Raw genomic sequence first — 72,089 nt, 5'->3', positions numbered from 1 at the left:
GAAAAAGGAGTCAATTGCATTCCAGCAGCACTTACGCGGATGGAATCTCCGTCGTGCGGGTACCCGCGCAACTGTCCAGTTTTGGGCATTTTAGTCATTTGGCTTGCCATTACCTTGGGGGATTGAATCTATCAGCTATCACTTTGTTTTTACACCATTGGAGACCAGGAGAAGGCGATTTGGGAGCTTGAAACTCATTTATTTTCATCTTTCCAAGCTATTGGTAGTTTCTTTATGCAATTAGATTTTTGTGATTGTTATTTTGTTGCCATGAATGGCTAGTTTATCTATTTTGGTTAACTTTGGCTAAAAACCCTTGGATGTTTGTGAGTTTTGAAGGATTCATGTTTGATTATCAATTATCTCATGTTTATGATTCTAGTTTATATTTCTTATGCTTGTTTGATACTTTGATCATTAGCTTGGTACTTGAATGAGCAATTGTTGGTTTATTTCTTTGGTTTTGCATTGAATCATTGAATTTACTTAGAACAAGAGCTTTATGATGGTAGAAATCATCTCTAGCTTATGAATCATAGCTCCTTTATGGATGTGTAAGCATTGACATCCTCTAGGAATTGGGGATCCCTTCATTCTTAAGGCTAATCAACTTCTTGGGTTTAATTGCTTCAATTGATCCTTGATTTTGATTAAGAAGGTGTGTTGTGGGCTTCCCCAACCTCCATACTACCTATGAGGAATCTTGGCATATCATGCTTCATGATTGCTATATCCAATTTGGGATGAATGATAAGCTTAATATTGAATCCTAATGATAAACACACAAATATTCATTGTGTTGAATTGCCTTGGTTAGCCAATTATCCCCAATATTTGAGCATCTCATCATCTTGCTTAATTGCAAGCTTTTTAGTTATTCAAGTCTTTTAGTTTTCAAGCAATCAAACCCCCCCCCCCTTTTAGTTTAATTGTAGTTAGTTAGTTTATTTACACTAGTTCTATTGGATTGCATTGGTGATTGAATACAACCATTTCCCCGAGGATAGATACCCCTTTTTACCATTATATTAGGTTTTATTTGCAATCAAAGGGTGTAATTTTCTTGGTGGACTTGACATCCCACCACTCGTTAAGAGCGTATCTCGTTGGCGTCACAACCGGAAGAAACGAGCGAAATTTGAAACTTTAATCGTTGACCAACCGTTGCCAACAAGTATTTTTTTTAAATAAATTAACTATTAAACAAACAATTTCATTTATCCTATAAATACATAACATTTTATAAATATTTTCACATAATTTCTCTCATTTTCTCTATATAATTTCAATTATCTTCAAAAAAATTATGGATCCTTTCGACTAGTTTGATGATTCCGATGACGATATGTTCTTCAAGATGATTTATCATTATTACACTAACGAACTGCTACAACCAGACCTTGCTCCGCTACTAACTAGACGTGCGGTATTAAACAGAAATCGCGAGGAAGGACACGAATAACTATATCGCGATTACTTTGCAGATAATTGTGTATACGGGTCGAAGGACTTCAAAAGAAGATTTCTTTTGAGTAGCAATGTGTTCTTACGGATCGCAACACCTTGGAGAGCCGATATCGTTTCTTTACTATACTTTTATACAAAATAAATACAAATGTACTACATGTTTCTTTAATTTTAGTACAAATGTACTATATTTTTAAACTGTAGTTAATTTATGTTTAGGTATGAATTTTCTCAATTGAAATATAATGGAAGAGGCAGACAAGGGTTTACAACGTTGCAGAAATATGTTGCGGCAATTCGTTTGATGGCTATGGGGGAGTCACACGACACCATAGACGACTATATGAGAATATCCGAAAGAACTGCAAGGGAGAGTTCGTATACATTGTCCAGAAATGTTGTTGAAACATTTGGAGACGTATATTTGCGGAAACCTTTGTTGCATGATTTGCAAGAATTGTATGCGGCGCATAAAGAACGCAATGGGTTTCCCGGAATGATTGGAAGCATTGATTGCACACACTGGAAATGGAAAATTGTCTGGTAGCATGGAAAGGGCAATATGTAAGTGGTCATCACAGATCGCCTCCGTTGGTTTTAAAGTTGTTGCTTCTCAAGATTTATAGATTTGTCATGCATTTTTTGGGGTTGCGGGTTCCAACAACGACGTCAACGTTCTTGATCAGTCGTCAATATTCGACGATCTTTTGAATGGAAATGCCCAGGATGGTCCTTTCACAGTGAATGGAAACGAATACAAATATGGGTATTACCTTACAAATGGAATATATCCTCAGTATTCCACATTCGTGAAGGCACTCCGACACCCGGTTGAAGAAATAGACAAAAAATTTTAAGAGAAGACAAGAAGGAGCACGTAAGGATATGGAACGTGCTTTTGGAGTGCTGAAGGCGAAGTGACACATAGTTGAACATGCAACACGACCATTGGACTTAGAAACTCTACGATATATCATGTATGTATGTACCATAATGCATAACATGGTAGTAGAAGATAAAGGACAAAATATTGCACACTATATCCCAACGGAGCCCAGACACGTTCATTTTTAACCAGGAACAACAGAGTATTTGCATAGAGTCGTTGACATTCAGGACGCAAATAAACACAGAGAACTTCGAGAGGACTTGACAGATTATATCTTCCATGGTAATGATAACGAATCGCGTTGTATATGAAAAATAAAATATTTTTTTTATTGTAATGTTTTTTTTTCAACTTGTATGTTATGTGTAATTTAAATGCTATTTTTTTTAAACATTATGTTTTATTTATATATTATGATGTATTTAAAATATATTTTTTTAACTAAAAAAAAGAAACTCGAAAAAAAAAAAAATTACGACATGGAAAAAAGTTTGTGTTACATCTTGTTATAACATGGTGACCATTTTTCCACTTGGTGTTATAACACCATTGCTATCAATTTGGTGTTATAACACCCGACACAGTTTCTCCATTCTCCTTTTGTATAGATGTCACAACTAGCAATTTAGCTAGGAAATTCTACTCTCATGTAATCATTCAACTATTGTAAAGCATGTACTCTATGTAGATATCACTTAATGCACATTCAAATACACCTCTTATGTTCAACAAAGAGTTTGAAACTCTAAAAATATCGGTTTAAGTCTAAACGGTTCCACCTTCATGAAACTTGACATTTTGGGACATTATGGGCCTAGAATGGATTAGTTTACCCTAATGGGCCAATTTGGGCCACAACAAATTCCAATAGCCTCAATGGACCCTAAACATCGTTAATTGGATTTCATTGGGTCGTGAACTACCCTAAAGGCCCAATGAGCCGAAAATTTTCTCTATGGGCCTCATGAATTCTAACAAGCCAAGAGATTGAGCCCAATGCTATTTTCTTTCACTTCATTTGGCCCATCTTCGGCCCATGTGTGTAAAAAAAAGGGAAAATGGATAATTAACTTAAACCATGCCACCTCATTTTTGTTTAGAGGATAACTAGGCATTTACTCATCATGTAACCAAGCACTCTCATGTTTCCATGCACTCCTCTCCCCTCTCTCTTTATCTCTCGGCCGAGAAGAGCACACACACACACACACTTCCCTTGCAAAATTTCTATCAAATAAACTCTTAAACACTCTCAAGAACAACTCCTCCTTCATCCCTCAAAATTTCGAGATTTAGGGTGTTTACAAGAGGATTTTTCACCACAATCACCATCCTTGGTAAGTTATTATCAAACACAAACTTCTCCTTTCACTTTAACATTAAGAACTCCTTCTTACATAGCTTTATTCCATGATCACACTCTTAGAAATTTCATAAGCTCGGAAACTACTTCAAGGTGTTGCTAGGACCAAAAATCTCTTCATTTCTTCTTCAAAACCGAAACATCAAAGCAAACGTGAGTTCATACCCCCTTGTTTTCGGTTTTTACATGATTTTTGGGGGAGAATACAAGTAAAATGTGTAGATCTATGTGTTTTATGCATGTCATGTGTGATGTCTTAGTTTATTTTGAAAAATATGTTAGATCTTAACACATCTCGACATCTTAAGCAACATTGAGTAAAAATCCATGAACTAAGACACCTTATACATTATACCATCAAGTTAAAAGTGTTTACATGTTTAAGATATGAAAATTTAAAGTAAAAATCTTGTTAAGGGTCATATTTGTCAAGAAAACAAAAGATAATGACAAAAAGTGACATTTACGGTTTTATAAGGATCAAACAGGTCATACTTATATAAAAATGGGTTTTTATGATAACCATACTTTCCAAAGGGCCAAAAGTGTAAATTTTAGCCTAATGGGCTTAATATTTGGGCCTCACGATTTTGGGCCCAAATTTGCGAAAAAAAGAGTTTTGAGGTTGAAAATGTCAATTGATCAAAGCTTGAGCCATAAATGCAAATAAACCGAATTTAGGGGTGAAAATAACATTTATTTCTAAATTGGACTAAAAATGCAAAGTTTTTGGAAATTTGGGTCGAAAATGTAAAATTCACGGAAAATGGGTCAAAAATGTAATTTTCTGCAAAAATGGGCTGAAAACGCCAATACATGTATTTTTTTGGTCAAATCTGTCAATTATTAAACATTTGGGCCAAAAATATAGAACTTTTATAAATTAATGGGCTAAAATGTTATTTTTAACTAAAATAGACCAAAAATGACATTTTTGTGAAATAAGCCTTTAAATGTCTCACATTAGTTCTTAAGAGGTTTAAAGCGTAAGTTTTATTAAAAATAAGTTCAAATTATAGAATTATTACATAACAAACTATACTATAACGAACAAACGAAATACAAGAATGGTGCGATTATTGGGCCTAGTATTTGCTATACATGTTTATTGGGCCTTTGTGGTCCAATTACATGTTTGTTGGGCCCAATGTATTCATCACATGCCTATTGGGTCTAAGTGACCCAGTTACATGCTAAATGGGCCTAATTTAGCGTTTACATGTTATTGGGCCTTAGTGGCCCATTTACATGCCAATTTGGCCCAGAAATAACTTACACGTCTAATGGGCCATTGTGCCTTTTCTTCATGTTTGTTGGGCCTTATCTTTTCATTTCATACATCATCTAGTGTTCGAACATCTAAATACATATAACATTATACAAATTCATGTGAAGACAAATGGGATCTAGTGAAACGTTTCGGTTGACACCACCGAGTGTATGACCGTAGCTTGTAGTTATAATCAGAGTCTCCTGGAGGGAGAGCGAGAGTTTGTGTATAGATCTATACGGGGGTGACTCCCCCACACCTGAGCTGTTCGCTACAGTTAGACTAGGCCAGTCTAGGGTGACAAAACCTTGAACGAAAATCCGGCATTTGGAAAAATGCCAAGACAGGCAAATCAGTCACTGTCATGTATGGTTATAACGACTCATATAGAGATCCATTCCCATTAAGACATTATAGAAATTTAAAAACTCGTAATTCATAACGATACAAAACATTTCTACAGTGCAAGGAACGTAACACTTTTATAAATCAGAAAATATCGGATTTTCTGGGGAAATACTATTATTCAAATACTACTTACATACAACAGAAAGAATACAAAGAAAATTTGAACTGCATTTTCTATATGTTACTACTATGAAATTCACACATGCATTTATACTCGATTTTCACATCATTTTTCGGATATTTTACAGAAAATATCGGATTTTTTGGGTTTACAAAAGATACAAAGACTTTTATTCAAACATGCTTATAAACTCACCAACATTATATATGTTGACCGTTTTCAAAATAACTTGTATTCTCAGGTAATCGTTGAGCTGAAGAATCGTCTAGAGTATTTTGGGATTTCTTTTATGCATATGTCAATTATCGTACCACTTATGTCTTCGAACTGTGTAATGTAAAACAATGTACTTGATGTGAACAATGCCAGTTGTTATATGTAATGTTGGTGACGATTGTGTTATGTTTCATGTATATTCATTGTGATGATATTTCAATTTATAGTCATGCGAGCCCCCGGGCGTTTCCACCGTCTGGTTCGGGGGTGGGACAGGTTGGTATCAGAGCATTGCTTATAGTGAACTAGCATATCTAACCATACATGATATGCAACTATAAATACAATGGGACTAAAACACTCTGAATAAAGTGCATACAATAAAACTATAACATTAAAAGTCTCTAGAGGAGATGGAACGCTGTGATTAAACCCGGACAGTTATGTGGTTATATTGGGGGGTAAATATAGCCTAATCAACTATATGTTGGATTAGTGTCTAAGTCCATACCTATAATTGGTATGTACTTGACCCGACTCGGCATGGTCCATTTGGGTTGCATGGCATCGGAACATTTGGATAGACCGTTTATGAGGAAAAGACATTTTGTGACATATTAATATATTATAAGTTCTAATATATTAATATGAAATCATGTTATTTAATTAGTATTGATCAAGAATTAATTTGGACTTAATTTAGTGATCAAAAAGAGACTAATTAAATATATGGGGATTGATTGTCTAAATCATTCATTCTTATATATGTGGGCTTATGATCCAAGATTCCTTTATGTTGGGTTTAACCCATGTGGTGATCCATGGATACTCCATGGAGGTTAAAACCCATGGAGCATAAGGAATGGGTAAAGTCATGAGTTACATGGTGTAACCCTAATAGCCACACTATATAAGAACCCCTTTAGTTCAAGAAATTGGCACTAGTGATACATATTTTGAGGGCTAGCCGATTTGAACATGTATGTCTTCTTCTCATGGTTATTCCAAGAGTTCATGATGTTGTGTGAACCATTTGAGGTGTCACACTTGGGGCACTAGGCTCTCAAGCTTCATGGAGTCAAGCAACAACAACAAGGTATGTATTCTATTTATTTTAGTATCCTAGTATCAATGTTTTGGTATGCTAGTTAGGATAATACCTTGGATAATCATATTTGCATGTATAATAGAGAAAACATAGATCCAAGGTATTTAGGGTTGCATGTACACTTAGGAGTGTTAGAATGCTCAAAATCCATCAGTGGTATCAGAGCCTAGGCTTGTTTTCAATTATACTTGATGCAAATTGCTGAAAAATGCTGAAAAAGTCGAATTTCGGGCATTCTGGGCACTGGACTCGCCGAGTCCACTGATGAACTCGTCGAGTCCATGAAGAAAATCATCCTACTCAGCGAGTAGGTTGATACACTCGACGAGTAGGAGCCCCTGACAGCATATCTTCGAGTTTTTTGGCTAGAAATGGACTAGAAACATTACCATAAGCTGTTTTTGAACCTATAATCCTGTTTTTGATGTGGTAATGTTCATACTAATCCAATTTCAAAGATAATTGTCAATAGATTCATGTTTTGTATTAGTTTAGTGATTAGGCTAATTACATGAAAAAGTTTGATTAAATTATCTTGTTCTTATGAGTTGCTTAGATTAATAGAAAAGTTAATTGATTATGTGTTTTCAATCCATTTTAATCTAAGAGTTGATTCTAAAATGTGTTTTTGTAACTTGTCCTCAAGTTATATGAAAAGTCACATTTAAGTTTCATAAAACTCATAAAAGTTGGTAATGGTTACAAAAATAAAGAGTCTTGTCCTCAAGTTATGGAGATTCAAGAGTCACTTCATTAAGTAATAAAATGTGTAACCTTAATTAATTCCATAAATTACAAAATAAAGAAAAGTTACATTCTTTTATTAGTTTAAAGTCTTCCATAACTTGTCCTCAAGTTATGGAACTTGAAGAGTTTTTTTTAATTAAAACTACTTTAAACACATAAGTTATGGAATTAATTAGTTTTGAATAGTTTCAAAACTTGCCCTCAAGTTTTGGAATTTGAAAAGTTTTCTCTTATGAATACTTTAATTCCAAGTTAGCCCTTAGAATTTTAAAAGTTAAAATTCAAACCCTTATACTATTATTATAATTTTAATTATATAGATATGTATAAGATAAAGTCAATCTTACCGTTAGTAGGCCTCATTCACGAAGCCGGTCTATAAGGGGGGTATAAGGTTACTGCCTATAAAATGGCAGTTTAATGGGTGTCCACTCTCACCCACCGCTTCCTTGACTGGTGGAGGGTCGTTAGCCGAACGGGTAGGAAAGGACTATAATTCTCCCTTCATTAAAAGTATTAATGATAAATACTAAGTAACTAAACACTTGTACATTCCCAATCTTAGTTACTTAGGAAAATGTGAAAATGTGCTAACCCATGAAATTACACTTTGTACCTTACCAAGTCATTAGTGGAGCGTGTGTGGTTAACCGGCACACTAATAAGGACTAGTAAGAGTGGCAAAGGGTAACTTGACTCTATTATAGATCGGTGGAGCGTGTGTGGTTAACCGGCACATCGATTAGGTGATAAAGTTAAGGGTACCAAGTCAATTTGCATGGTTATTCACACCTTGTTTGTGATCCTCGGCATCCCAGTCACAAACTTGAGAGGGCACAATCGAGATTCAAACATGCCATTGAAAGTTCAATGTATCTCAAAAGATCTAGGAGTTTCAAATCCAATTAAAACTTAATTATATTTTCATGGTGGAAATTGGTAAATCGTCATATACCTACCTTCAACTATTTTATAACTTGGATTACGACATCCCTCTTCCAGTTATAAATAGGTTGTTGGGTCCTAGCCTTAATATTTCATATTGGGTGTTATATTAAGGACTTTAAATCAACTCTCTTGAATATCTCCCAAAAGATGATCTTCCCAAATCTCTTGAAACAAGCTTTCCTAAATGAAGATGATGTCCCATGGAAATCATACTTCTTTCACCTCCTCCAATTATTCTCCCTAACCCACAAGTTCCTGAAAAGTTTAAGGTCACTCAAGCAAAGGTCTATATGTGATCACATCTTGGAGATGTAGTCAGATATTGACAAGCCGGGAGAGTTGGGTGTCAAAGTCTTGAGAAAGTTGGTGACTCAACTATTTTCTAAGTCACATAGTGAGTTCCTTTGGGACTCCTATGAAACAGACTATGACAAGACCCTTAATGATCTTATCTATTTGCCAAGATCAACTTCCTAAAACTTTATGGACATTGACAATGATGACATTGGATATCCAGTAAAGCTCTCTCTTCCCAATGGAAAGGGATCGGCCATAGTCAACTCGGTTGACCAAATGGTAAAGAGAACGGCTAAGTCTGAGATAGTCCCATTATCAAGGGTCTATTGCCAAAGAAAGGGGCATTGGTTGCGAAGCTGCCAAATTTACCTAAGGATATTAAAGTCAATAAGTTTGACTCTACTTCGGGTAAAGTCCACTATCTAACTCTGCTAAGTTTCTATTCTGAGATTCTTGATACATGATGTGACTGGGTCACATGTTGATGTTTTAAGAATCAAAGAAAAAGTGAAGAAACTTAAAGAAAGAATATGTTGAATCTGATGGCATAGATGGATTTCTATCGCATAGTTTGAAGATCGGATTCTTGAGCTACTTCTTAAGAGTTATGATATATTGCTTAGGAATAAATAACAACAAAGTTTTCATGTGCTTTTGCATTGTAAGGATAGTTTTTCCGCAAAGTTTTAAAATAAAAGAAATTTTTTTTTTGATTTTATTTATTTTAAAATATCCTTACAATGGCATTTGTGAAAACTTTTGTTGCTTATAAGATTCCATTAAGAGCAAGAGTGGAAATATGAATTTGATTCTTTCATTTGTGGTAGTGTCTAAATTTACCAAATAAGGAAAGATTCTCATCACCTAAGTTTCAGTTGGATAGAAACTTGGAATCATGCAAGTTGTATAGCATGATGAATAAGAACTTTCAAGCATTGGAAAAATTAAGACTAACTACTTGTTCACATGGATGTGTGAGTCAAGTAAAGGATCGAGTACACATTCTTGTGCACCGATCAAGCCCACCACAAATAATCGTTAAGACTATTCGTCATTATTTACTAAAATTCAGTAAATATCGTTATACTTACAAGCTTAAGTGTAATTCTGAGACATTGGAAAAGGTTTCAATGTATGGCAGAGCGAATAAGAAGAATCAACTTAGGCAGAAAGATAAAAGTTTCTCAAATCTGAAAAGATGGGAGAGTACTTTAATATCATGTTATATAATCATCTTAATGATTAAGAGACCTTATCACAATTCATCCTCTAAGTGCATTCTGGTAGCTAAGAAGAGGAGCTATGAATTGTTGAAGTGGTTAAATCAAGAAGATGATTTATACTTCGTTCCAAAAACAATTCTTAGAGTTATACTCTAAGATTGTAACTTGAGCGACATGTCTTAAAGAAGGTTTAAAACACTTGTCAAATGTAAGAGTAAAAGTTTTCTACTCTTGTACATTTGAAATTGGTAAATTGTGATGTTTTGGATAAAACAAAGACCAACTAAGGCCAATTGTGTGAAGTGTTTGTCTTGATTAGAATCCACACTATCTCTTGAATATCTGACAAGAAAGTCTTATATGTCAAGAGGACAGTGGGAGTCTTAAAGGTCTTGAAAGTCTCAAGAACTAATCAAGAATAAAACCTGAAGTTCTTCACTAGCACACGACTTGAGGTTTATAACCTATCGTGTCAACATGTCTGTGCCTATTCAAGTTGGCTTTGCATAGGAGTTCTGAGAGTTCTCAATTGGTTGCACAGCTACTTGGAAGCAATGGCAGGCCCTTGAGCTGCCAAATGGCAAGAATTTAAGATTGCACAAGTTTAATCCATATAAGTGTGGATTTCTCAGTAACCTTGTCTTGTGATTATGGTTTTGACAAAATTCATATGGATAGGAACTCATACACCATAAAATCTAAGTGTCATAAGGTTTCTCTCTGATTCATGAAAATGATGGTGAGGAAACACTTTCACTAAGTAGATTTTAGCTAGATAGCAATTGTGATATTTGCATTCTCAAAGTCGTTAGTGGAGCGTGTGTGGTTAACCAGCACACTAACATGGACTTGTGAGAAGTGGTAAAGGTCTAAACAATCGAGACTATGATTACGGCATCCCTTTTCATAGTTCTTAAAATTGTTTAGACACACCTGTGAGCTATCTAATCTAAGGTGTATGATATTGATAAAGTTTTATCAAAGCAATCTAGTATCAGAAATCTGAACTTTGGTAAGAAAGTCAATAAAGTATTGATTTCTAGAAGTCCAGCTGATTTCTGATTACATGTCAAAGCTAGTGGGAGCATGAGTGTTATGCTAATAATCATCATGTTAGTGGGAGCATGATAATTATGATAAAGATTGCAAGTTAGCAATGTTAATTATAGAAAACAAAAGTTTCAATTCGTGAGGCTGCAGGGGTTGAAAAAGTTGTTTTGCTATAATTAAGGGAGAGGAAATTATACTTCATTTCAATTCTAAAAGCTTAGATTGAGGTTTTAAGTCGTATTTAGTCAAGGGTATATATATGAATTTCATGTTGGAATGACTCAACATAAGGAAATTCTATATATGGGTCCGTTATTTGCGTTCTAAAATTCGATTATGATTACGGCATCCCTTTTCATAATCTGAATTATGAGAACTTGGCAAATAGAAATTGAAATGTTATAGCAAAAGACTGGTTTAGTCTTTATGTGAGACATCATGACTCGTGTCCCATATGCTTCGGATATAGGATCGATTACATGTGCTATATTTATCCTTTCTAAAATTTTCCAAATGCCTGGGGGATTAAGAAGGGAAAAGGTCTAGAACTGGATATGACTAAAAGGATTAAGCAATTGTCGAGGACAATCTAAGGTTTACCAAAGATTGGTTGCTCAAGGACAGTTGGAAGTATAGTGTTAATTCTGGAAGGACCATATTGACATAATCTGTAAGGAGGCAACTCTTGTTCAGAAGTGATAGTCAAAATGGAATATGGAAATGTTTCAAAGTTGGAAATTATTCAATCTGTGTAAGATTAGGAAACTTAATGCAAGAAGGATGTTTCCAAGGAGTTGATCTCCTTGGAATGCTCTGTAATGGTTGTTGTCAAGTCTTTCTGACTCTGTGCATAATCATTACAGGAGGATCAATGCATATAAGTTTAGAATCTAACAGATTTCAGTAAATGACATGAATTTGGAATTCTTGCATTTGCAGTAAGGATTTGGGACTGTGAAAGAGGATCATTGGAGTTATGTTCAATTGATCTAATTCACAAAGTGAAGATCATGGACAAACATAGTATGCATACTTGGTGTATGGCATGACTAGTGTTTAGAAAACATAGTGTACATGCTTGGAGCATGGGACAACTATTGTTTTTAATTCAAGAATAAAGTTGATAGCTGAAACAGTGTACAATGAATAATGTGTAATCATATGGTGATAAATAAAAGGTGTTTTATTTATGTTCATAGGTTTTGATACCATATTAGATTCTATTATTATTGTGTTTCATTTTGCATGTTTTGACTTCCAGAATAACTAGGTCGTTCTTCCTGATTGACTAAGTTATTCAAACTATCCACAGTCGGTCATATGTTGGAAGTAGATATGAATCAAGACTGTCATGGGTTGGCTTGTAGAGGTCTAAGATGTTGGACAAGGGGCTACAACACTCATGAGTGCTCATAAGTTCTGAGTATTGGATTCAACCCGCGCTCATTGGAATCACTTCATGGATTTTATCACGAGTGATCATGAGACGATAATATCTTATATTCTTCAAACCTAGAGATATGAGTTGTTACTATGAGTTGGTTGTACATTGATTGCACAAAAACGCATTCGGTAACTCGGTGTTATAAAACGTGCCTTTGTGTATGATTCAACAAGTAGTAGAACAAGACATATGAGTTGAAGTTTATCCATTCCTTTTACCTTCGGGACAAAAGCGATATCTGTGGGCCCCTTGATGATTTGATGATGACAAATGGAAGTGCTCGGCCGAGCCAGGACTGATTTGATTTGTTCAATTAGTCAGTCGTCATAAATCGGAAATCGGGAAACAACAAATGGACAGAGAGAATGATTATAATCCATGTCTCAGTCCATATGATATCTAGAATGGAGGAATATATGATCCCTTATCTAATGGACAAGTCATTGACAAAGGTCAGAGTTCATCTACAAGGTCAGAGTTCGACAGCGGCTTTTGAGAGCTACGATTGCCAGTTGGTTCCTGAAGTCATACGCAATAATAGTTTTAGACTTATCCAAGTGGGAGACTGTTGGATTAGTGTCTAAGTCCATAACTATAATTGGTATGTACTTGACCCGACTCGGCATGGTCCATTTGGGTTGCATGGCATCGAAACATTTGGATAGACCGTTTATGAGGAAAAGACATTTTGTGACATATTAATATATTATAAGTTCTAATATATTAATATGAAATCATGTTATTTAATTAGTATTGATCAAGAATTAATTTGGACTTAATTTAGTGATCAAAAAGAGACTAATTAAATATATGGGGATTGATTGTGTAAATCATTCATTCTTATATATGTGGGCTTATGATCCAAGATTCCTTTATGTTGGGTTTAACCCATGTGGTGATCCATGGATACTCCATGGAGGTTAAAACCCATGGAGCATAAGGAATGGGTAAAGTCATGAGTTACATGGTGTAACCCTAATAGCCACACTATATAAGAACCCCTTTAGTTCAAGAAATTGGCACTAGTGATACATATTTTGAGGGCTAGCCGATTTGAACATGTATGTCTTCTTCTCATGGTTATTCCAAGAGTTCATGATGTTGTGTGAACCATTTGAGGTGTCACACTTGGGGCACTAGGCTCTCAAGCTTCATGGAGTCAAGCAACAACAACAAGGTATGTATTCTATCTATTTTAGTATCCTAGTATCAATGTTTTGGTATGCTAGTTAGGATAATACCTTGGATAATCATATTTGCATGTATAATAGAGAAAACATAGATCCAAGGTATTTAGGGTTGCATGTACACTTAGGAGTGTTAGAATGCTCAAAATCCATCACTATATTTATTCAAAATATGACCAACATGTGTTTGGGAGTAATTATGGCAGGAAATTGACCTAGAAACTTACCTCATACCCAAAACTTCGCAGGAATTCAAACATAAATAATTAAAATACTATAGGAGTATTTTGGAAATACTATATGCATACTTGATTAGAATTTTTACGACGTCTTACACCCCTTTTCACCCTTCTCATTCCCAATTTCTCGCACAGCTACCATGGATGGAGCGCATCAGGGCATTCAATTCTACCAGAACCTAGTGGCTCAGGGAGAGATTGAAGAAGACCCCGTAGTAGGACCCGAGGCAGCCTCTGACCATGAGGAAGAGGAGTATACAGACATGGACTACGAGTTTGATGAGACGGAGGATGACGACAAGGACGATAAGGACACCGATGAAGTGCTCGACGAGCCCCCTACCACGGAAGTGCATCAGGACCACCCTATACCGTCAAGGGCCTCCATTAATGAAACCCGCTCTTCGGAAGAAGAAATCGCCGTACTTCGACAGCAGCTACTGGAAATGGAGACGTGAGCTGTGCAAGCGGAACAGGAAAGAGATGAGGTCATTAGAGAAATGACCGAGATGGCTACCTTAGTAGCACAACATTTTGGAATATGATGTCGCTATTGCTGTTAGACGTATCTCGTCATGATTAGGATCCACTCCCTCACTCACTAGTATCGTTTTCCTTTATAATTATGCCACCTTATGTACTATCGACCTTATGTCTAAGTGATCACACTACTCATAAGGTCGTCATGCTGCCGGATTTTATATTTCTCCATGTACTGTATGCCTTCTGGCAAATTTTCATGTATTAAAACAATTAGTATCAATGAAATGCTTTATGTCTGTATCATGATGTTGTTATCTGCTATGTGTTTTATTTCCATGTTTTATGTTAATGCATGAAATTACTTAAATACACACTTGATACGCTTAGTCTATGGAATATTAAACTCTCAAAACAATAAGCACTCAACATCTTTCCGTTCTTTGACATAAAGATGCCTCAAAGACCCAACCGTGGAAACAACGCAACACCAACCCCGTCGGAGATAAACTCGGTTGCATTCCAAGCAGTAGTGTCCGTTGCGGTCACTACAGCGCTTGCGCAAATTCGCAATGGAAACAACGGGGAAGGCAACGGACAGGGATCCGGAAGTACGGATCAAGGGACAAACCACGGAACCACGCGAACCTGCACCTACAAGGATTTCACCAACGCCAAACCTCGAACCTTTAATGGAATAGGAGGCGTGATAGCCCTGAAGCGTTGGATTGAGAAAGTGGAATCCGTTTTTGAAATCTGTGGGTGTCCAGATGGATGCAAGGTCAAGTTTGCGGCCTACACGTTCACTGATCAAGCTCTCTCCTAGTGGAATGGCCACATAGAGGCCATGACACTCCCGGTGGCGAACGCGTTGCCATGGGAAGAGCTCAAAGAAATGATGCTGGCCGAATACTGTCCAAGAGGCGAAATCCAGAAGATGGAACAAGAACTGTGGAACCTCACGGTTCAAAACTCCGATATCGACGCATACATATCCAGGTTTAGTGAGCTATCTCTTCTGTGTCCCGGAATGATTACCTCAGAAGGGAAAAAGATTGAGAGATTTATCTGGGGATTGACTGCGCCTATCCAAGGGAATGTCATTGCAGCAAACCCTAAGACATTTGATAGCGCCAAGATACTTGCCAAGAAATTGTATGATCATGGAAACAAGAAGGGTGCCAGAACAGTGGAAGCGGAGGTTAAGAAAGAAGGTGAGAGCAAGAAAGGGAAAAACAACAAGCGAAAGGGAAAACAAAACACAGAATCATCTAAGAAACAACAGACGGTGACTGTTCATGCTGCAACTCAAGCTACCACCACCCCACATGCTCCAGCCTCATCCACGCCAAATGCCCTAAAGCAGTATTCAGGAAATCTCCCCAAATGTAACAAATGCACCTTCCACCATCATAGGGAATGCAGAGAGATGATTTGCACAAGGTGCAACCAGAAGGGCCATACAGCAAAGTATTGTAGGGCTCATCTTCAATAAAACCAGATGTCAAACAATAAAAACAACAATAACAATAACAACAACACCAATGTTGGGGCCAGTTATACCTGTTACGGATGTGGGAAAACCGGGCATTTCAGGCGTAATTTCCCCAACGCAAGCAATCAAGGGGCAGGAGCAGCAGGGAGAGTGCTGACAATGGGTCAGGGTGAAACAGTGCAGGACCCAGCCGTTGTCACCGGTACGTTCCTACTTAACAACTCATACGCATGCATTATGTTTGATAGTGGGGCAGAACGGAGTTTTGTGAGTAATAAGTTCAAACATTTGCTAAAACAACAACCCTAGAAGCTCAATGAAACCTTCACGGTGGAAATGGCTAATGGGAAAACAGAATCAGCTAAGGAAATCTATGTAGGGTGCACGATAACATTAAACAACCACACTTTCCAAATAGATTTGATGCCTGTAAATATTAGGAGTTTTGATGTGATAATTGGCATGGATTGGTTAAGCCCCCATCGTGCCGATATTATGTGTCACGAGAAGGCCGTTCGCCTTCATCTTCCTAATCACGAAACCCTAATAATATACGGAGATAAACCCGACGCAAACCTTCGCCTTATCTCGTGTATCAAGGCACAAAAGTGTCTACAAAAGAAGAACTACGCATTCCTTGCTCATGTGGTGGATAAAACCAAAGAGGAAGCAAACATTCAAAACATTCCAGGGGCATGTGACTTCCCGGATGTGTTTCCAGAAGATCTTCCGCGAATACCCCAGAACGACAAGTCGAATTCCGAATCGACCTAGTGCCTGGAGCCATTCCAATCGCCAAATCACCCTATAGGTTGGCTCCTGCTGAAATGCAAGAATTGTCAAGCCAACTAGGTGAACTCTTGAATAAAGGATTCATAAGACCAAGCTTCTCTCCATGGGGAGCTCCGGTTCTTTTCGTTAAAAAGAAAGACGGATCTTTCAGGATGTGCATTGACTATAGGGAATTAAATAAGCTCACCATCAACAACCGGTATCCACATCCCCGAATCGATGATCTATTTGACCAGCTTCAAGGGGCTAGTTACTTTTCAAAGATAGATCTGAGATCCGATTATCATCAACTCAAAGTCCGAGATGAGGACATTCGTAAGACTGCTTTCTGAACTCGTTACGGTCATTACGAATTCGTCGTGATGCCCTTCGGTCTAACAAATGCCCCTGTTGCATTTATGGACCTCATGAATCGAGTCTGCCGCCCATTTCTTGATAATTTCGTAATCGTTTTCATCGATGATATTCTCATATACTCTCGAAGCGAAGAAGATCATAGCCAACATCTCCGACAAATCTTAGAGACCCTGCGGGCTGAAAAGTTGTATGCGAAACTCTCCAAGTGTGAGTTTTGGCTCCGCAGTGTAAATTTCTTGGGTCATGTTGTCAGCAAGGAAGGAATTCATGTAGATCCCTCCAAGGTCAAAGCCATTGAAGGCTGGGCAATTCCGACAACGCCAACAGAAATTCGCCAATTCTTGGGTCTTGCAAGCTACTACCGAAGGTTCATTCAGAACTTCTCCAAGATAGCCAAACCCCTCACTACATTGACGCAAAAAGGTGTACCCTTAAACTGGACCGAGAAGAAAGAGATGGCCTTCCAAACCTTGAAGCAAGACCTCTGTAGTGCACCCGTGCTATCCTTACCAGAGGGAACCGAAGACTTCGTAGTCAACTGTGATGCTTCGAATCAAGGTTTAGGTTGTGTCCTTATGAAACATGGGAAGGTAATTACATACGCGTCCAGACAACTGAAAACACATCAATTAAATTATACCATGCATGATCTCGAACTGGGGGCGGTGGTCTTCGCCTTGAAAATTTGGAGGCACTACCTATATGGTACCAAGTGCACCATCTTTACAGACCACAAAAGTCTCCAGCACATTCTAAATCAAAAGGAACTGAACATGAGGCAGCGGAGATGGGTTGAACTGTTAAATGATTATGAGTGTGAGATCAAATACCATCCAGGCAAGGCTAACGTGGTAGCCGATGCCCTGAGCCGAAAGGAGTATTCCAGTCGTCGCGTGAAGACTCTATCAATCACCATCCAATCTCATCTAGCCTCACAGATCAAGGAAGCCCAATTGAACGCATTGAAGCCGGAGAATGTCGTAGGTGAATCACTGCATGGAATGGATAAGGAACTTGAAGTTAAAGAAGACGGAACTCACTACTTTATGAATAGAATCTGGGTTCCCAAAATTGGGGGATTCAGAGAAGTAGTCATGCATGAAGCCCACAAGACGCGGCATTCTATTCATCCGGGGTCAGATAAGATGTATGTGGATATCAAGCAACATTATTGGTGGCCTAATATGAAGGCAGAGATAGCCACTTTCGTGGGCAAGTGTCTTACTTGCGCCAAAGTGAAAATGGAATACCAAAAGCCCTCGGGATTATTGCAACAACCAGTGATACCCGAGTGGAAATGGGAAAGGATTACTATGGACTTCGTGACCAAATTGCCAAAGACAGCAGACAGATTGGATGCTATCTGTGTAATCGTCGATAGACTAACAAAATCCGCTCATTTCCTGCCAATAAAATAATCCTACAAGATGGAGAAGCTGACCCGAATCTACATCAAGGAGATCGTGAGATTCCATGGAATGACAGTGTCTATTATCTCGGATCGAGATAGCAGATTCACTTCAAGATTCTGGCAATCTCTTCAGAAGGCAATGGGAACACAACTTGATATGAACACTGCCTATCACCCACAGACGGATGGTCAGAGCGAGCTTACCATCCAGACACTTGAGGACATGCTCCGAGCTTGCGTGATTGACTTCGACAAGTCATGGATACCCACTTGCCTCTGATCGAATTCTCATACAACAACAGTTACCACACGAGCATCAAGGTTGCTCCTTACGAGGCTCTCTACGGACGTAAATGCAGATCGTCCCTATACTGGGCCGAGGTGGGTGACACCCAACTAGCAAAAGGGCAATCACCAGCCAATACTCTAACAGGACCAGAAATTATTCAAGAGACGACGGAGAAGATTATCCAAATCAAAGCTCGACTTCAAGCATCGCGAGACCGACAGAAGAGCTATGCTGACAAGCGTCGGAAGCCGTTAGAATTTTAAGTCGGGGATCGCGTGTTATTAAAGGTCTCTCCTTGGAAGGGAATGATTTGCTTTGGGAAACGGGGAAAACTGAACCCGCGATACATTGGACCGTTCGAGATTCTTGCCCAGATTGGTCCAGTGGCTTACAAGCTGCAGCTACCTGCCGAGCTCAGCAACGTACACCCCGTGTTTCACATCTCAAATCTGAAAAAAGTGCCTATCAGATGAAACTCTTGTCATTCCTATTGAAGAGATCGAGATCAACGAGAATCTCCTGTTCGTCGAAGAACCAGTTGAGATATTGGATAGGGAAGTAAAACGTACAAAGCAAAGCCGCATGCCGATTGTGAAGGTTCGATGGAACGCCAAGCGTGAACCGGAATTCACATGGGAACGCGAAGATCAAATGAAGCAAAAGTACCCTCACTTATTCTCTCCTACATAATCCTAGTTTTCAAAAGAATTTTGGGACGAAATTCCCTCTAACGGGGGGATGATGTCACAACTAGCAATTTAGCTAGGAAATTCTACTCTCATGTAATCATTCAACTATTGTAAAGCATGTAATCTATGTAGATATCACTTAATGCACATTCAAATACACCTCTTATGTTCAACAAAGAGTTTGAAACTCTAAAAATCCCGGTTCAAGTCTAATAAGGTCTAGGATTTTCTTGTTGGGCCAAATGGACCAAGAAGTATCCAAGTTGACTAATTAGGGCCTAGAAACCCTAATTTGGGCTCTAAACGGTTCCACCTTCATGAAACTTGATATTTTGGGACATTATGGGCCTAGAATGGATTAGTTTACCCTAATGGGCCAATTTGGGCCACAACAAATTCCAATAGCCTCAATGGACCCTAAACATCTTTAATTGGACTTCATTGGGCCGTGAACTACCCTAAAGGCCCAATGGGCCGAAAATTTTCTCTATGGGCCTCATGATTTCGAACAAGCCAAGAGATTGAGCCCAATGCTATTTTCTTTCACTTCATTTGGCCCATCTTCAGCCCATGTGTGTAAAAAAAAGGGAAAATGGATAATTAACTTAAACCATGCCACCTCATTTTTGTTTAGAGGATAACTAGGCATTTACTCATCATGTAACCAAGCACTCTCATGTTTCCATGCACTCCTCTCCCCTCTCTCTTTATCTCTCGGCCGAGAAGAGCACACACACACACACTTCACTTGCAAAATTTCTCTCAAATAAACTCTCAAACACTCTCAAGAACAACTCCTCCTTCATCCCTCAAAATTTCGAGATTTAGGGTGTTTACAAGAGGATTTTTCACCACAATCACCATCCTTGGTAAGTTATTATCATGTAACCAAGCACTCTCATGATAACCCTACTTTCCAAAGGGCCAAAAGTGTAAATTTTAGCCTAATGGGCTTAATATTTGGGCCTCACGGTTTTGGGCCCAAATTTGCGGAAAAAAAAAAGTTTTGAGGTTGAAAATGTCAATTGATCAAAGTTTGAGCCATAAATGTAAATAAACCGAATTTAGGGGTGAAAATAACATTTATTTCTAAATTGGACTTAAAATGCAAAGTTTTTGGAAATTTGGGCCGAAAATGTAAAATTCACGGAAAATGGGTCAAAAATGTAATTTTCTGCAAAAATGGGCTGAAAACGCCAATACATGTATTTTTGGGTCAAATCTGTCAATTATTAAACATTTGGGCCGAAAATATAGAACTTTTATAAATTAATGGGCTAAAATGTTATTTTTAACTAAAATAGACCAAAAATGACATTTTTGTGAAATAAGCCTTTAAATGTCTCACATTAGTTCTTAAGAGGTTTAAAGCGTAAGTTTTATTAAAAACTAGACGAATTCATGCGCGTTGTGCAGCGAAGATTAAAAATATATTGTTAAAAATATTGAAAATATATGTTTAAAATGGTTATGTAATTGACATTAACTTTGAGATAATATTTTTACACTAATTTATATATATATATATATATATATATATATATATATATATATATATATATATATATATATATATATAATCTCAATTATTTTGAACAATAATATTCATTGACATCAACCCACATTCCTCATTAATAGAATTAAATATAATTATCTATTTAGTATTACTTTTAACAATTATTATTATTGATTAATTATATTTTTACTTATGCGATAATTTTCTAATTTCAATAATGATGTTCATTTAAAATACAATTTATTTATAGCTAAATGTAATTTATAATTTGATGTTATTATCATTTAAAATTGTAATTCATTAATTTTAAACCACTTATTATTAATAATAAGTTAAAGAAGACTTTTAAGAAACACTTAATATTATTATTAAAATGTGAGACATACACTAAATAATAAAGTGATAAGATAGACAATTTGCATTTCAAAAGAGACTTGCATTGATAATATAACATATCCATGTAATTTGATTTTATTATTTATAATTATTTCTTATTAATTTTAAAACCACTTGTTATTATTAATAAGTGAAAGAAACTTTTAAAAATCACTTATTATTATAATTAAAATGTTAAACATATACTAAAATATAAAGTGATAAGATTGACAATTTACATTTTAAAAAAGGCTTACATGGGTAATATGGATAATATGACATATCCATGATTTTTAATTAATTATTGTTTTGAAGCAACATGAACATACAAACATGTATACAATACTTAATTAAATATTATATATATCACCTTCCATAACATATGATCGATAACATGAATCTAATCTAATTTACATTAAAATTTCAACCACAACATACAATGATTTTCTTAAAAGAATACTTAAATCAAGAAAATACAAAAACGAATTAGTATATAACAAACTTACAAATTAAAAACTTCAACATAATAACATGGCTCAAAAAGTTGTTCAAAGCCCTCAAACCAACACAAAAAACTTTAAACTTGTTTTCTTTGTGAATTTTGTATGTGATTTGTATTTGTGTGTCTACTCAAAAAGTTGACCTTTTTATAGTAGAGTATTCATTAATTGTTTATTAAATATATTATAGAAGTTATAAAACCTTTGAGTTGTTAATCATTATTAAGAGACTTTTGAGTGGTATTCATTAAAATAGGAGGTTTCAAATGCATGAGGTGTTTGCAAATTTTTATGGGGATTTCAAATGCATGAGGTTCAAGGAAAAATGCTAGCTTTATAAGTATGTATGATAAGTTCAAATTATAGAATTATGACATAACAAACTATACTATAACGAACAAACGAAATACAACAATGGTGCGATTATTGGGCCTAGTATTTGCTATACATGTTTATTGGGCCTTTGTGGTCCAATTACATGTTTGTTGGGCCCAATGTATTCATCACATGTCTACTGGGTCTAAGTGACCCAATTACATGCTAAATGGGCCTAATTTAGCGTTTACATGTTATTGGGCCTTAGTGGCCCATTTACATGCTAATTTGGCCCGGAAATAACTTACACGTCTAATGGGCCATTGTGCCTTTTCTTCATGTTTGTTGGGCCTTATCTTTTCATTTCATACATCATCTAGCGTTCGAACTTCTAAATACATATAACATTATACAAATTCATGTGAAGACAAATGGGATCTAGTGAAACGTTTCGGTTGACATCACCGAGTGTATGACCGTAGCTTGTAGTTATAATCAGAGTCTCCTGGAGGGAGAGCGAGAGTTTGTGTATAGATCTATACGGGGGTGACTCCCCCACACCTGAGCTGTTCGCTACAGTTAGACTAGGCCAGTCTAGGGTGACAAAACCTTGAACGAAAATCCGACATTTGGAAAAATGTCAAGACAGGCAAATCAGTCATTGTCATGTATGGTTATAACGACTCATATAGAGATCCATTCCCATTAAGACATTATAGAAAATTAAAAACTCGTAATTCATAAGGATACAAAACATTACTACAGTGCAAGGAACGTGACACTTTTATAAATCAGAAAATATCGGATTTTCTGGGGAAATACTATTATTCAAATACTACTTACATACAACAGAAAGAATAGAAAGAAAATTTGAACTGCATTTTCTATATGTTACTACTATGAAATTCACACATGCATTTATACTCGATTTTCACATTATTTTTCGGACATTTTACAGAAAATATCGGATTTTTTTGGGTTTACAAAAGATACAAAGACTTTTATTCAAACATGCTTATGAACTCACCAACATTATATATGTTGACCGTTTTCAAAATAACTTGTATTCTCAGGTAATCGTTAAGCTGAAGAATCGTCGAGAGTATTTTGGGATTTCTTTTATGCATATGTCAATTATCTTACCACTTATGTCTTCGAACTATGTAATGTAAAACAATGTACTTGATGTGAACAATGCCAGTTGTTATATGTAATGTTTGTGACAATTGTGTTATGTTTCATGTATATTCATTATGATGATATTTCAATTTATAGTCACGCGAGCCCCCGGACGTTTCCGCCGTCTGGTTCGGGGGTGTGACCGTATTATAACACCATTGCTATCAATTTGGTGTTATAACACCCGACACAGTTTCTCCATTCTCCTTCTGTATACACTGAAACTTTTGGATTATCAATATATCAGAATTTTATATAAAACTTTATTGTTTAAAATTATATTTAAAAGATATTTTATATCTAATGAATGCATCAAAATGTTATTTGATTCGTGTAAGCCTTTAGATATAATTAAGAACATATTTTGAAGCAATTTTCACTTGAAAAGCTTACATACAGTACACTGTATATTACAAATTAACCACAATGTTAAAATATACCACAAAACATGCGATATTATTGTGAAGGGGAATACTAAACATAACCAAACATGGCGTCTCTTTGGATGAATTTTATTTAACGTCACAAACAAAGGCAGTAAAATTAATTCCTTCTTTTGTTTTGTGTACGTATCTAAGCATACTGATTACATGGTTGCAGAAAAAGGTATGAAGACAAAGTTATCGCTAGGAAAGAAGTGACAAACAGAGGAGGTTCCTGGCTCGACACCAAGCACGCCAAAGGATGGATGCTTACGGCTCCACTGAGACGTATCCATGTGGCAAACACTCAGTGCCTCAACCATATCACCATCTTCACCTTCTAATGAAACCATAAGCACCTTGTTCTCGCTCTCTTGGCTATGGCAATAAAACACTGCATATGGGTATGGCATGGTGTGACAAGCTACTAACTTTGGAGATGGTATGTTTTGTGAGATTTCAACCACTTTATAGTTTTGCAAAAGTCCAACAGATGAGTGTTTAAGGTGGGTTGTTGCCAAAGTTTTGACACGAGTGTCAAATCCAAAGATTTCCCTTGTGAAGTCGTAGACCGATTCTAATGAGGTTGCACAAAATTTGGTCTCACCCTTAATGGGCTTGACCTCACATTCTTTGAGGGTGTTTTCCATGGCTATGGCTTGTGGAGAGCCGTGTGAGATTGAGAACAACTGAAGGAGGTTTGGGAATTCTTCAAGAGAAAAAGGGATGTTATCGGCTTCGTCTTTAGAAAGGATTTGAGATGGGGAAAGGTGTCTGTTTGGGAAGTAAATAGGCATCACTTCGCCTTCTTTTAAGTTATTTATCATGAAGAAAACCATTAATTGAGGGTCTTTATGATTCGTCGATGATGACGAGGATGATGAATGTTGATGATCAAGACCATGACCATGATCTTGATGCGTATGGTCATGATGATGGAGATCTTTAGTGTCATCCTCCAATTTATTGAGTATTAAGACATTAGCTTGTGTAGCGCTATCTCCTATCACATGCTGTTGCAAATCAAATTTGTAAAATACGTTAGATTTGAACTTAATAACAATTGTGTGTGTGACAAAGTAAGAAAAAGAGGAACTACCTGAACAAGAAGAAGATGAAAGAAAAGAACCAAAGATGTAAATCCAAAAGCCATGACTTGTTCTATGAAGATGCGTGCTTTCTCTTGTAGGTTGTATGTTTACAAATTTTATCCCAAACTATTAAACAAACACACACACACACACACATATATATATATATATATATATATATATATATATATATATATATATATATATATATATATATATATATATATATATAAATTGTCAAATCGTATTTTTAGTCCGGTTACGATGATTCATGTTTTAGTCCAAAAATATCAGTAGATTAATTTAAAAAGTTTGATAATACCTTGAAATTATCATTTTTTTTTCTCAATCAACAATGCGTTACATCCTTGCCTATTTGACAGAAAAGGATACTTGAAAAGGGAAATCTTTCATGAGATTTTTGACAATTATTTTATTCGTCGTCTATCATAATTTGAATAAATAAATAATATAAGTTATTGATCTTTTGGAACAAAAAAAAAAAGTCATATCAGAGTGATAGGTCCCTAACAGCCATCTCTTAACATTGAAAATTTAAGCTTAATTTAAAACAAAACATGACTGCGTGTTATTTTGGAAGCGTCGAACATGTACATAAGAACAACAATAATGAACTTAGTACATGTTCCATATATTTTTCTTAATTCTTATACAATAAATGCTGTACATAATTTTATTGAAGAAAAAGTCACAAAAGGTACGTTATTTCATACGAGTATTTATTAAATTAAGAGTAATTATTAAAATCGTTTCTGTAGTTTGATTAAAATTGCATGTTTGTTTCTAACCTTTTTTTTTTTTGCACTCGGACTATCTTTATACTATAATTTTATTGCGTTTATAGTCCCTAAAAGTCGTAAAAATACTATATTACCCTTTATATTTCCTTTTTCAAATTTATTATTATTAATTTAACATAAATTAATGTAATAACTCTAAATTATCATCACACACACACAAACAACACCACGGCCATAGACCACCGCCATTGCAATCAACCAAACACTGTCAATAGCCACCATGTCACCAACTACCACTACCGTTGTCATGAATTACCATCACCACCAATCATATTTTTTTCTCTTGTCACAGAGCCTCGAATTTGATCTCTCAGGTGTTAAGGTGGTGGGATATCTCGATCCTGATTCTTATGTCCTATATGGAATGGTTGTCCTGGTTTGATGCTTTACGGATAAGGAAGCAGGCTAAGGAGGTCCTAGAAGGTGTTTTTTTTGGTGACTTGGTGGTATATTTGGCGTTTTCGAAATGATTTGTTGTTTGGCAGACATAGCCAAAAGAATTTTACTTTGTTTGATTCCATTGTCTCTAAGTCGTTTTTTTTGTGTAGTAATAGACGTAGGACCTCGATTAATTGGGGAAGATGGTTGCAAAACCCTATGGATGCTATTTTGTAATGACTAAACTGCACAAATGGTCCTTGTGGTTTGCTCAAAATTGCCACTTTGGTCCAAAAAGGTTTGGACTAGCACCACAGGTCCAAAGTTTTCATTTTGTTGCTAGTTTGGTCCAATTTGCTTTCAACTTTTTCATAATGACGATTTTGCCCTTAGTTATTTATTTATTTAAATATTTTTTTGTTTAAAAGAAAATAAAAAAATTGCATTTTCTATTCTACTTTTATAATTTTTTTTATTAAGAAATAAAAATAAATAAATAAAATATACAATCTCTCTCTCTCTCTCCACAACCCCATCTTCTTCCACTCTAATATAAACGCCGATGCATCTTCTTCCATTTTCGTCATCTGCAAAAATTTGAGTTGAAGCTTACATCAGAATACCCAGTTTAATGGATTACACCCAAAATCCATTGTTCTTCACGACTTTTATACACCAATCAACACATGTGATCGATTCAGATTGAAAAATGAGAAACTGGCCCAAATCCTTTAGCATAAAGATCTTCACGCATACCTGGATGATTGATCGAGTGAGTAACGATTTTACTGTAACTGGGTATCGTAGTCGTTTCAAAACAGGGAGGAAAGTTGAAATCATAATCAAAGAAGAAGGTATGGGGATTTTTAATAAGGGAATGGTGTTTTAGGTCTTTTTTATGGGGATTTTCAATGGGTTCAAGAACCCTAGTTTCTTCTTCTTCCTCTATATTTTATGTCAAAGATCATAGATTTGCAGAGGGTTTAATTTTGAGAGAGTGTGTATGTTCATATGTTTGATTTTCTACGGGAAGAAGGAAGAAGATGGGTATGTTCGTATGTTCGTATGGGATGAAAGAGAGAGGGGTAGGTGGGTGGTGAGGATGGATTTCATATTCAGTGAGAATTGGTGGATTTCAAGGTCTGATGATGATGATCCTCGCGGAGGTTCAACAACCATCGGTCATGGGGAAGAAACAACCACTAGAAAAATTACATGTGGTTGGGGATGAGATAGAGAACACGGGAGAGGCTAAATAGGGAGGAAATAGACGGGAGGTGATAATCGGTGATGGTTATGGTGTTGCAGGAAAAAAAATGGAGGTGTAGGGGTTCATTTCCACAAATATGATTTAGGGTTGCTGATAGGAAGGGGTGTCGGTGGATCTGTGGGTTTAGATCGGGGTAGGGGAAGGAAATCACTTACCTTGGTCGGTGGTATCCGATGGTGGTGGTGGCGGAAGGTGGTGATGACAGCTTCCGGTTGTAATATATATGGGGGTTCAAAGTTTTTGGAGGTGAGGGAGTAAGACAAATGTGTGTCTTTACTGTTTACGAGAGAGAGAGAGAGAGAGAGAGAGAGAGAGAGAGAGAGAGAGATTGTATATTTTATTTATTTATTTTTAGTCGTTTATAAAAAAAATTATAAAAGTAAAATAGAAAATGCAATTTTTTTTATTTTTCTTTTAAAACAGAAAAATATTTAAATAAATAAATAAGTAAGGGCAAAATTGTCATTATGAAAAAGTTCAAAGCAAATTGGATCAAACTAGCAACAAAATGAAAACTTTGGACCTGTGGTGCTAGTCCAAACCTTTTTGGACCAAAGTGGCAATTTTGAGCAAACCACAGGGACCATTTGTGCAGTTTAGTTTTTTGTAATTGTTCTTTTTTTTCTAGCTTTTTGCTAGTTTTATTGAATCTTTTGCCGTTCAAAAAAAAATCAAACACCAACAAAACCTACATGTTCTCAAAATCCGCCAACCCTCTATTCTTCAAATCCCTAAAAAAACGTACATTGATTGAAAGCCTCCAACAATCTATTCTCCAAATCCAAATCTGGTATATAGGGCATGAATGACAAAGTATAGAATGACGTTAGTGAGATAGAAAAATGGTTTTTTCAATGGGGGTTATGCTAGGAGAAGGTGTAGAGATAGGTGGAATCCAAAGCAATAGTCATAACCAGCAGAGTAGAGAGCGGTGGCTACGATGTTTTCTGGCTAGATGAAAGGATACCGTTAAAGAGAGAGGGTATGGTGGAGTAGAGAATGGTGACATCGTTTTTTAGGGGAAGGGATATGACGACAGATTGTAGAAGTGGAGGCGATTTAGTTGTTTCAGGGATGGTTGGTTAAGGTCCAATGGTTTCCGACACGGAGGAAACGAAGGAGGTAGAGGTGGATCAAACCTAATTAAAAGAAGATGAAGGGATAGGGAGGTTTCTGTTGACGGTGGAGCAAAACCGATAAGTATGATCGGCGGCGGTGGAGCAAAACCGGTGGAGAAACAACCAAGTTGTCGGTTGTGGTGGGAGGTGGGTGGGGCCAGTGAACTCTTTGTGATTTATAAATAATAATAAAAATAAATAATTGAAAAAGAAATTCATAAAGGTATTATAGTTATATAGGAAGAAAGACTAAAAATACAACAAAATCATACAACAAGGACGTCCGAATGCAAAAAAAAAAAGGTATAGGTACGAAATGCGTAATTTTAACCAAACCACATAGACGAAGTCAATAATTTACTCTTAAAATAATCAACCATTTTTCTTATATATGAAAATTGTCACTTGTTTCACAATACCTGGATGCCCTTTTTGATGCAAAATGTATTTTTAAACATATCCAAATTTTATTAATAAAAACGACTAACCATAAGCTATACAAACAAACGAGCGAAATACATCATCGAGCATTTACAATAGAAGAGTTTTTTCATATAGTTTTTTGGTGCCAAATTATTGTTAAATCATCAACAAAAACAACTCTATAAACAACCACTAAGAAAAGCTTTTTCAAATATTTTTTGTGGTCGCGCACTCCATAAATATCAATCAAAGACAAAAATATATAAATATTTAATTTAGATATATGAATATAAAAATATGATTATGTGAAAAAAATTACCATAAAGCTTGTTAATTAGTAATGTCATTCAAAAAATTTGGTTTTGAAAAAATTCTCTATGGCTTATTAAAATGTTAGAAACAGTGTTGTAGAAATCGATCTTGACGGCCAATTATCAAAGATTCACCGTTTCACAGTCTGCAACCGATTACGATTAGGGGTGTTTGGTGGAAATTGATCAATATCGGTCAAATTCGGGTTTGGTGGTCATTGGCGGTCCTTAGTGCTCCTGGACGGAAAAATTTTAAAAGAATTCAAATTATCAAATTTTAGATATTACAACAAATTTTACAAAATTTCAAAATTTTAAGTTTTCAAATATTCAAATATTCAAATATTATAATAAAGATATCAAAATGTTAAAATTTTAATTTTTCAAATAATATATTGAGTTTTTAAATAGTTTTATTAATAATTTATGCTCACCAATTAATCATCTTCTAGACTAATAAACTATTAATTATTGATGAAACTATTTAAAAACTCAATACAAAAACTGAATGCATAAAAATGTTGCATAAAAGGGCATCATACCTTTGTGTGGAGTCACCAAATAGAAGAACATTTGGAAAACGCCGAATCATCCAAGAAAACGTCATAATCGATGTGTCGAAACAATGTTTCCTAACTTTGAAAATGGGCAACCTATATGCATTATTTATTTGTTGAACAAATGTCATCAAATGTATCTGTTGGATCTTCCACCATCGGATATTTTTATTGTATGTCATTAGCCATAGAACTATCCATGAAATATGCTCCAAATCCTCTGTATTTCCATTGCAAAACCTTTCATACCAAATAATGAATATCAATTTGTTGATTTAAGAAAAAATGACTCACCGTAGAGTTTCCTATCCAGAGAATCGATGTTCATCATCGAAGATGATTTCTAGAGTTTATATTCAAATATTTGAGCTACATAGTGTTTTGTGATAAGTTGACTTAGGTGGTGTTTAATAATGATCTGACCGGGTCTCATCTGCAAATTTCGGCTGACTCGGGCGGGTCAACTTGTTTGGCAAGGCTCCAATTTAGTGGTCAGCTATTGCTGACCAATGCTCTTACTGACCAATGCTCTTACTCGGTCTGTCTTTAATTTCTTGCTGACCCAAAAGGGATAATGACCATAGGGTAACATATTTTAGCTTTTGGTCACATTTGGTCACTAAATTATTTTTCGTGATTTATTAACCACTGAACTTGTTGAAATGTATACATTATACCAGTATGACCAGTAATATTAGGTTTTGCCGGTTTCCGGCATTGTGTCCGGCCAAACATGAGTTTTCCGGTTATCTTCTCCGGTCAAACTCGATTTTCCGACGTTGTTTCCGTCAAGGACCAAAATTTTTCTGGTCACTCATGAAAACCACTGAAAACGGAGTTCAAACCCAAAAAAATCCACAAAAAAACGTAGTTGTCTCATCAAGTGTGTGATCTGCAGAAAAACATCCACCAACAACATAGTTGAAATTTTTTTAAGAACTAAAACATGCATTTGCAGGAAAAAAAAAGGATGAACCGGAACACGATTTCAAAATCGTTTTCTGATCTGGTTTGAAGATTCATCTTGTTATGTGGATTTTTTTGGGAGGAAATCGAACTCGAAAAACCTGGAGTTTTCGTGTGTTCATATTCATGTTCATCTTCATCAGCATATACTGGAAGATGAAGAACATCTTCATCTGAAAACCCTTCATCTTGAAGAGTTTTTGTACATCTTCATCTTTTGGTATATTTTTCATCCAGATTCAAGTTCCTTCAAACTTTGATTTGGTTCCAGATTGGCGTTCCTTCAAACTTTGATTTGGTTCCAGATTCGTGGGCTAGGGTTTCTTCAAAAATAAAATTGTTCATCAGATGTGTGTTTAAAATTGATTTCGCTTTCAGGTGTGTGTTTGCAATCAATCATCAGTATCGTAATTATACTTCAAAATCGAAATCAATTCCAAATACCATGAAGATGAATATGAATGGGTCTAGAAACGAGACCTGAAATCTGTCATATGTGAACTGGAGATGAGTTCGATTCTTGTTAGGCTTTCTTTATCATAAACAAAATCGATTTCAAATGTTGAAGGGTTTAAACTCGAGGATTTGAAGGGTTTAAACAAAATCGATTCCAAATATTGAAGAATTTGAACTCAAAATCTGTCATGGATGAACTTTGATTTCACATTTGTTTCAGATTTGTTCCAAAACCATGTATGAACTTGAGTTTACATGTATTTCATATGTATATATTCCAAAAATCTACCATGAATGAACTCGAAATCTGTCATGGTCGGAAAAGATGATCGGAGAAGATGACCGGAGCGCTAGAAAATGTTGCAGGAGGTGGAACTTAGCCCCCATAACAATTTTTATCTGATATTATAGGTCATAATGGTATGTTTTAAACAAAAAAACAAGTTTAAGGATTAACAGTGCACTAAAATAAGTTAAGTGACCAAATATATACAAATGATATAATTTGTTACCCTCTCTCAAGTCATTATCCCGACCCAAAAAAAAAGAACCATATTTCCTTTTTGCCCTTTGAGCCCTAAAAGAAAAAACGCAAAACACAGCCTCGCTTCTTCATTGACGACTCCACGAAAGCAAAAAGCTTGAAATCCGGTCCTCCCTCCGGCGACCTCCACACCTTCTCGTCCCCTGCCATTGTCAACCTCCACAGCAGCTCAGGTAAGCATGCTTTTTTGTGTTTTTTTTTCTGAAATTAGTTCATTGAAAGCTTGAAATCCGGTCCTCCCTTCGGCGACCTCGACACCTTCTCATCCTCTGCCATCGTCGACCTCCGCATCAGCACATGTAAGTGTTCCTTTTTTGTGTGTGTGTGTGTGTTTTTCTGAAATCAGTTGACAAACTGATTTTTATGGGATGATGTTGAAATCCGACGATTTATGTATGTTTTAATTTGGTTCGACTCTTTTTTTTCTTCTTCTTCTGAAATTAGTTGAAAAAAATGATGTTTTAGACTATATCCAACTTAACTTTTAATTAAAATAATAATTTTGGCCCTTCATTTTTTTAGTTGAAAAAACTAAAAAAATGATGTTTTAGACTATCCACACTTATGACCATATCCAACTTAACTTTTAATTAAAATAATAATTTTTCTTTCATCATGGCCAACTTAGAATTGCAACTTATAACAATTTTGGCCCTTCATATCAACTGGGTTGGTCGCCATCTTTATTTTTTATATTATTTTAATAGATTTATTTTTTTGTCTTTAGTGGGCAACTAGTTGCAATAGAATACCGATGAGAGTAGTCTTCTGTATGAAAATTTGCATGTATGTTTGATGAATGAAATCAGAAAATCTATATGTATGCTTTATGTATGTTTGACTTTTTTCTTTTTCTTGTTATGAAATCAGAGTTTATGAAATTTTGGTTTATGAAAGCATAAGTATGTTGTGTTAATTTGGCTGATTTATCTGACTTTATCCTCGAAATCAAATTTATGTTGGTTGATGAACTGTTATGCATCATGTTGGTGAACCTGATGAAAAAGAAGTTTATGCATCTTGTTGGTGAACCTGATGGTGTTGCTCATACTTGCATATATGTACTTGTTTTCAGAATTTTCTAATGTCAATAGGTTCTAGGGTGCAAGAGAAGGTGGAAAAGGCTATTAAAGATGTAATTGTGACGCAAGCATAAGATATGATAAAAAAGAAGTTAAAATGGAATTATGATGGAAAAAGGCTACTAAAGGCCAGCATGAGTGGTGTAATCGAAAACGCACTCCTTCATTGTCACATAAGTGTTACATCATTTTTTACAACAAACGTATGGTTCCTTGTCATACCCAAGGAGTGGTGTCACACTTTATTTAAAAAAAAATAATTTAAATAAAAGGTTTAATTTTCTTCTCACCCAATCACAAAACGGTCAAATTCTTCCCACCCAATCACAAAATGTGGTCATTTTTACCACACCCAAGAGCGGTGTTCGCTGCCTAGGTGGCAAAACCGCACTCCCTCTACCGCACCACTCCCCTAAGTCTAAAGATGGAATTATGGTGAAAAAAAAGTTAATTAGTTTATGAACTGCTATACTTGCATATATGCATTTGTTTTGAGAATTATTTTTTTTTATTGTTTGTTTTTTCAGACTTGCACTAAATAACATTGTAGCACTAAATAACATTGTAGTTTAGTATTTGTTGAAAAAATATGTAATGTTGTTGTTTATGTGTTCATAAGATATGGCATCTCAATTAGTTCAGTTTTAATATTATTGTTTAGCATATTGTGTGGTCATTGTCACAATTTGAATATGAAAATAGAAACTTAAATGTTACTTAACAAAAAACAGATATTTTTATCTAACAAAAAACATATTTTTTATCTAACAAAAAAACAAACCAGAAAGGTAAAATAGTCATTTTTAGTTTCTATTTTTTTTAGCTTCCAAACTTCCATCATGAAAGACTTGTAATATTTAACACTCTAGTCAAGGAAATCAACATGTAAGTGGACTCACCACTAACCAATTGATATCATGGTGGTGGTGATGGTAGGGTGTTTTCACGGTGATTGTTACCACTGCCGTCGACGGTGGCAGTGTGTGGTGGTTTAATTAAAGAGAAAAAGAAGAAAGAAATATACCTACTAAGCTTTCTAGCAACAATCAAGCTCTCTTCCCCTTTCTTCTCTCTCCCTCCCTCTATCTATCTATCTCTCCGACATCAAGATGGTGGCACACAATGACTTTTTGTGGCAGTGGAGGTAAGATATGGTGGTGGTGTTTGTGTGATGCTCAAATCCGTATCCCACCCCTATAGAGCTTATAATTAGTAGGGTACATCTCTCTATAGGCTAGGTTTTGGGCTATTGGGTAAAAGGATGCACCCTCTTTAGTCCACCAACTTTTTTCAAAAATTACACTTTAGACCCTTAGTTTTCGGATTTAACAAAAATGGTTCTTCTGGATAAGAACTCATATAAAATAAGTTTCTAACTTAACCGATTTAGTCTTTCATTAATATTTTATTAATTATTTTCATTTATTTTTAATTAACATTAATTATATTAATATTCTTATTGTTTTCATTATTATTAATATTAACTTTTTAATTACTTTTACACTTCTAAAAATATAATACAATGCTTTTAAAATAATAACGGAAAAACGGGATGTTATAAGGGATAGTAGGTATGGTGTCTCTAAGATGGTTGGTAGTTTGAGAGTTGGTTTGAGGGACAATGGTTTGACTATTTTGTTATGTTGGTTTTTGGTATAATGGTTTAAGTTAATCTTTTGGTACAATGATTTTAGTAATTGCTTCTTGATTTCTTTTTCGTATGTAAGTATGAAACAACATATGTCTATTTTTAATGGTAGTTGGCTGTATAAACTAGACATGATGTAATGCTTATTTTTGTTTAATGTTAAATGTTTAAATAAGATTGGTCCTTGATTTGGTTTGATATTGTTTTAGTAATATTATTTACTCCTTTTGAATGTCATGTTAATGATTCATTTGTGCCCATTCAAAGTTATAGACGATATTGACCATAAGTTTGCAACATACCAATAACTAATTACTACAAAAACATTTAGTTGTAAAAGAGAGTATAAAACTACAAAATTGTTAACATTAATTTACAACCCACAAACCTTTCATTCAAAACCTAAACATAATACATCGATTTGCAACCCGCATTTCAAAACCTTCTAACAAAAACACACACACACACACATTCCCATCCTAAAACCCATCACATCCATGACTTAGAATCCTTTGATGATTAAAAACATTAAAAAATCCAACTTAAATAGCACATCAACTTGTATTTCCTGGCAGAATTAAGATTTTCTTCAAGATCATTCCTTGACCTAAGCAAACCTAAGATAATTTTAGCAACCCTATGACATAGTAGAGGATCAAACCACCCAAAAAATCTAGACCCGGTTCCAATCCTTGTTCAAAACCATAATCGTCTTCCAGGGTTAAGGTTCGTCTTTGAAGTTGCAATGAAGGAATTGCTTCCACAAGAACAAATTACCATTTCATTTTTGGGAGATAAGCACAATTAATTTTTCATGGGAACAAAGTGTAAAGGGGTGAGGTGAGGGAGATGGTCCCTTTAGGTCCTCAATTAACTATAGATGGTTGTTTGAGAGAGGAATACCTTAAATTACTAAACTGCCCCTCATGCGAGGGACACGTAAGGCTCATTTATGGTGATGTGAAGACGTTAACTTAGCCAGAGACGATTTCTGATGAAATTGACTATAATATGGACTAATTGTGTTAAAACTGAAAAACTATGACTAAAATTGCAGATTTATGTCAATTATATGAACTAAAACTATAATTTTCTAAATAAGGTATATAAAATAATTAAAAATATAAAAATTATAATATGACCAAAAAGTCTTTTTAGATATAGGAGAGACGAAAATTATAAAAAAAGTAAAACAATAATTATGATCTAAGTTAAAAGAAAAAATTAAATACGAAACATGTAGATTAAATAAACTCGGAGGAACATTTTGTTGGTGAAATTTATAAAAAAAAATAATAATAATAATTACTTAATTAAAAAATTGCACTGACCTGCTGTCCTTCTTTAAACCCAACGGTAGGTTGTATCCCGCCATATCACATACGCTAGCTTTGTGCCATGGAGGAGGTCGACGAAACAGAAGCTGTGCCACAGGTGTGTTCGACACCATACACTCATTCCTTCTCTTAATCACTACATTTTTCATCTGATCAGATAATTACTTATGCATTTTCATATTCTGTAACCCTAGCTTTCATCCTTTCCTTTTTCTTGTCGTTTTTTCGATTAATTAGGTGTTTTTGGTGCTGATTTTAATATTTTGATCGCGCCTCTTAATTTCAAGTGATTTATTTGATATTTTTTCATTATCTTGCTTCGAATTTGGAGAATCAGTGTTTAGTCATCAGATGTGATTCTGCATTGTTGATATTCAGGAGAGGTAGCGTACACACTTAAACGAATTTTTGCAAGTCCGTATCTCTCAATTGCAACTTATTGTTGCAATTGATAATTCTGTAAAATAAAGTGAGCAATCCTGTGAAAGATGAAAAAGATGAGAGAAACATAGAAGTAACAGAAAGAGAGGGTTTTCATATCAGTGAACAAAATCATGCTGGATACTCTCTCAAACGGCCTTTACAATGGGTCCAATAATGCCTTCCTACATGGAATGCACTACCCACCTTTTAACTAACTTTGTGATTATAGATTCAGATTTCAGATAAAACAAATTATTACATAAATTCGCAAGGACTGATTTGAAGTCGTTTAACCATGGTCTTTCCCTCCATAAACTAATTTGACTTGTGATCTTTTCACTTCCCTTCCTCCTCGTGGGACCCATGTCCCCAAGGATCAATAATGTTATTTTTGCTTATCCTGAAATTTCATGACATTTTTATGGCTTTTCTATGCAGGTGTACATGGCATGCCTCATGCATGGTCATAGGTAAGCTTTCTTAGGTGAACAAATATCAGTAGTTGGTAATCCTATTGCAATAAATAGCATTATCATAATTCATCTATTTACCACAAATAATCTCCTCCAACCATTAAGACTAGCACCATGATGAAAAAACTCTGTTTATCATCATCCTTGAATCAGAGTGCAAAAATAATATTAGATTTAGATTTACATTCTGTAATCTATTTTAAAGCTTTTTATTACTGGACTTAACTCTTCATCAAAATCATGTTGCCAGAGTTGGAATTTCCTATTATGATACTCTTACACGTGAACTCCATGTGCTTGAACTTTGGGAAGACAGTACCTCAGAATTTCCTCTAATTGATATGGGTAAAAGATACTTCTATATTATGTGATTATGTCAGCTTTTAAGATTAGGTCATTAGGCAGCTTTTTTCAGTTTTAAATAACTCTATCCCTTTTCTTAATTTCTCAGTCAAATATCAAGTTAAGCCCTTGATCATATACACAAGTACTAAGAGTGAAGAATCTCTCATATCTGCCTTACAACAAAATGGTAATCTCATAGTAACATTGTATTCTTCTACACACTAAACTAAGCCTGTGTATCTTTTATTCACTCTTGTCAGTGATAGTTATACAGATGGTGGAAGTGAGGTGCCTACTGTGAAGCTTATGAAGAGTTCAATCTTTTGCTATGAACAAGCATGGCACAGGTGTAGTATACAGTGGACACTTCTTTGACATGTTCTCTCTAGTTTTTTCTTAACTTCTCTTTTGATAGTTTTCTTGCTGTTTTCTCTCTATTTACATAACACAGATTAGTATATCTTCGAGTAACAGGGATGGATGATGGATTAAATATCAAAGAACGAATCTGCTTTGTAAGTAATCACATGATTTTTCTAAGTTACCATGTTTTCTTTGATCACATTCTACTTTTCTTTACATTGTAGTTAAGTTCAATGATGGATATTGAGAGTGAAGTTCAAGTTCGTGTTAGTGGAGGACTTCTTGCCATATTGGAGAATGAAAGAGTTGTGGATACAATTGAACAAAACGAGTGTGGGAGTATATCAATTACAATCGACTCTGTTATGCAAATCTCATTGTAACGAATTTATAAAATTTCATTTCTTCATAGTAAAATAAAATGATTAAAATCCCCTGGTTTTGGTTGTATAATTTTTGCATTTGAAATGCAGAAACAAATTCCTTAAAGTTGACTCAGCAGCACACGAGGCGTTGCAGATATTCCAAACAGACAAACATCCAAGTCATATGGGTATTGGTAGAGCAAAAGAAGGGTAATTTTCTTTTTTCTTTTTTCCTTTTTACATATTCTTGAATATGTAGTTACCACTGATTAATATTAATATATGTTTATTTGCAGATTCTCTGTCTTTGGCATGATGAATAAGGTGTGGGGATTGTATTTTACTTTTATGCCCCCCTTACCTTTGAAATGCTTTCTAATCAATGTTTCCTTTTTTAGTGTGTGACACCTATTGGTAAACGCCTTTTGAGGTAAACACAGATTTTCAGCTTTAAGTATTGCAGTTATAACTTTACATACATGTAAAATTTTGTTTTTTTCTGTAACAGGTCATGGTTTCTTAGGCCCATATTAGATCTTGACAACTTGAATAGTCGTCTAAATGCTGTATCCTAATTCCTATCTAAATACAAGACCTTTTTATTTTTTAGGAGATGTTTTTTTTTTCTGTTTTCATGAAGGAGAATTTTTTCTATTTCAACAAACATCAAAGTTTAAGGATCACTTTTACTCGGGGATTCTGTGCTATATTCCATTTATACAAACATGTTTGTTTTCTTTGATAGATTCAGATATCATTCTTTGTTTCATCTGAAGAATTGTCAACTGCTTTACGTGATACATTGAAATCTGTTAAGGATGTTCCCCATATACTTAAGGTGCACAATCAATTTCTATTCACTTTTTTATCACATTTTCATTATTGTGATGGATACTGTGAACCTAGATTTCTAAAAGCATTAGATTATATTAATATTTTGATGGGTAATTCAGGAATTCCCGTTTCGAATTTCAGTATTTATGTAGTTGTTTCTAGAAGATTATCTTCAAGTCTATTTATATACCAATAACTGTTTGTTTGGTTACTTTGGTATCATATCTTTCCCAGAATATTCATGCTTTCTGTATTTCTATTTTCTAATATGTAATTTTTGCTTATCTTTTTCATTTTCTTTTCACAAAAGAAATTCAACTCCCCGAGCTCCATATGTACATGTGGCGATTGGACTTCTTTTTTGAAGGTATATTCTTTGCTATCTATCTCACCCTTCTTGTAAAGTTGTAGGATATTTATTATGTTTTCATATGCATCTTGAGTCATTTATTACACAACTGTTTTATTATGTTTTATATGCTTTCATCTTGTAGAGCCTTGCTGCACTACTGCATATCAACAAGATATTTGAACTCGGAATTTCTGACAATCTTCAGGAGCATGCCAACTATTCAAGTCTACATATTGTTGAGAAGGTATTAAGTCATTTATTACACATCTGTTTGTTTTTATATCATTGCTTTAGTTGTAAGTATTCATTGGTTTTTGAGTTGTGAACAGGCTGCTTCATGCATCTCAATGGACTTGGCTTATGTATATGAACTGGTTTGTTAACTTCTCCTTTACATTCTGTTGTGAATTTGTGATCCTTCATTTCATTAGATGCTTCTTCAAGTTAGATTTAAGTGTGTTGTAAGATTAAATAAGTAGAAAATTGAAACTTCAGATTATATTCACAGAAAAAGGATGGAATTTATGTCGTCTCTTGAAACACAAACTTTTAAAATCTGAAATCTAAATAATGCTAAGGTGCTCTATAGATTTTTCATCCCCCTTATTTTTTCTGTATGCTGATTTATTGTTATTTCTTTAGGTAATTGGTGTTATTGATGTAAATAGAAGTAAAGAGAAAGGCTATGAGACAAGTGTAAAAGATGGTTTCTGTGAAGAGGTTAAACACATCATAAGTGGATTTTTTTAATCCTACATTATAATCCCTCATATACTCCATTCTCTTGATGAATCTTTCCTTCATAATCAAATGCAGTTAGATGAACTGAGACAAATATATGAAGAATTGCCAGAGTTTTTAGAAGAGGTACTCTTAATTCCCATTATGAACAATATCATTGGAACATGAAACAAAATAATCCACTACTTTAACAGGTGTCTTCATTGGAATTAGCTCGCCTTCCTTACATGTCTGGAGACAAATTGATTCCACAAATCGTTTACATAAATCAAATAGGTTTGCTTCACTTCTACACCATTTTTGATATAATGTAAGATAACATAATCAGATAATCTCTTATGCATAATACGATCCCTTTGTATTATATTTCCAAATAGGATACTTGATGTGCATTTTTGAAGAAAAGCTAGATGAACATGATCTAGAGAAACTTCAAGACTATGAATTTGCTGTAAGTTTGTTACTTGTTATATCATTCTAAGCATATCCTCTATATGAAATCTTTCTCTTTGCCCTAAAATTACAAAATTGTCCCTTTTATAGTTCTCTGATGAAGATGCTGAAGTTAGAAAGTTTTACTATCGCAATGCAAAGACACGAGAATTGGATAGCCTTTTAGGAGACATATATCATAAAATCCTTGGTATGTGATCTTACAAAAAACCAATTTCTTTCATGTGTTTTTTTATTAAAAAATTGTGAATACATTCTGTTCATGTTTTAGACTTACATTAAGAAAATCTCTTTTCTGCACATAAAGTATGCAACTTTTGGAATTAATCTGATTTGAAGGTTGTTTTCTAGACTGAATAAACCGTTTGAATGAGACTAAATGACCATTTTACCCTTACAACATTGGTAATGTTGTTTGTCTAGATAAAATGTTGTATACATAAGGTCTGGTTCTTTTCTAGGCTGAATAAACCGTCTGAATGAGACTAAATGACCGTTTTACCTTTACAACATTGGTAATGTTGTTTGTCTGGATAAAATGTTGTATACATAAGGTCTTTTTCTTTTCTAGACCGAATAAACCGTCTGAATGAGACTAAATGACCTTTTTACCCTTCCACTCCAAAAAGTAAATTCATCAACTTTAACATGAGGGGAGTTGGGAGGAAAAAGAAGGGCAAATAGGTAAAAAGTTATTGCCATATGTCTAAATACATTAAGCCAGGTTTTTTTTGGCTTAACTCATTAAGTCATTCTGTCAAGATTAAGTGCTTAACCCATTAAGCCCATTAAGTAAAAAAGAAACATCCCCTTAATGCTTAAAATATTTGTCTAAAGTATTTCTAGTTTCTTATTTTTTATTTACTGTATCTTTTTTCAAGACATGGAAAGAGCTATCACAAGGGACTTAGTGTCGCACATTCTGGAATTCTCAATACATCTAATCAATGGAGTCAAATTTGCAGCTGAACTTGACTGGTCAGAGTTCATTTTTAATTTAATTTTTTTTTATTCCTTTTTTCTCTTTCATTTTCTCATTATATTCTTTATTATTTTTAGCCTTTTGTCATTGGCATTGGTTGCTCGTCAAAATAATTATGTAAGACCAACATTGACTTCTGAAACAGTGCTTGATATTCGAAACGGAAGGTTATATTTATTTATTTATTTAAAAAAAAACTCAATACAATTTTATATAAAAAAAAAAATCACTTCTAACATTTACCTATTGTATGACCAGACATGTTTTGCAGGAGATGACAGTTGACACATTTATCCCTAATGACACAAAGATCATCGATCAAGGTATATGGATTGTTGTTAATTGTTAAAATTGTTAAAATTGTTAAAATTGTTAATTGTTCTCATCATATTTATTATTTATTTCTTTACTTAGCTTTTTAAATTACAATTTTTCTTTTCAGGGAATATTCATATCATCACAGGACCAAATTATTCTGGAAAAAGCATATACATAAAGCAGGTTGATCTTAATTAGTATGTTTCTTTTCTATTTGTAGTTTTTTTCATTATAATAAATTAAATACATTTTTATTTTAACTGCAGGTGGCATTGATAGTTTTTCTTGCCCACATTGGAAGTTTTGTTCCTGCAGATGCTGCTAAAGTCGGTTTAACCGATAGGTTTGTTGCTTTTTACTAATTTACCCTTGTATTTACAGAATGTTCTTAAAAATGATATTTTACTTTTTACTAAATCATAGAATTTTCTGTGCTATGGGAAGCAAGGTTATGGCTGCTGAACAATCCACATTTATGATTGATCTCCATCAAGTTGGAATGATGCTCAGGTATCTTTTTTTTTTTTTTTTTTTTTACTGAATGATATTTTAATAATCCAACAAATTATTGCAAGATAATATTTTTTTTTTAAAAAAAATTTCATACTAATGTTGATTGCTTTAAAGGCATGCTACTTCTCGATCATTATGTCTACTAGATGAATTTGGAAAGGGAACACTTACTGAAGGTTAGTTTTTTAAAAATTTGTTTATTTGATTTTGTATGTTATGGGGACAAACTAACAATGACCATATTACCCTTTTAAGATGGTATTGGTCTCCTTGGTGGAACTATTGATCATTTTATCTCAATGTATTCTCCTCCAAAGGTTTGTTTAAATCTCTTTGTTTTTTTTTTTTAAAATCAGAAGTTGAAACTAAAAACTTATGTTTTTCAGGTTCTAATTTGCACTCACTTGACACAAATATTTACTGATAGTGATTTATCTGAGGTAATCAACACAACGTGAAACCATTAAAGTTGTTAGTCATATCCATTCTGATGAATTACCATTTCTATTATTTTTGATAAATGCTAGTCAAACAAAGTCAAATACTATACAATGAGCGTGCTAAGACCTGACAACAATAGTGAAGACATTGAGGAAATTGTATTTCTATATAGGTAAATAAATCTTCTAATTCGTTAAAACCTGAAAAGATTAAAAGTTTCTAAAAATTAAAATCTCTCTTTTATTATATGTAGGCTGATTCCTGGACATGCACTTCTTAGCTATGGTGAGTTAGTGTTGACTATTGACTATTCAACTTGGGTATATAATTTTTTTTTTTTTATTTTAAATGTTGACCAGTTTAATTATCTTTTGCAGGACTTCACTGTGCCCTACTTGCTGGTATGTTTTTTTTTATTGATTTTTAATAATTCCTTTATATTTATCAGTTTTTTTAAAATATTTGACTCGCATATTTTTATTACAATAACTTTAACTACAACCAAAATATATTATTTGTACAGTTTAATTACAAAGACATTATATTATATGTTATTGTTATATTACAGGTGTTCCTCAAGAAGTTATAAGGAGAGCGGCATATATATTGGATGCTACCACCAAAGGCATTCATATGGACAGAGTTTGCAATGAAAAGATATCAGCTCAAGATAAGCAATATAAGGTGAACTCTCTTTACTCTTCTTTAATAATATTATATATTGGATTCAACTTGTATTTATTTATTTAGTTTTTTAAGTTATAATTATTTGAATCAAATGGTAGGATGCTGTGGAGAAGCTGTTGGCATTTGATACTGCTAATGGTGATTTGGCTTCCTTCTTTCAAGATGTTTTTCCTGGTCAACCTTAAAACTAAGGTAAATAATATAGAAATTGTAACATGGGTTTTAAAGGACTAACAACGTAAAATTGATATGGAAAAATGTGACATTTTTTAAAGCGAATTAAATTCATAACTTGTGGAATTTGATTGATGCTCTTGAAAAGAAATGTCATTAACATAGTGATTTACTACATGAAGTTTGAATTTTAACCAAGTAATTAAAATATACATTTATCATTTGATTATATGATGTTTATCATTGTTTTTGTTAGAGAAAGATGATATCAGGAGGTGGAGTAATTGATTTAAGATATGTAACGTATTTAATTCAAGGTTTAGTAGTAATGTTTTTTGCCCTTTTAGGTTTATTTTTTATAAATAAATAACTTATTAAATATAATCACAAAAACTAGATTATAGCGCGTGTTTGGTGGAAAGCTTTTGAGAGCTTTTAGCTTTTAATAAAAAGTTCGATTTAAACAAAAAGTTTCGCTTAGGAGTGCGAGCGTTTAACCTTTAGTTTAAACAAAAAACTTCAAATCAAAAAACTATTTCATGTAGCGTTTAAGAAAAAATAGAGATTTTTTAATTAATTTCCAGATATTTATATATTTATCTTTTTTAAACAATTGTTTACATGTTTCAAAAGCTTATTATGTAATTTTATAAATTTCATAGTATATAACAAATACAATAAAAGTTACAGCCAGAATAGATTTGAAGCCATCTAACATATGACCAATTTTCGTCCATAATGAATAGATTTGAAGGTTCGAAGCATTTTTGAAATAATAAAGATTTATATTAAAGTCTGTTTTCGATGATTCCTACTTTAATGAACGTTATTCGTTATTTAAAGCTTGATATCGGTCAATTTAGTTATTTAGTGGTATTTTGGTTGAAAACCTGCAGAATGATGGTTGTGTCGTTGTGATGTGTAGTTGTAAGTATTTGCAATTTATGGCTGAGGTTGAGCCACAGCTTCTAGAAGTATTCTTTATGAAACATTGGTTTTAAATTGAAGACACCTATTCCAAAAGATTGGGACGTGTTACATGGACATGCTATTTACGTTGACACGTGTCTTACATATTATAGTTAGGTTTCCAAGATTTCGTGCGTTCTAAATTTTGTATGCATATTTCTAGATCTATTCATAAAAAATAATTCTGAAATAACAGTAGTTTTTAAACCGAGGTGGAAAGACAAACAAACAATAAGTTAATAAGTAGTGCTAAATACTAAATATTTTTAGATGGCAAAATTATTTATAAAAAAAAAAATGACAATATATGCATAGATTTTGGTTTTACAGCATTATTATGCAATGGCTGATCCAAAATGAAAAGAAAAAAAAAATTAGGAGTTGCACAAACATTTTAGGGGTTACTATTAGAGAAAGAAAAAAAAATGATGACAATTTCCTTAAAAAATCTCATCGTTAAAAGGTTTTACTGATACATTTCCACTAAATTTACATTTATCGGACTTTGTAGCAAAGTTCTAACAGATTTCCAACGGATTTCATATATATGACAAATTTTTGACGAATTTATATTAACTTTACATTTGATCATAAAATTTGAAGGGTGACATGTGCTACATATTGGGTCTGCCCACCCACGTTACTATGAATGAGGAGTTCTACAACATCTAGTGCAAGAAAACCAAAGTATCAAACATCAATGGTTTAAACATATGTTGATTTCCATGCATGCTTTTTTATGTTTTGTCATTTAGCATTAGACAACTTATATAGTAGTTTGTCTCGTAGTGGAACCCCCACTCATTTTGCCATGTTAGATCCATACATGTGTTTTCTTTCTACACATCCAAAACCAAAACGCTAGTTGATCTTTTTTCCAATAGGCGAGTTAAAAAGTTTATATGTGCTTTTTTTGGCGGAAACCTCAACGCGCCTAAATACGTCAAAAAGAACGTCCTTAACCATATTGTGTTAATACTTAAAACCCACGAGCTATCTACAGTGCACTACATGATCCTGAAAAGGAATAAACATGCCTTGTGACAAATTAGGTATATTTCATCAACTAGAATGAGTGGAATTATGAGATGATACCTAGTATAGTATGACACTCCAATGGTGACATGGCCAATACCATCGATATGAATAGCTAGAAGAAAATCTTAAGCATGTGATGCTCATAGACACTCAAAACTTGATATTTTGTCTAATAATCATATTGAAGTGTGCTTCCATGTTATGCACAATTTTACTAAAAAGACACTTGCTAATGAAGAAGCCTTTACCACCAAGTATAACCTAATGGGTAAAAGAAGCAAGTAGACATTAGACGTCTCTAAACAAGGACCTCCATAACCACCATGTCCTCAATCACCCCCATGTAATCCTTTATTAATGAACAATATTGCATCCTCCATTTGTACGAATTGACATGTCCTCATGCTAAAGAAAAATTTGCCAATATCCATACAAGATCGAAGTAAAAGAGCTCACTATACGAGTCACATATGCGTGGAAGAAGATGCATAGCATTAGCAAGTTGATAACTTTTTAATGGCTTAATAAAACTTGTGTCTCTGCTAATAGTCATCCAAGAAGCTTCACCCCAGTGAATAAACCCTCATGAAGCTCCTTACCATCACATGAAGACTATAATAGCTTAGTTTTCTTGATGTTTAGTTCATGACTTGTTCATGGACCACACATCCTAATGATGTCTAACACTCTGACAACCTCCTTCGATTCTCTAATGACATTCTTATCATCAAGATATCATGCATGGAGAAAAAACTTGCCATTATTTAACAAATTTTCAACTAACATGGCGATACCATCATTTTATCCCATGTAGCCAGTGAATTCATGATACATCGATGAAAGATTTCTTATTTATAGACATACTTTCATATTTATTCTTGAGCCTAAGCACCTGCAAAAAGTACAAAATAATGAGGAAGAAGTAACAACATAACTCATGCTTCAATGGGCCCAAGGTGAACATGTCTTTAAAACAATTTAATTACATATTTTGTTGGGAAATAATGTATACTCACTTATTTGATTTTTTTAGATAAAGTTGGGGATTTTGTTTTGTATTACAATAGTTTCAAATTGACAGTTTATCTAAATTTATCAAACTTGTTTATGTGAAGTGAACACGTTTAAGAAAAAAAAATGAAAACGAAGAGAAATAAAAAATAAAGACGGTTAATAGACAGAATCTCTCTCATTTTAACATTGGTGTTTTTTTTTTTTAAATAAATTGTACAAGAAAATATAAATTATATTTTATTCTAAAAGGCTAATTGTTGTGAAAAATTAAAATTATCAATATTTAAAATAACTACATTTTATTTATGATAGGATTTACTACAAAAGAAACACTCCTTCTTAACTTCGTTCCGAATTTTGGTTGTGGTCTAAGAAATCGGATATTCTTTCTTGTAGGGAATGTTAATTTGGAACTATAATTATTTGCTAATTAAACTGATCAAGATCAGTAGCATTTCTTATTGAAGTTTAATTAAAAAAATATTTTAAGCACTTAATTATTAGTTGGACCGAATAATTAAATTCTAGAGTAAATTACATTTTTGGTTCTCAAGAATAGCTGGGTTTGCAATTTTGATTCAAAAGTTTTCTGTTTCAATTTTGGTAATTGAATGAGAGTTTTATTGCTCTTGACTTGCTTGATGATCCAGGTATTCATTAACAATAAAATTTTATTGTTCGTAATTTGGATTTTTATGTTTATTTGTGTTCATTTACCTAAATTTGTGTTTGTTTATTATTGTTTATGTCCGTATTAGCTAACTAAACTACGAAGATGCAAAAAACAATTTCTTAAACAAATAAACATAAATAAATAAAATCATTTGTTATTTGTTCATGTTCATTCATTTGTTCGGTCAACTTAAATAAACAAACACTAACTAGTTAATTGTTGGTGACCGTTCAATTCATTTACAACTCAGTTTCTATTTCAAATGAAATAATTATTTTGTTCATTTAAGAATAACCGATTTTTATAATTTTGGTCCTAAAAATATAGTTATTTTATTTGAAACAGAGATAAAAAAAGAACTAAAATTACAAAAACCTTTTGTGACCAAAACCGAATAAAACAGCTAAACTGAAGGACCAAAAATGTATAATTTTGATGGGGTGGGGTCTAGTTTGTGGCTTTGGTAAACTGAAGGGGGCCGGCGGCTTTAGCGTCATATTGTATTGTATCCAATAATTGGAAGTTTTTTGTCCAAGTCAAAGTCACAAACACTTCTACCGTGGAGTCGAACGTAACCGATTACGTCTGCCTTTTATCACTCCAATTCCCATACTCCACTGTCACGTCACCGCTTACGTTGCTCACTATCTATGTTTGTTCTTCAAACAATGTTCTTATGAATAATCCTTATATCCAACATTTTGAAACTTATTGGAAATAATGTCTCAAAAAAACTTTACAATTTTTGGGTAACAACGATGTGTTTAATATTTTTTATTGATTATTGATATAAATATATAGCAATTATAATATATACAGCATACATGATGACAAAATATAAATAAATTACCATTGTAGGTAAAATCTATATATAAGTGTATTGTTATTATCAATGAAAACTATGCGTATATTGTTATTAGTTTATTTATTTATTAAAAGTAAACAAAATATATATTCATTGGTTTTATGAATAACAAATAAAAAACAAAATACCGTGTTATCTCTTACATTTTGCCTTATCTTACTTTTAACCTTTTCTGTTTTATTTTATATTTGGTACATAACTAAAATTATATTATTGGAAACAACGATGTCTTAGATGTATACAATGAAACTTAATCGACTAAACATATTGATCGAGGTTATATGCATTTAAATTTAGATCATACATTTTATCAAAATGATTATACTATATTTAATTTTAATTATTTTTAAAACATATTTAAATAGAAAATATTTGCTTCTACCTATTAACATAAGATGAAATGCCAATGTTGTACAAAAGATTAATTTTTATATCCTTGATTGAGGATGAAATGCTTGTATTTTTCATTATTAATCATAAAATGTTGGAATGACAACATGTTTTTCTTAATAATTGCATTCCCCTCACCCCCATTCTAACTTCAGAAAGAATATCGAGTATTTTTTTTTCTTTGGATACTTCAAAAGTATTTCGATACATAATATGATTTTTCATATTAATAATGGATAAGTCGTGCATTTAGTGCAAAAGTTGCATCGTAGATGATAACCCGACAAACTCAAAAAGGATATGCACTTTAAGCGATAATAACAATATATAAATTCAAAAGATGTCTTATATAAGCAAAATGTCATATTACTCATAAAAAAACATAATCAATGACGTTATTATATATATATATATATATATATATATATATATATATATATATATATATATATATATATATATATATATATATATATAAAGGCATAAAATAAATGATTAACCTAGTTGTGAAGATTTGTTTTAAAAAATATATTATAACAATACATGAGTTTATGATAGAGGTCTTCTGTTTGTAAATCCTAGTAACGACTAGATTCAACAAAGGTTGGAAAATAGTATGTGACCGATAGTGAACGACTACTTTGGGTATATGTTTGAATATCCAAAAGCCGCCTAAAATTTTTATTGGATTGGTTACTTAATTAGTATATTAAGGGTAGTTAAGTACACATTTTTATATTAGTTATGCAAAGTTAATGAATTTTGAACAATATAATATTATAGAGAAATATTAACTAAAATTTAAATTAGCAATTAAGGTAACTAGTTTTACCTTTACTAAGTTCCATGCTAACAATTTCTTATATAATTTTCAGAGCTTAAATTAAATGAATTCGAATAAAAATTAGAAAAATCATAAAATTGTTAGTGTATACAGATGATGTAGAAGTTAGACCCGTTTTGTATAAGCTCATTACTATGATCTTTTATTTATATTTGTTTATTGAGATTTGAGAAGATACCAATTAATGGGGAAAATAATTCTATTTTGGTATTTGACATGATTCTCATGGATGGCGTCAATGATGCTATGTGGCTTCATGATCCATTGATAGAAGGAAGTGGGATTTCCTTATGAAATTTAGGCGATGGATCACGTCTGCAAAATAGCGGAAATCTAGGTTAAGAGCATTATCGGGTAGGGCCCCGATAATGACCTTCAATGCCAAAGTTAGTACTTAGGATCATATTGCTAAAATGCTGATATGCGTATTGCAGTATTAATTTTTTATGTACCTTTTTACCAGAGCCAGAAGGGATATTTAAATGACCAAAAAGAAGACCATTGGTTGCTTCTCTTACCCGACCCCTAGCATTTTCTTTTAGTAACAAGGGTAGTATACTTAAAAATAATATATAATCACTTTTCCATGATTTTCGGGATACCGCTTTAGCATCATAAAAATATATTTTATTGGATTTGAATTTCTTGATTAAATTGATGGCAAATCCAATGCTTAAACTGCAAAACTCGATGAACCCAAGTGGAAATAGTTTGATTCCATCATTAAAAACTATAGACTTACGATATATTTTATTAACATTTGCTTGAGATTATTTTTAAGATAAACACTACTGTACAACAAGTATATATTAACATGGAAACGTTGTTCCCCGACAATAAAGATGCTAAATCCATTAACCTCGATGATGAATTGAGAAATATCACCACCAAAGATTCTCTAATCATTACTCGGTGCACACGATTTAAAGTCACTGTGAATCTTCTTTGACAACATTAATTCTCTAGTTCTAAAAAAAGAATCTTCTTAACGACATGATCAGCAACCTAACCCTAAAATTTAACTATGTCGCAAGTTTGATATGTCATTGATCCCCACTTCCAACGTTCTTAGAAGCAGTGTCCATGTTTCTCCTCAATAGGCAACAATTCCCCGTGTTTAATAATCATATATTTTCAAAAATTCGTCGTGACTAAAGGTCCTTAATATATATATATATATATATATATATATATATATATATATATATATATATATATATATACACACACACGCGCACACACACACAACCAACCTATTATAACCATGTCCAAAATTAGAACAACAAATGGAGGAACAAAATCAAAACTACTTCTACATTAATTTCTACAAACTTTTACAAGACCCTAACCAACTCAAGTCTATGAATGGAAAGTTTCATGCTATTATATATAATACTACTTGGTTCCTCTTTACATGACCATGGGGTAAATATTAATCACCCATGTGGTGTTTAAGTAGATATTAAACGTTGATAGGATACTTATACGTTACAAAGCATGTCTTGTCGCTAATATTAAATGTTAGCGCCTATGTATTGACTGTGATGAGACATTTAGTTCAGTTGTTGAAGAGGATCTTATATATTGTGCTCAGCCTTGTAATCTTTGGACACTTTTTGATTTGTCAACTAGATATAAATAATGTGTTCTTCATAGTTCTCTTCAGGAGGCTGCGTTTTTGTATCAGCCTCTGAGTTTCCGTGGTCCTCGATTTTTGAGTCATATCTACCACTTTCCTGCTCTCTTTAGTGTCTTAAATAGCCATCATAGGTTTTGGTTTTAATGTTTTGCTCAATATGTTACCAAAATACCCCTCATTATTAGTTAAACTACCATGAAGTTAAATGCAACTACCATTAAATTAAATGCAACAATAGAGTACAATTGTCATTTCATTTAATAAAGTTAATGGTAATTAATGTTTTCTTAATCCGTGTGTTTTTTTGTATGTGGAAAATAATTTTGGGACGGATGGAGTATAATATTTTGGCTACCTCATCAGTGGCTCTCTATTAGAACATTATTTTATTTTTAAGCCATGAGTTCTCCATGACTAACTTATGAGATATCAACTACTTTCTTCTAACTTTATATATGTATCTGACTAACCACTTCTCTTACTCAACAAAAGTATGTCCTAAAGATTCTTAGCATGTGAGTATGCTTAAGTATAAGCCTTGTTGAACATATGTCAATACACAATCAAAATTAAACTCTTCTTGCAACCTCGTCACTAATCCTACTATGTATAGAAGCTTAGTATGTTCCCTTTAGTATATAACAATCACACACCCATTTTTGGCCTATGTTTTTATTATATTTGTCTTTGTATGCATAATCCTCATGATGCCTAGTTTAGCACTCTAAAACAAATCCTCTAGTATACTTGGGTAAATTTAGACCATGGATTAACTTCACATCACCCTTAATATAAGTCATATTGCTTTAGGGATGAGTAAAAGGACCGAATCGGCCGGAACCGGACCCGACCCGGGAACCGGCTTCGGCCAAAATCAAGAACCGAACCGGCCCGGCGGTTCTACCGGTTCCGGTTCCCGGTTCCTACCGGTTCTTGTCGTGTCTTCAAATGTTGGAACCGGTCCTCGAAAAATAACATCATATGTTCCGGTTTTTGCCGGTTCTACCGGTTCCGGTTCCTATCGGTTCCCGGTTCCAAAAATCCACAAAAATAACGTCCCGGTCCCGGCCCGACCGGTTCCATCGGGTTCCGGTTCCGGTGCCGGTTCCGGTTCCGGTACCGGTTCCGGCCGGTTCCCCAGTCCATATGCTCATCCCTATATTGCTTATTTAGATATCAAATGGGATGGATAGTCCCTCTACACAACATTCTACATCTATGTACTACGTATTTTAAGGGAAATAATATTTTTTCTTGGTTCTCTAAGGTTAGTGTATTGTTTCTCTAAGATTTGTTGCATTATTTATCTGTCTAACATTAAGTTCGGGTATAGAGGCTTGAATAACGTTGCAAAAACATATTGCTTTCATAATTTTATTCGCGAGTTACATACAAACCTATGATCTTGTACTCTGACAATATCGATGTGATTCCATGTCTACTAATTTTGTTCAATATTAGTAACCTAATCATATCGAAGTAGATATCTATTTTTTCGAGATCAGGTTGGTTTTGGTAATGTTCAAGTTCTTCATGATCCATCCAATCCTCAATATCTCTCTATCTTCACTTAAGGCTTCTTTAATTTTGTTTTATGAGTTTTGGTTGAGCTTGGATGTTCATACCATTCCTCTTTATAGAATTTTAAAGAGAAAATTTAGTGTGTATGTAATGTCCCAAAATACCGATAAAAAATTTCATTTTTAAACCATCAAGGTCATACAATCATTTGTTCCAAAATCAAACAAAGTAAACTATATTTTCAAACATCATAGTAAATTAAAAGTGATCAATATGGAAAAAACCATCTGGGGATGTTGTGCAATCATGCCGGACCCTTCCCTTTGAGCCTAGAAGTACCAAAAAATGTTTAAACCACAAAACTGTAAGAACAAAGCTTAGCGAGTTCCCCAAAATACCACATAATGGGTCCTTCCTATAGTAACAGGCCCATCCTAGTATACAAACAGGACCAACCCACATATAAATAGGCCTAACCCAACATACAAATAGGCCCAACCCTAATATACCAATGGGCCTAGCCCAATATACAAATGGGCGCAGTCCAACATACCAATGCAAGAGTCATAAAGACAGCTATCATCCTACATAGTATAGTGAGAAGACTCACCTTTTCGGAGAAGTCCACAACTAACCGCTCTCACAGCCAACGAACAGGTGCTAAACACCTCCTACTAAAACCACACAAGGTAACCCCTAAGTCTACCTTCTAAATCTAGAAATTGACCAAAAGTCAACCAATGTCAAAGTCAACGGTCAAAGTCAACACTCAACGTCACTAACAGCTAATTCCTGAATCGTGACCAACCCTTAGTCACGTCATGCCCAATAAACCAACCCTGATCCAACTCCAAATTAGAACAACTTAGTCGCGATCAAAACCATCGTCACGTCGTGACCAAGCCAGTCCAAAACAAACGGGAAAACTCCTTATCACATCCTGACCACCATATCGTCACGTCGTGACTACAACACAATGTGACAACTTAATGCATTCAACCCTTAATCCTTTGAGCCATCCATTCTAACTCTCTAGAGGGCCTTCTTACTCCAAAATCATCCTTGAAATTGATTGTTTATAGACATGCATGTCCAATGCATGAATTGATATCATATTAGGTTGAAATGATAAATAAATAGAGCCACAATCACATTAATGACTCCCAAACTTAGCCAAACTTCAGATCCAACAAACACAACCCTCAAGGGACCTCAAGGACCCATAAAGTTGCCAACTTTATGGAATCCTTCCATTCAAACTTCTATAACATGAAGAGAAAGGGACAAGAAGCCTAAATCTAGAAGCTATCAACATAAAGTTTGGATCTTGAACAAGGTTCTAAATAACGTGAGGCGTGGCTTGGCGGCAAGGTAAAAGTTAAGCCATGACAAGCCTTGTCGAGTCATGGCGTTTTTCAAAGCGTGACTATTTTCTATATATTACAAGAGATAAATCATATAATTATTGATTTTTATCAAGTATATCAAGTTTTTAGAAGTGTTATATTAGTATTTAATATAAAAAGTTAACAAAAACTCAATTATATTAGTCCCGATAAAAAAATCAAAAAAAAAACAAAAAAAACTCGCGCCTTGAAAAAAACTCGCGCCATATCGCGATAAGGCGCGCCTTGACACGTTATTTGGACGCCACGCTTAACAAACCCGCCTTGGACGTTTTCGTAACAGCAACACTACGTCTCACGCCATGGCACGCCTTGAGGCGCGCCATGGCGCGTTTTTTAGAACCATGATCTTGAACACTTACAATGGTCCAAAAATGGCTTACATACGGATTTCAAGCTTGCTAAGTGGTTCTTTACACCACAAGGGTCTTATTCTTCCTTCCAAAAGATTCAAAACACCAAGGACATGCTCACAAATGAAGAGGAAAGTATTAGGGTTTGCTTTAAGGATCTAAAGGTGATGGAGGCTGGAAATGAAACCTTAAATTCGAGATTAGTTGCTTAAATACAAAGGAAACCCTAAAAGATTATGAGTTTGGGCTGCAGTCATCCTCACGTCGTGACCATACTCATGTCATGACGTAACATGCCTCCAGATCCACGTTTCACATACTGATCGTCATGTCGTGACTTCTCTATGGTCATGTCGTGACACCTGATTTTTCCCCACAGAAAAAAACATTCATTTGACTCCTTAATGCGCTACACTGATCTATTTTGAAAAACGAGTGTTACAATGTGTGTGTGTCTATATATATATATATATATATATATATATATATATATATATATATATATATATATATATATATATATGTGTGTGTGTGTGTGTGTGTGTATAGGTCTGTATACCAATTTTGTATATGTTTTTTTCCTTGTACTCTTGTATTTATATAAGGTTAATGGGATGATATTGATAGACAGAAAAATACATTCTATCAAAATCTTGTTAAAAGTCTTAACAAAAATTACAAATATTGGAGAAAATCATCCCTAATAAATGAAAATAATTTTGTCACTTGTCATCTTTTTAGGCATTATACCACATGTCTTTTTGTGGTAAATTTGGATTAAATTATATCCATGTGTCATTTTGTGGTTTTTTCCATTTTATTAAATTTCATATAATATTTAAATGTAATAATAAATGTATATCTAATTCATTAATGCAACTTTCCTTATAATTTCTAAAATTTTAAATTGAATCCAATTATTTTAGTTGTTAATTTATTTAAATTATTAGTTTAAATTTAAAAGATAAATAAGCATTTCAATTTTAATAATTAAACTGTTTGCATTTTTATTATAAATTTAAAATTTCTAAATTATTAGATCTTCACGTTTGTTTTTTTTTTTTTGAATAAAAGGTCTCACAACTAGTATTTAACAAAATGAGAAATGGCATCATATTTAGCAGTGATACATATGACAACTTCTTTTCTTAAAAGGTTCCCACCATAAAAAAAACTTAAAAAGGATATAAAAAAATGTTTTTCAATATAACTAGAAATTGTCCATCTTCGCTTCGCAGGAGATGCAGTCCGGAAGTCTACTTATGTCCGCTTTATGGCACATCTAGTCAAGAAACAGAGTATAAAGGGGGGTTTTTGATTAAAACTAATAACTAGAAATGCAGTGATAATAAAGTAAACGAAAATCAATAATAAAAATGGTTTCAGCTCTGCTGTGACTTTCCTAATCATGCAACCGATCCAAATCTGATTTTTTGAGATGTGTTCTATCTAAGCTGGTACTGAGAAAAACTAACAAGCTCTAGTAATTTCTCTTTTACCTTATTTAGTTAACCAAAACAAGCTCTTCAATTAACCCTAACTTTTTACTGTCTAATCAAACAAGCTCTTAATTAAGATCAGAAAAGTTGCATTAAGTTCTTTGTAAAATTCCCAGCAATACCCAATACTTCTCACAAGCTCGGAAGTGTAAAGGTATGATTTTTACAGTTTACAATAAAGTCAAATCCCAAACACGGAACCGATTTATTACTTGTTACTTATTACCAATTAATTAGAACAATTACGGATTCAATTAACTGATTAACTGGAATGATAAAACCCTAGCTAGGTGATCAGACTAACAAGAATGAAAATCAAACATTCATTAAGAACAAAACTGAAGAATCTAGATAGAAACACAAATCAAAAACCAGATCTAATGATCAATCACATGAAAAGTACTTGTCTTTGCAGAACTGAAAACTAGGGTTTAGCCAGACATGGATAAAATCTGATCTAAAACAATAAAAACAAACATTAAACTACTAAATCTTACTAAACTAAATGTAGGAGATGATCCACAGTCTTCAGATCTTCAGAAATTGATGAAATCGGAGAAGAAACACCTCCAAAATCGTATTTTCATCGTCTGGAACCTCTGGAATCGCCAACTTGGGTTACAGGGATGCTATCAGGGCCTATTTATACGTCCAGCAGCAAAAACGACGCACCTGCGATCGCATGTATACAACCTGCGATCGCAGGTTTTGAAATAAACGCGTCTGGTGCCTTTTTAATGAACTAGGATGCTATTTTGACACTTTTTGGCCAACCTGCGATCGCATGTACACAACCTGCGATCGCAGGTATTGAGTTTTCACTCCCGGATGAATTTTGGGCACAAAAGAACCTCGAAGGCAACCTCCGATCGAAAAAAGGGTCACCTGCGATCGCAAGGAGACAACCTGCGATCGCAGGTTGTGCCTATGACGTCCGAAATTTCGTCTACTTTTCAGATCATTTTGAATCGCGTCAATCGGAATTACGGTTCTCGAGATATGGTCAAAATACTGACAGGGGGTCAAAGTTGCCAGTAACATCCTTTAACTTTAGATTGTAGATTCTTTCTTCGTGTGATCAATTCGATCGAATGTTTCTTGACCAAAGCATCTTCCAAACATTCCTCAACATACTCCATAAGTCCCAAGCTCCATTTTAAGCTCCAAACACGCATCCAACTGCTCCCAAAGCACTGCTCCACTCGAACTATCTGAAATCGACATAAAAACATGAACAATACGGGAATTCTAACGAAAGACATGAGCTGAACATTGTTTAAATAAATGACATGCAAATGTACAAAATATGATGCTAAAATGATGAAAAAAACTACCCTATAAGATGCATAAAATGGCATCTAACAAATCTCCTCAAGCTTAAACCTTACTTGCCCTCAAGTAAGAAAAAGATAAAACATTATAAACAAATGGAATGATGTAGATAACCAAAAAAAAGAAACTTAGAATTAAAACTAAAACAAAATTAAGGAAACTAAAAATTTAAACTTTATCAAAACACTTCACTATTTTTTTGTTCACATGATCAGATTTCACAACGAGGAAGCTCCAATGAAATCACTACCTAGACAACAGCTCAATACTTTATATTAACGATTCATAATAATATATTTGATAAATTAATCCAAGCTTGAGCAAATAATTTTTACACCGAATTAAATTTGTGAAAACATTGTATTTTTTTTTAAAATCATTTCACGAAAATTCGTTTATAAAAACTTAGCTTGACCAACCCCTCCTTTTTTTCTGAACTCGTCCAGTAAACGCGGTAAGCTCCATTATGGACATAAAATCCAAGCTTACCCCTATGATTCCACTATCGAGGGATCAATCTCATTATACCACACATCTTCTTTGTCTTGATCAACTCTTCATATTTAACTTGCTTGCTTCTTGATTTGGACTTGAACTTGACTTGGATTTGACTTTGAATTTCAGATTTCTTCTAGTTGCTTGATATACCATTTCTAACATATATATAGATCGGGCACGGATTTTACTTTGAGGCCCTCCATATCTTCAATACTTCAAAAATGATAACTATTTTGTGGGTATAATGAGAGTTCCCTCCCAACCTCAAAAGGCGCAGAAACTATAGGGTTCAGTACTTCAAGGAATGATACGGATTATCCAATCTAGGTTCTCTTTAAGGCATCTACGGAAATTATTTTCAAAACACTGTTCGTTTTTCCATCCCACACTTCCATTGTAAAAATTATCCGACTCTTATGTTGGTTCATATTGAAAACATTTAAAGCACTTGAAAAGATAATTCTTAAAATTGATTGTAATGAGGCCATTATTTTCAGTAACTATCACACTTCATCTTAACAGAGCTATCGAATGTAAAAAGATATATCCTCATCTCATGTAAATCTTTTTTTTTTAAGATTTTAAAGATTTTTTATATGCAGAAAATAAAAAAATAACTAGAAATAAAAATATTTTTGGTTTTTTTGTTCTCTTATTTATGAATGCAGAAAAATAAAATATTTTTTGGACTTTTTTTGAATTTTTTATATGCAAATGCAATGCATAAAATAAAAAGCAAAAAGAAAATTTTGAAAATTTTAACTAAAAAAATTGAAAAATTAAAATTTTAAACAAAAATGCAAAATTTTTTATATTAACCCCCTCTCCAAGCTTAAAATGATGCATTGTCCTCAATGCTTAGAGAGGAATGAACAGCTCAATAAAGAATATAAGGGCAAAAAGGTGCAGCTAGGAAAGAATGTACCTGATAAGTTTGTAGAAATCTGATTTTGACGATGAATGTTGACGAAAAATCTGAATTTCAGCGACTCTGTCGATCCTCTGATTTGCCTAAGCTTGCTTGGGACTATGACTATCTCTTTGTTGAAAGCAAAAAAAAAAAAAAAAAAAAAAAAAAAAAAAAAAAAAAAACACTAAAAACTACTCATCGGGTTGCCTCCCGGAAAGCCACCCTTTTTTAAAGTCGTTGGCTCGACTTTGCCCAAGCAAATTAACTAAGTGGTGTGGTTGGGACTTCTCTGAAGCTCAACTCTTTTTCTTGTGACTCCAGATCCCTTTAAATATGGAAAGATTGGTGGATCTGGAACTTGTTCAACAGCATGGAAAAACTCTAGATTGTCTTCAGATATATCTTTCAAATTATTTTCAAACTTCTTCCGTTTTCTGATCTTCTTCTTTTTCTTCCCAAAATTATTGTTTTCAGATTCCTTTCTTTTCAGATTTATATCAGAAATCACATTTCCCTCTTTTTCTTCCAAAAGTTTGTTTCTTTTTAACCCTGTCTCAGCCCCTTCAGATAACTTCTTTTCAGGTTTATCTGCTTCTACGAATTCCTTTTCAACAACCAAGATCCCTCCTTTGTTTTCCCCAAGCTTATCTTTAGCCAGCTCCCTTGATGTGTATGATAAATTCATGTCTGCAAATTTTTCTTGCACAGAGACATTAGAAAACTCACAGCAGCCCTCTAATAAAGGACTGCTGGTACCCATATAATTGACAGAAATACTTTTAGAAGGAAAATCATCATTATTAATTTGAAATTTAACCACTTCCTCATCAAACTCCATTGAAATCATTCCATTAAAAACATCAATTTTTGTTTTTGCAGTTTTCATAAAAGGCCTTCCCAAAATAATAGAGTTTGAATCTGAAGTGTCCAAGTTTCCCATGTCCAAAATGTAAAAATCAGCGGGAAAAATCAGATTATCCACTTGGACAAGAACATCCTCCAGTACACCTTTTGGGTGTACTGTTGAGTGGTCAGCCAACTGTATAATTGTCCCGGTCTTTTGTAAGGTTCCCATTTTTAAATTCTCAAAAATAGAATAGGGAAGGACATTAACTGAAGCTCCTAAATCAAGCATGGCTTTTGGAAAATCAAGGTTCCCCAATTTACAAGGAACTGAGAAAATCCCCGGATCCTTGCACTTTGGAGGCAAACCTTTTTGCAAAATTAAAGAAATATTTTCACCAGCTTTTACAATCTCATTAAATTTCATTTTTTTCTTTGAAATACATAAATTTTTCAGAAATTTAGCATACCGAGGGATATGTTGGATAATATCTAAAAGTGAGATATTTACCTCAACCTTGCGAAGAATTTCCATAATGTCCTCATCATCTCTTTCGCGCTTCGTGCTCCTCAGTCGCGATGGGAAGGGAGGTAATGACTTGTACTCCTTCAGAATTGGCTTGGGTAGTGCTGGAGTTTCTTTTTCTTTATCTTTTTCAGCGAATTCTTCAACTAACACTTCTTCATACTCTTCTGTTTCAGCTCCTTTTTCTGTTTCTTCGATATCTCCTTCTTCTACCAGAACTTCTTCAAATTCGTCTTCAGATTCGTTTTCTGGTTCAGATGCACTTAGGCATTTGTATGTTTTCCCACTTCTCAAGGAAATAGCACTAACATTATGCTTCGGATTGTTTTCGGTGTGGCCCGGTAACTTTCCTTGAGATTCCAGACGACCCACAGAAGTGGCAAGTTGAGACACCTGCTGCTCCAGATTCTTGATACTAGCTCTGGTTTCTGTCTGGAATGCTTGGGTGCTCGTGGCAAGACTCTTCACTATATCTTCTAAGGCCATGCTGGAACTATTGGGTTGCTGTTGTGTGTTCTGATTCTGGTAATTCGAATTCTGGAAGTTGGGCTGAAAATGAGAATTCTGCTGATTCTGGAAATTTTGCTGAAAACCCGGCTGCTGAAAATTTCGCTGCTGCAGAAATCCGGGTGGAGGCTGAAATTGTTGTTTCTGCTGATAATTATTCTGAAAATTCTGTTGGTAGCCCCCGACAACTTTGACTGCAACTGTATCCTCTTGCAATATTGGGCACATATCTGTAGGGTGATCAGTCTTCAAGCAAATCCCACATTGTTTCTTTGCAGCTGCTTTTTCTTTAGTCAAGAGCAGAACATCTTTTGTCAATTCAGATATCTGAGCTTCCAAATGAATATTGCTGACTTCCTTGACACCCCTTGGTTGATCTGGATACCACTCGTCTTCATTTCCAGAGCGTTTAGACTCGATTGCCAGTTTTTCGATCAACTCTCTAATTTCAGTTGGTGTCATATCACCCAAAGAACCACCACTGGAAGCATTTATAAGGCGTCTTTCCATGGGTGTCAGACCTTCACAGAAACAGTTATAGAGCTGGTAATCACTAATTCCATGTTGGGGGCAACGGACCAACAACTTCTTGAATCTCTCCCAGTAGGTATGTAAAGCTTCTCTTTTTCATTGTTTGATACCAAGGATTTCTCTTCTGAGACTGGAGACTCGCGTTTCTGGAAAATATTTCTCTAAGAACAGCTTCGCGAGCTCTGTCCAAGTGGTGATGGAACCAGATGAGAGTTCATACAACCATTCTCTTGCAGAATCTTGAAGCGAAAAGGGGAATGCCCTTAGTTTGATCTGGTCTTCAGTAACTACATGAGGCTTCATTCCAGAACAAACCACATGAAATTCCTTGAGGAATTTATGTGGGTCTTCCTTTTCCAATCCTCTGAAAGTAGGAAGAAGGTGAATCAGCCCAGATTTAAGTTCGAAGTTCTGGGCTTCCGGAAAAGTGATGCAAAGGGGCTGCTGGTTGACCTCTTGAGTGGCCCACTCTCTAAGGGTCTTTTCTGCTTCGTCTCCACTCATGTCTGATTCTCCAGATTCGGTTTCTGAAGAGTCGGTGGTTTCAGATTTTACGGAGGAAGGTGGGGAGTAAGTTTTATAAGGGCTGTTTTGAGGAGAAGATGGGGGTACTTTCGGAAAAATCGGATCTGGTTCGTTCCACAAGGGAGTGCCTTGTGGTGTAGAGGTTTCTGGGGGTATGGAAGATGATGAACCAAAGAGACCAACTGATTGTTTCTTTCTTGCTGCCTCTTTTTTAGTCTCCTTGCAGTTCACTCGATTTCTGGATCAAAAACTAAAGGTGTACCTGAGCGAAAAATTCTTGGCATAAAACTATTAGAAAGCACCGTGTCCCCGGCAACGGCGCCAATTTGTTAACACGCTGTCGCGCACTTATTAAACAAATAAATTTATCACTGCTGGTTGCACTAAAAATATAGCACAGGGAAGCAGGGTCGAATCCTCAGGGACACAGCCTAAAAGTCAATGCCTTTTTGCATCAGGCACATCTAGTCAAGAAACAGAGTATAAAAGAGGGGTTTTTGATTAAAACTAATAACTAGAAATGCAGTGATAATAAAGTAAACGAAAATCAATAATAAAAATGGTTTCAGCTCTACTGTGACTTTCCTAATCATGCAACCGATCCAGATCTGATTTTTTGAGATGCGTTCTATCTAAGCTGGTACTGAGAAAAACTAACAAGCTCTAGTAATTTCTCTTTTACCTTATTTAGTTAACCAAAACAAGCTCTTCAATTAACCCTAACTTTTTACTGTCTAATCAAACAAGCTCTTAATTAAGATCAGAAAAGTTGCATTAAGTTCTTTGTAAAATTCCCAGCAATACCCAATACTTCTCACAAGCTCGGAAGCGTAAAGGTATGATTTTTACAATTTATAATAAAGTCAAATCCCAAACACGGAACCGATTTATTACTTGTTACTTATTACCAATTAATTAGAACAATTACGGATTCTATTAACTGATTAACTGGAATGATAAAACCCTAGCTAGGTGATCAGACTAACAAGAATGAAAATCAAACATTCATTAAGAACAAAACTGAAGAATCTAGATAGAAACACAAATCAAAAACCAGATCTAATGATCAATCACATGAAAAGTACTTGTCTTTGCAGAACTGAAAACTAGGGTTTAGCCAGACATGGATAAAATCTGATCTAAAACAATAAAAACAAACATTAAACTACTAAATCTTACTAAACTAAACGTAGGAGATGATCCACAGTCTTCAGATCTTCAGAAATTGATGAAATCGGAGAAGAAACACCTCCAAAATTGTATTTTCGTCGTCTGGAACCTCTGGAATCGCCAACTTGGGTTACAGGGATGTTATCAGGGCCTATTTATACGTCCAACAGCAAAAACGACGCACCTGCGATCGCATGTATACAACCTGCGATCGCAGGTTTTGAAATAAACGCGTCTGGTGCCTTTTTAATGAAGTAGGATGCTATTTTGACACTTTTTGGCCAACCTGTGATCGCATGTACACAACCTGCGATCGCAGGTATTGAGTTTTCACTCCCGGATGAATTTTGGGCACAAAAGAACCTCGAAGGCAACCTCCGATCGAAAAAAGGGTCACCTGCGATCGCAAGGAGACAACCTGGGATCGCAGGTTGTGCCTATGACGTCCGAAATTTCGTCTACTTTTCAGATCATTTTGAATCGCGTCAATCAGAATTACGGTTCTCGAGATATGGTCAAAATACTGACAGGGGGTCAAAGTTGCCAGTAACATCCTTTAACTTTAGATTGTAGATTCTTTCTTCGTGTGATCAATTCGATCGAATGTTTCTTGACCAAAGCATCTTCCAAACATTCCTCAACATACTCCATAAGTCCCAAGCTCCATTTTAAGCTCCAAACACGCATCCAACTGCTCCTAAAGCACTGCTCCACTCGAACTATCTGAAATCGACATAAAAACATGAGCAGTACGGGAATTCTAACAAAAGACATGAGCTGAACATTGTTTAAATAAATGACATGCAAATGTACAAAATATGATGCTAAAATGATGAAAAAAACTACCCTATAAGATGCATAAAATGGCATCTAACAAATCTCCCCAAGCTTAAACCTTACTTGCCCTCAAGTAAGAAAAAGATAAAACATTATAAACAAATGGAATGATGTAGATAACCAAAAAAAAGAAACTTAGAATTAAAACTAAAACAAGATTAAGGAAACTAAAAATTTAAACTTTATCAAAACACTTCACTATTTTTTTGTTCACATGATCAGATTTCACAACGAGGAAGCTCCAATGAAATCACTACCTAGCCAACAGCTCAATACTTTATATTAACGATTCATAATAATATATTTGATAAATTAAACCAAGCTTGAGCAAATAATTTTTACACCGAATTAAATTTGTGAAAACATTGTATTTTTTTTTTTAAAATCATTTCACGAAAATTCGTTTATAAAAATTTAGCTTGACCAACCCCTCCTTTTTTTCTGAACTCGTCCAGTAAATGCGGTAAGCTCCATTATGGACAGAAAATCCAAGTTTACCCCTATGATTCCACTATCGAGGGATCAATCTCATTATACCACACATCTTCTTTGTCTTGATCAACTCTTCATATTTAACTTGCTTGCTTCTTGATTTGGACTTGAACTTGACTTGGATTTGACTTTGAATTTCAGATTTCTTCTAGTTGCTTGATATACCATTTCTAACATATATATAGATCGGGTACGGATTTTACTTTGAGGCCCTCCATATCTTCAATACTTTAAAAATGATACTTAATGTAAGGACAAAACTGTCATTTTATTAAATAAAGTTAGTGGTAGTTAATGTTTATCTTAATATGTGTGTTTTTTGTCTGTAAACAATAATATTGGGACGGAGGGAGTAATTGTTTATACCATAACCAATTAGCGTAACTTTTTAAGATGAAGCAAAGTTGCTCTTGAGAACTTATTTATTTATAGTGGTGGGGTGAATAAAAATACGTTACTCTTTTCCGGTAAAAGCGCCGTCTTTATTCTGACGATGCCTCCTCGGCTCCATATATATAGAGTTGCGTCCTTTATTCTCATACTCAACCTCCCCATTTCTTCTTCATAATCATTCATCTCCCAATTTCAATCTTTCTCAACATTACCCACATAACAATTTCATCAATTCCCCCAAAAAACTAATAAAGATGACTGCTTGTATCCACAGTTCAAGAACACAAGTTATCGAATTCGAATGTAATCAAAACTATGCCAAATTCTGCAGATCCGATTACCCTGATCAGTTTTCCTGCAAACCCATCTCCAAGATCAATGTATACACACATCAAGATTACGATGATCTATGGCCCAAAATGAAAGACGAAGCTAGATCCGATATCGATCAAGAACCCATCTTGTCAAACTACTATCTCACCTCAATCTTATCTCATTCTTCAATGGAAAGCGCTTTAGTCAACCACATCTCAATGAAATTGAGTAATTCCAGTTTACCTAGTGCAACCCTATACGATCTTTTCATGGGTGTCCTCACAGAAGATCGAGAACTCGTTAACGCTGTTAAAGACGATTTAAGAGCTGTAAAGGAAAGGGACCCAGCTTGTATAAGCTACGTACACTGTTTCTTGAACTTTAAAGGCTTTCTCGCTTGTCAAGCTCATAGAATAGCACATCATCTATGGCTACAAAATAGAAAGATTTTAGCGCTTTTGATTCAAGGTAGAGTTTCTGAAGTGTTGGCAGTTGATATACATCCTGCAGCAAAGATCGGAAGGGGAATAATGCTTGATCATGCCACCGGAGTTGTTATCGGAGAAACTGCAGTCGTCGGAAACAATGTTTCCATTTTGCATAATGTGACATTGGGTGGAACTGGAAAAAGTAATGGCGATCGGCATCCTAAGATTGGTGATGGGGTTTTGATTGGTGCTGGGAGTTGTGTTTTGGGTAATATTAGGATCGGAGATTGGGCTAAAATTGGGGCGGGATCGGTGGTGTTGAAAGATGTGCCGGCTAGAACAACCGCCGTTGGAAACCCAGCAAAGTTGATCGGAGGAAAGATGAATCCGGTGAAGCTTGATAAGGTTCCTAGTTTTACTATGGATCATAAGTGGTGTGATTATGTTATTTAGAAAAGATTGTGAATCACATTTCACAAAGGCATGGATTTCTTGATATGAAATTGTAGATCATCAAACAGTATGAGGATAAATTCTAAGCGAGAGTTAGCGCTCTCCTGGAAGAAATGATGTTTTGTTTAATATAACTTTTTAGTTGTATCAACTATCAACAATGTTGTTTGTTACGATGAATAAAGAATTTCTTTGATGATTGTAAAGAGAGAAATAATTGGGAAGATTTACTTTGGTATCTGCATTCCAGCAATAATATGTATATGTTTCATGGTTCATGGCCATGTAATGCTCCTATAAAGATGTTATTTGCCTAAATACATGTCCTTCCATTTAATTCATATTTCGTAATTCCTATAATGTTCCTTAGTTCTTGTGAATTCCTGTAAGATAGTAAAAAATATGCAAACAAGTTAAAGCACAACCCAATTCATATAAACCGTCAATGGGCCTTCTTAACAAGTTATGGTATTCATAGCCCAAACTCAACAGGGCCTTTAATATGTACTTCTAGAAGTTTTTTTTTTTTTTTTTTTTTTTTTTTGTGTGTGTGAATAATATTAAAACGAAACTAGCAAGTAGCTAGAAATTATAAATAAATAGCTAGAATTGAGTTTTTAAGCCAATCAACCCAATTACCTTTAGTTTTACAATTTCCCATAACTAAACCAATTATAAGAAAAATCAACTATATCTTCAAAAATCCGATTTTTAATCGGATTAAAGTCTCCAAAAATGATACCATTATGATATCTCCAAATCACCCATAATGTCGTTTGAATAATAGTCTCCAAAACCGTCTTTTTATTACCAGAGAACGAAACCGTATCCAACCAAAAAAAATAGATCATGTAGTATATCCATACCCGGAAGCACCAAATTCACTCATCTAAACACCTTTTATCAGATAACATAAACATCTTCATATAAAAAGGAAACATGATATGAATTTTCCACTTGTTTATCATATAACGGGCAAAGCAACGAAGGGATATCCAAAACCTTTGATGCTAAGATTCCACCGGGTAGGTAAACGATCTATTAACAATCTCCAAATCTAGGAGTAATCTTGGAATTGGTATAATGGTATTTATAGCCTGAGAAGTCAATGAAGGAGTTTTGTACTTTTAAGTGTTGTAATTTTTAAAAATAAATAGCGATCCAATGTATTTAAAAAAATTAATTACCAAAAGAAGGTAATATATATTTACATGGGTTTTTCATTTTTATTTTTTGAATTATTCAGTGCTCTTTCACATGATTTACTATCTGCATCATCATTGTTTGTAGCAATTTCATTTTTTCGGCTACATATCTACATAAACTGTTAGGTATGAATTCGGACTCACCACATTCTCTTGTATCTCATCGACGGTCGAAAACATTTTTTAAACAACATAGGTTACACGAAACATGCGATGAAAATCACGTGTTGCTTCAAGAAGGGTGGAAATACAAAATCAACTTCATTTTTTCCCCTCAAGCATATTGAGCAGTTGCTTCAAATCTTTAGTCCTCATTGAAAGGAGGGACCAGCCGATGGAGATGTCAAGTGCGCCATGTTTATCTATGCTGGAGTGTACACAAATTGTCTAGAGAGATAAGGCTATGAAAAAGACAATTGTGATGAGGACGAGGGTGGTAAGAGCTAGAAAAGGTTAACTACTTCTATAGTTCACATTTTTAGTGTGTCAATAAATACTTTATTTACATCTTACACAAAAAATATCATTAACTACCATTTGTGTGAGAGTATCTCCAATAATAAACATATATTATGACTTAAAATTATTATAACCTAATCATCACATTAACTTTAACTTCTAATTAAGCAACCCTCAAATGGTTAAACTTCTCTAATAACATTAATTTTTTTAATTAGTTTATCCATATTATCTAAAATGTTCTATAAAACCCATTTTATTTAGTTAGTCATTATTTAAACAAACACCGTATTTTTATTTATGGGAAATCTACTATAAAATCCCTACATTTTGACCTCATATTCATTTAAGTCTTTATATATATATATATATATATATATATATATATATATATTTCTTACGGAATATGTGACTGTTATGTACCTAAGCTTATATATAGAATCTTCCAAATTATGAAGTTTTGATCTATATACCAAAGTAATCATGATATCTCACTTACTATTCTTCCTTAATCACGTGACTTGCTACATTGCCAATCAAATTTATGTTTTTTTTTTCATTGTGTCTAAGAACTTAAAGTATTAAAAATCATTACCATTTAATCAAATCTACTAAATCTTAAATGAAAACTAACAGAATAAAAGATAAAAAAAGAACATACAATAACTCAGTCAATGTTTTCACAAATCATTGGATATTGTTTTTAATTGAAGGACAAAATATTTGAGTTATATTCATTAAAAAAATATTGGTTTTTTTACTTTTCCTAGAAACTTCAATGAATTTTTTGCAAAAAAAAGATATATATTTGATCTTTTTTATTCTATAATTTAACTCAATTCAATTGTATTATATTAAAATAAAATTAAAAGAAAATGAAATTGGATTTGTTTTGTTTAAAACTAAGTCGTTTAAAAGTTTTATACCTAATCTTAGGTACATAACAGCCACATATTCACTTTTCCATATATATATATATATATATATATATATATATATATATATATATATATATATATATATATATATATAGAGCTAGGTTCAAATGTTTCTAGCAACTATTGTGTGCATGAATGCACCAATAGGAATTTAGGAATAATTATGTAGCACTTGGTTTCTTGTATGTATTTCATTTATGTAATTTTACATTTTTGGCCTGGGACTCGGCGAGTTGATGGCCCAACTCGCCGAGTAGAAGCGGGTTAGAACGCGGGGTTTAAGTATGGGACTCGTCGAGTCGGATCCTGGACTCGACGAGTAGGCTCTGTCTGGACAAAAACCCTAATCTGAGGGTTTGCACCCTATTTAATCATCTCATTCATCCCCCACTTGTCCTTATTGCTCCCAGAAACCCTCCCTAGCAAACCCTAAGTGTTTTGGTGCAAGATTCAAGGCTTTTGAGTGATTTTGTGGATTTTGATCACAATGAAGAAGGAAGAGCATAGAAGGATCAAGAGGAGACTGAAGGATTCGAGTTTAGTGCATCATTTGTTGTTCTCAGAAGGTATAAAGTCTATACCTTGCTTGTTCTTTTGTTAGATCCCTTTTTGGGGAGATTTAGGGCTTTTATAAGTCATTCTTGGTAGCCAACTATGATTGCAAGCATGGTTGGGGGTTGAGGCTTCGGATCTAGGTCCATGGAAGGGTCACAAGGCAGTTAGGGGTTGCTTTTGCACCCATGGAAGACCCCATGCATCTTAAGAGCTTCTTTTTGGGCATTTTAGGCTCAAAGTCCCATGCATGCACGTAAAGTTTGTAACTTTACGTGTTAGATTGAGTTTAGGGACCTAGATCTATCATTTGGACAAGAGTTGCACTCCAGAAATCGAAGAAATAAGACTTGGACTGCATCGAATCGGCGAGTCGTTCTTGGGACTCGGCGAGTCCAAGGTTAGACTCCCCTTTTCTGTTATGGTTCGTGGGAACCAGTTGAGTGAAAGAAAGGTTTTAGAGGGTCCAAGGGAGTGACCCAAACGTATTGGGATAAGCCATAGTCCTGGAGTTCATAGGACTTGACGAGTGCACGAGCAGACTCGGCGAGTCCAAGGCAATCTCCCAACTCTTGAAGATGAACTCGACGAGTTGTTCATACAACTCGGCGAGTCGAGGACAGGACGTGTTCTTAGGATGAAGATGGACTCGACGAGTGTTCATACCGCTCGGCGAGTCGGAAGAAGGTTCATCCGAGGTTGTGTTAGAAGGAGAACTCGTCGAGTCGTTGCTAAACTCGACGAGTAGAGACGTGGATGAGGACAATTAAAGAAATAGGGACTCGACGAGTTGACGACCCAACTCGGCGAGTCGGGTCAACTGGAAATTGACTTTGACTTTGACTTGGACTTGGTCTGGGGTAAAATAGTCATTTTACCCTAAGGGTAGATATCAGATTCTGATTAAGTGTTTTGTGGGGATTATAGCCGGAGGATTTCCGGAGCAGCAGCAGTCAGAGATTCTCCGCACAGATTATCAGCAGCTACTCGTTTGAGGTGAGTTACCTTTCAGTAGCGGTGGGTCTACGGCCACAATGCCGGCCCACCAGTAGGAGTTGTATGTTAGATGATTGTCTTTGTGACATTCATCTAGGGTTGCTGCTACCTAATATGTTTATGTGCTAGCATGATATGTTATGTGTTATATGTGATAGTGTTAGTAGGGGGAGAATAGTCCCCAAGTTCGGTCGTTAGGACCGAAGGGTAGGTCGGGCACCCCAGTATTGCCTGACAGTATGTTCATGCTATGATATTATGTGGTAGTAGTAGGAGGTGAAATAGTCCTCGGATGTCGGTCGTAAGGACCGACGGGTAAGTCAAGCACCCTAGAATGGCTTGACCTGGGTAGTCAGGCACCCCAGAATTGCCTGGTAGTATATGTGTGTTATGTGGTAGTGGTAGGGGGTGAAATAGTCCCCGATAGTCGGGTGAAACAGACCGACGGGTAAGTCAAGCACCCCAAAATGGCTTGACCTGGGTAAGTCAAGCACCCCAGAATGGCTTGACCTGGGTAGTCAGGCACCCCAGAACTGCCTGACAGTATGTATTGTATATGTGTGGTACGATGGGGGAACTCACTAAGCTTCGTGCTTACAGTTTACAGTTTTGGTTTCAGGTACCTCTTCAGCGAAGGGGAAAGAGCTGGCGCAGTAGCGGCACATCATACACACACGCATTGATTTTCCGCACTTGAGATATTCTGGGATTGTACTATGACATGTTGCTTTTATATGTTTTGGGTTTTCAGACATGATACATTGATTCACAAAATGATACATTGTTACGCAGTTTTCTTATGAATGTTTTATAATCCGTTAATTAAAATGAAATTTTTGGACTCGAAATTTGGGATGTTACAAATTAAATGAATAAAAATTGTTATAAGGGTAATTATGTAACTTTAGCATAATAATTAAAATAAAATCCCTTAATTCATGGAAATTACCATAAAAATCTCTTTGACCAATTATTTAACCCTAGCCTCTCATATGATACGTATTCTATTTCTTCCTCCTCCCATTTTCTTTTCTTATTGACGAATGAAGAAGAAGCCGTGGATCAGAAGCTGCAAATCTGTTTCCCCATTCCGTTGACAAGATGAAGATGTTATTCTCGGCGACTCCATCTCCAATCGAAGCTAGCTTCTATCTCCAATAGTTGGTCAAAGAGATTTCTACAATTTAATTTACCAGACTTGCAATTCCATTCCATAAAAAACAAGTTTTTTTCTTTGTTCCTCCAACTAGCCAATTTCTACAATTTCAACTTTTAGTTTTAGATTTTTATAATGGTGTTGAAATATATTGTTGTTCATATGAATTTGATGTTGATGGTTCTGAATTGGATTTTTTTTTTCATTCATGATTCATAGAAAATGTGGTGATTTAGGGAGCGCCCTTAAAGTGTTTGATGAAATGCCAAAGAGAAATATGACAGTCTCATATTGTATTCATGGTTAGCGATGAAATGTTTATTGTTGTGCATCTCATCTCCTAAGGTAAACAAAATCAAAGCAATGAATTATGTTATTCTATCATACTTTAAATTTAGAATTACTCTCATTTTCTTTCAATATTGAAAGAGAGGGAATCATTTTTCGATTATGAAATATATCAGGTGCTGATAATCACATAAGAATATTCTGTAGAATAATTATTGGATGTTTATTCTTATCTTCAATTTTTTCATTATGTAAGAATAATTATTTCATTCTTTAAGAATATTCTGTAGAGAGTATTATCATCTTGGAAATCACATATGAATGATTCTGCCAGAATTATATTTTCGTTATAATCACATAAGAATAATTCTGCAAGGGTTGTATTGCAATTGGCTGATGTTTTAACATGATTTTTGTTTCTTATGTTTTTCAGATGTTCCAAGTTTTGCCAAGGGATCACTTACCATCCTCGAGTTTATCTCCTTTTGCAGCTCCTTCTATAAAATCATTCTCATGCAATACAATTCTGACAAAATGCCAATCTCACAAAATGTCAATCTCATAGAATGCTAGATATTTTGAAGTAGCTTAGAGGTCAAACATACACAAGACATCTAGGAACGAAACAAGAAAGTGAATGATGATTCTTTCAAGAATGCCGATATTTTTTTTGCAAGAGATTTCAAGAATGAATGTAATTTATGTTCACAGTTGTATTCTTTAAGAATGAATGTAACTATTTATTCTAAACTATTAAATTTCGTTTTATATAACATTTGTATTCATTAAAAATTATTGATCTTGATAATATGTGTTTATAATATTATGTTCATAGTTGTATACCATTCTGACAGAATTACAGAATATCATTCTAACAAAATGACATTCTGATAGAATAAAATTGGTATATGCTTAAAAATTACGTTTAAAATTGAATTAATTTGAAAAAAATCAGATTTTTTAAATCAAAATCATTAATTATCCCATAAATCTCGATTTTTCCTTTTTTTAAATTTGTCTTAATTGACTAAAATGTCCTTATGCTGAAATTTGTGTGATTATATGGTACATGCTACTCTATTATAATATCATAGACCCTCAGATCATGACCTTTGATTCTATTCTATCCGGTGGTCCAGATATATGCATTCTGACACACAATAGTTCGTAAAAACAAAATAACCTAACCCTATATATATATATATATATATATATATATATATATATATATATATATATATATATATATATATATATATAT

The 72,089-nt window shown here is 34.3% G+C and overlaps 3 protein-coding genes, 1 long non-coding RNA gene, 1 other non-coding gene and 1 pseudogene across 8 annotated transcripts; 4 read left to right on the top strand and 2 right to left on the bottom strand.

Annotated features, from left to right (window-relative positions):
* Nucleotides 1–23,723: 23,723 nt before the first annotated feature.
* LOC145138680 (BURP domain-containing protein BNM2A-like) lies at nucleotides 23,724–25,035 on the bottom strand. Its single transcript, XM_079072720.1, has 2 exons — nucleotides 24,897–25,035; nucleotides 23,724–24,810 (listed from the first exon to the last, which is right to left on the bottom strand). Exons 1-2 carry the CDS (start codon nucleotides 24,948–24,950, stop codon nucleotides 23,962–23,964), a joined length of 903 nt encoding a protein of 300 aa, XP_078928846.1. The 5' UTR covers nucleotides 24,951–25,035; the 3' UTR covers nucleotides 23,724–23,961.
* A 6,608-nt stretch (nucleotides 25,036–31,643) lies between these two features.
* LOC145135983 (uncharacterized) lies at nucleotides 31,644–33,464 on the top strand. The gene is made up of 2 exons (XR_013720151.1): nucleotides 31,644–32,031; nucleotides 32,827–33,464. It is a non-coding gene; the product is annotated as an uncharacterized LOC145135983 (long non-coding RNA).
* Nucleotides 33,465–35,796: 2,332 nt separating this feature from the next.
* MSH5 (MUTS-homolog 5) lies at nucleotides 35,797–43,438 on the top strand. Of its 4 annotated transcripts, none has more exons than XM_079071192.1 (34): nucleotides 35,797–35,896; nucleotides 36,661–36,692; nucleotides 36,946–37,040; nucleotides 37,147–37,227; nucleotides 37,315–37,387; nucleotides 37,492–37,555; nucleotides 37,628–37,782; nucleotides 37,877–37,978; nucleotides 38,065–38,092; nucleotides 38,167–38,198; nucleotides 38,277–38,334; nucleotides 38,520–38,606; nucleotides 38,913–38,969; nucleotides 39,097–39,198; nucleotides 39,284–39,328; nucleotides 39,597–39,674; nucleotides 39,771–39,821; nucleotides 39,890–39,971; nucleotides 40,073–40,146; nucleotides 40,239–40,338; nucleotides 41,030–41,126; nucleotides 41,208–41,297; nucleotides 41,389–41,453; nucleotides 41,573–41,631; nucleotides 41,715–41,791; nucleotides 41,893–41,958; nucleotides 42,076–42,137; nucleotides 42,217–42,278; nucleotides 42,348–42,401; nucleotides 42,489–42,574; nucleotides 42,656–42,687; nucleotides 42,780–42,803; nucleotides 42,971–43,086; nucleotides 43,188–43,438. In XM_079071192.1, exons 1-34 carry the CDS (start codon nucleotides 35,861–35,863, stop codon nucleotides 43,272–43,274), a joined length of 2,409 nt encoding a protein of 802 aa, XP_078927318.1. In that variant the 5' UTR covers nucleotides 35,797–35,860; the 3' UTR covers nucleotides 43,275–43,438. The 4 variants fall into 4 exon arrangements, with proteins under 4 accessions (XP_078927318.1, XP_078927317.1, XP_078927319.1 ...); XM_079071191.1 differs by having other exon boundaries at nucleotides 41,872–41,958; XM_079071193.1 differs by lacking the exons at nucleotides 35,797–35,896; nucleotides 36,661–36,692; nucleotides 36,946–37,040 and having other exon boundaries at nucleotides 37,157–37,227; nucleotides 37,301–37,387; nucleotides 41,872–41,958.
* Nucleotides 43,439–58,479: 15,041 nt separating this feature from the next.
* On the bottom strand, nucleotides 58,480–61,125 carry LOC145140325 (uncharacterized). The gene is made up of 5 exons (XM_079073850.1): nucleotides 60,732–61,125; nucleotides 59,975–60,611; nucleotides 59,569–59,869; nucleotides 59,236–59,490; nucleotides 58,480–59,046 (listed from the first exon to the last, which is right to left on the bottom strand). The coding sequence occupies exons 1-5, from the start codon at nucleotides 61,123–61,125 to the stop codon at nucleotides 58,480–58,482; spliced, it is 2,154 nt and encodes a 717-aa protein (XP_078929976.1).
* LOC145141730 (small nucleolar RNA R71) lies at nucleotides 60,647–60,753 on the top strand. Its single transcript, XR_013722925.1, has one exon. It is a non-coding gene; the product is annotated as a small nucleolar RNA R71 (small nucleolar RNA).
* Nucleotides 61,126–64,140: 3,015 nt separating the features above from the next.
* On the top strand, nucleotides 64,141–65,552 carry LOC145138805 (serine acetyltransferase 1, chloroplastic pseudogene; annotated as a pseudogene).
* The last annotated feature ends 6,537 nt before the right edge of the window (nucleotides 65,553–72,089 follow it).

This window comes from Lactuca virosa, chromosome 9 (genome assembly GCF_052849685.1).
Source record: "Lactuca virosa cultivar CGN04683 chromosome 9, Lactuca_virosa_CGN04683_v6, whole genome shotgun sequence".
Taxonomy (NCBI): Eukaryota; Viridiplantae; Streptophyta; class Magnoliopsida; order Asterales; family Asteraceae; genus Lactuca; species Lactuca virosa.
This window is presented reverse-complemented; position numbering and strand designations above follow the sequence as displayed.

Excerpts from the sequence above, each read along its gene's own strand:
- LOC145138680 (XM_079072720.1), bottom strand. The coding sequence starts at position 24,950 with ATGGCTTTTGGATTTACATCTTTGGTTCTTTTCTTTCATCTTCTTCTT. Across the intron at positions 24,811-24,896 it reads TTCATCTTCTTCTTGTTCAG|CATGTGATAGGAGATAGCGC; the intron begins GTAGTTCCTCTT and ends GATTTGCAACAG.
- MSH5 (XM_079071191.1), top strand. The coding sequence starts at position 35,861 with ATGGAGGAGGTCGACGAAACAGAAGCTGTGCCACAG. Across the intron at positions 41,792-41,871 it reads AAAGTCGGTTTAACCGATAG|AATTTTCTGTGCTATGGGAA; the intron begins GTTTGTTGCTTT and ends ACTAAATCATAG. Across the intron at positions 42,688-42,779 it reads ACATGCACTTCTTAGCTATG|GACTTCACTGTGCCCTACTT; the intron begins GTGAGTTAGTGT and ends TATCTTTTGCAG.
- LOC145140325 (XM_079073850.1), bottom strand. The coding sequence starts at position 61,125 with ATGAGTGGAGACGAAGCAGAAAAGACCCTTAGAGAGTGGGCCACTCAA. Across the intron at positions 59,870-59,974 it reads AAGAATCTGGAGCAGCAGGT|TGGGAAAACATACAAATGCC; the intron begins GTCTCAACTTGC and ends TTCCTTGAGAAG. Across the intron at positions 59,491-59,568 it reads AAATTCTTCGCAAGGTTGAG|AAAAAAATGAAATTTAATGA; the intron begins GTAAATATCTCA and ends TGTATTTCAAAG.